Source organism: Rutidosis leptorrhynchoides, chromosome 5 (genome assembly GCF_046630445.1).
Source record: "Rutidosis leptorrhynchoides isolate AG116_Rl617_1_P2 chromosome 5, CSIRO_AGI_Rlap_v1, whole genome shotgun sequence".
Classification (NCBI taxonomy): Eukaryota; Viridiplantae; Streptophyta; class Magnoliopsida; order Asterales; family Asteraceae; genus Rutidosis; species Rutidosis leptorrhynchoides.
In genome coordinates this window covers 114,038,024-114,110,112 of record NC_092337.1, presented here as the reverse complement: position 1 = coordinate 114,110,112, position 72,089 = coordinate 114,038,024, and the positions used below count along the sequence as shown (strand labels likewise).

At 30.2% G+C, this 72,089-nt stretch overlaps 2 protein-coding genes and 1 non-coding gene across 23 annotated transcripts; 2 read left to right on the top strand and 1 right to left on the bottom strand.

The window, feature by feature from the left end:
• The first annotated feature begins 24,936 nt into the window (after positions 1 to 24,936).
• On the top strand, positions 24,937 to 25,008 carry TRNAD-GUC (transfer RNA aspartic acid (anticodon GUC)). The gene has a single exon. It is a non-coding gene; the product is annotated as a tRNA-Asp (tRNA).
• Positions 25,009 to 33,427: 8,419 nt separating this feature from the next.
• Positions 33,428 to 36,012, bottom strand: LOC139848370 (uncharacterized). Of its 5 annotated transcripts, none has more exons than XM_071838101.1 (6): positions 35,492 to 36,012; positions 34,763 to 35,011; positions 34,564 to 34,655; positions 34,355 to 34,424; positions 33,853 to 33,921; positions 33,428 to 33,754 (listed from the first exon to the last, which is right to left on the bottom strand). In XM_071838101.1, the coding sequence occupies exons 1-3, from the start codon at positions 35,666 to 35,668 to the stop codon at positions 34,650 to 34,652; spliced, it is 432 nt and encodes a 143-aa protein (XP_071694202.1). In that variant the 5' UTR covers positions 35,669 to 36,012; the 3' UTR covers positions 33,428 to 33,754; positions 33,853 to 33,921; positions 34,355 to 34,424; positions 34,564 to 34,649. The 5 variants fall into 5 exon arrangements, with proteins under 5 accessions (XP_071694202.1, XP_071694203.1, XP_071694204.1 ...); XM_071838102.1 differs by having other exon boundaries at positions 34,596 to 34,655; XM_071838103.1 differs by having other exon boundaries at positions 34,825 to 35,011.
• Positions 36,013 to 37,062: 1,050 nt separating this feature from the next.
• On the top strand, positions 37,063 to 49,327 carry LOC139846779 (kinesin-like protein KIN-4A). Of its 17 annotated transcripts, XM_071836308.1 has the most exons (23): positions 37,063 to 37,371; positions 38,988 to 39,250; positions 39,350 to 39,474; positions 39,638 to 39,769; positions 40,490 to 40,575; positions 42,366 to 42,410; positions 42,575 to 42,687; positions 43,506 to 43,593; positions 44,185 to 44,317; positions 44,429 to 44,516; positions 44,767 to 44,807; positions 44,909 to 45,014; positions 45,126 to 45,209; positions 45,407 to 45,519; positions 45,608 to 45,706; positions 46,221 to 46,333; positions 46,712 to 46,828; positions 46,906 to 46,985; positions 47,272 to 47,409; positions 47,522 to 47,616; positions 47,849 to 47,948; positions 48,197 to 48,287; positions 48,945 to 49,327. In XM_071836308.1, exons 13-16 carry the CDS (start codon positions 45,140 to 45,142, stop codon positions 46,314 to 46,316), a joined length of 378 nt encoding a protein of 125 aa, XP_071692409.1. In that variant the 5' UTR covers positions 37,063 to 37,371; positions 38,988 to 39,250; positions 39,350 to 39,474; positions 39,638 to 39,769; positions 40,490 to 40,575; positions 42,366 to 42,410; positions 42,575 to 42,687; positions 43,506 to 43,593; positions 44,185 to 44,317; positions 44,429 to 44,516; positions 44,767 to 44,807; positions 44,909 to 45,014; positions 45,126 to 45,139; the 3' UTR covers positions 46,317 to 46,333; positions 46,712 to 46,828; positions 46,906 to 46,985; positions 47,272 to 47,409; positions 47,522 to 47,616; positions 47,849 to 47,948; positions 48,197 to 48,287; positions 48,945 to 49,327. The 17 variants fall into 17 exon arrangements, with proteins under 17 accessions (XP_071692409.1, XP_071692401.1, XP_071692406.1 ...); XM_071836300.1 differs by lacking the exon at positions 47,272 to 47,409; XM_071836305.1 differs by lacking the exon at positions 47,849 to 47,948.
• The last annotated feature ends 22,762 nt before the right edge of the window (positions 49,328 to 72,089 follow it).

Genomic DNA, 72,089 nt, shown 5'->3' with positions numbered 1-72,089 from the left:
TTTGTTGTTGATTACCTCGATCATAGCTTCCATTCCACTTTCTCTTGTTACCTGATACCTTCACATCAGTATTGAATGCTTTCTTATCCAAAATGACCTGATCCATTAGCTCGTTTGCCATGGTTATAGCTTCATGAATTGTCTTAGGTTTCGATGCTGTAACATTTGCCTTGACCTTTTTGGGCAAACCATCTTTGTACATTTCAATCTTCCGTTCTTCGGTTGGAACCAATTCAGGACATAGCAAAACTAATTCCATGAATCGCTGATTGTAGTTGGTGATTTCAGTACCAATAACCTTCAGACTTCGTAACTCATCTTCCAACTTCCTAACCTCGTTCCTTGGACAATATTCATTGATTAACATTGTTTTGAATTCTTCCCACGGAGTATCATAAGCTACATCTCCTCCTACAGCCTTCACATAATTTTTCCACCACGTGAGTGCACTATCTTGTAAAGTGCATGATGCGTATTTGGTCATGTCCTTTTCAACACAACCACTGATTTTGAACACAGTTTCCATCTTTTCTATCCACCGGGTTAAACCGATCGGTCCTTCTGTTCCACTGAATGATGAGGGCTTGCAAGCTTGAAAAGTTTTGTAAGTGCACCCCACACGAGGATTTGGGTTAACTGCAGCACCTCTTGCAGCCTCGACCCATAACATTCTGTCGTTCACTCGCTGATTGATGAGTTCCTGGATTTCTTGTTCCGTCATTCGGTTCAATCGCGCCATATTCTTCTATAAGAATGAAAAGAAAATAATTATTCACATGGAATATTATAGATGTAGTGTATATTTACAGTACATTATAGCTTATTAATAATATGAACCAGGTATTATTATAAAAGCCTTTTCTTCTTATTAGCGTTTTATAATTATATCTAGGGTAGTACCTACCCGTTAATGTCCATACTTAATAGCTTAGTACAGAATCAATTACTACCATCTAAATAATACTTAACCATGGAAAATTATTGCATTTCACACTTCACTATTTTACATATGCTTATCTTATATCGAACATTAAGCAAACCACACTAATAATATTATACAAAACATTATATGATCCCATGGTTTAATACGGCAGCGCATCGTTTGGTCTATTTTCTAGGACGTTTAGGTTCAAGGAATGGCCTAACGCTTATCCTAGCTGTCTGCCTATATTTTGGCTGTGGGGCTGAAGAACTGGATGCCGGGACAGCACGAATAGGAATAGCGGGAATAGGGGTGGTAGTGTCTAGTGGAGTTGGTGCCACATCATCCTTACTAAACTCGGGATTTGAATTTTCTAATTCATTAGCCTTTCGTTTCTTTCCTAGTTCGAACTCGTCTTTTGTAATTTCCTGTATTTCTTCCTCGGGTTCACTTTCCTCCTCGGGTTCACTTTCCTCCTCGGGTTCACTTTCCTCCTCGGGTTCACTTTCCGGGTTCTCTATAGTCGGTTCATCCGGAATTTGTGAGTCTTCCCCAAAGATATTATTTTCGTCATCGGATAGGTTAATGACTGGAACACCGTCTGAAGATTCTGGTTCGGAGTCGCTGAATGTGATGACAAGTTTTGAGCCCGACATCTATCACACAACAACTAACCCATTAGTACTACATAATATTTACATATAAATTTTAACCAACAATGATAAGCAATGGTTTTTAAATCAGACCCCGTCAAAGTCCAGACTTACTAATGTATCCTAACGACTTATCAGTTAGACACACTAATGCAAACCTGGTTCGCTAAGACCACCGCTCTGATACCACATGTCATAACCCGTCCTTAACCATAAGAACGTGTTAGATAACGTATGATTTCATTGCGAGGTATTGACCTCTATATGCGACATTTTTTTTAAAGAAAAACTGCATATATTATACATTACAAACCATGATCCTTATTTTTGATACAAGCTTTGGACAAAATAAAGATGATTATCGTTTAGCGATAATCTTCGACTTACAAACTTTACAAATGATAATAACAACCCGATTTCTAGCATATTTTACAACACAAGTTCTTGGATATGCAGTCTTATTTTTGACACAAATATGCGTACGCAAGATCCTGCTTAGATTCAACATGATGCAGCGGAAACTTCTAATTATCACCTGAGAATAGACATGTTTAAAACGTCAACATAAAGTTGGTGAGATATAGGTTTAATGCCGGCAGCGATATAAATATAGACCACAAGATTTCATATATAAACATTTTAATAAAAATATTCTAAGTGGTTGAGCACTTGGTAACCATACTTAACATTTAATCACGTCGCATATTCCCTTTATTATGAAATCTTACTACACCGTACCAAGTGTAGTCACGAAACGAAGTACTGTGCAACCGTTGAATACTGGTCGTCCAGTCCGGTTGGGGTTGTCAGGCCCGATAGATCTATCTTTAGGATTCGCGTCAATTAGGGTGTATGTTCCCTAATTCTTAGATTACCAGACTTAATAAAAAGGGGCATATTCGATTTCGATAATTCAACCATAGAATGTAGTTTCACGTACTTGTGTCTATTTTGTAAATCATTTATAAAACCTGCATGTATTCTCATCCCAAAAATATTAGATTTTAAAAGTGGGACTATAACTCACTTTCGTCTTGAAGATATATATATATAATTTGACTTGGTCTCCGGTTGATATCACGAACCTATCCATATATAATATATCAATACCTTTTCTTTTTAAACAAACGTCACATATATATACTTGTTATACTTTTAATACTTTGAATAATTCCTTAGTCCGTAGTTAGCAGTTCGTTGTTAGTAATTCAATTTTAATGGTTCATTTTTAGATGTTTAATATACCCGCAATGAAATAAATAAAACCCCCAACGAAATAAATAAAACCCCATCGTATATGTATTGGTCGAGATTAATCTTGACCCATGGTACCGGTGTTGTCAAATGACGTGTTGCGTACATAAAGTACCGGTGTTGTCAAATGACGTGTTGCGTACAATCATGGGATCTTATGATTAATCTTCTCGTGTTGTTTACGGGTGATCCTGAACCATATAAAATTGAATTATAAGTACATATATATAAAATATCATGTTAACTTAAAAAGATGTGATTTATTTAATTTTTTCCCAATTATTTTCGTGGCTAAACTAGTCTTGGATATCCGATTTTGTTTCGGTCATAGTTTCTTCGTTACAACTCCGTTTTCGTTGATTCAACTTGCCATCTCCTTGGATCGAGTCCCTCTTTAAGACTATTAACTGTAAATACCTTAGTTTGTATTCAAAATCACACGGCATAGGTCAAACTTTAGTAAAACTTATGAAGTTAATCATTTTCCATCATGTAAACAACCTCAAATGATTATTTTTCTAAAAATACTTATACTTTGAGTTAAATCATGAAATTTTTATGTGTTATCATATTCATAGTAAAAATCATTTTTCCAGAAAATAAACCTCCAATTCAAAGTTTAAGATGGTTTTTAATTATCCAACCCAAAACAGCCCCCGGTTGCACTCCGACGTCGTAAATTCAGTTTTTAAGGTGTTCTTTGAAAAACCAAGTTATACCTTGTTAAGTTAGCATATAATTAAGATATGTTACAGGTCTTGAAGTATTTTAAAAGTTAAGTTAGAAGGATCTATTTAGTTTGCGAACAAGTTTGAAATCATTCAAACTATGTTCTAGTTTATAAACTCTTATATATATAGCTTTAAATATATGAATTGAAAAAGAGTTGAAGTAGAGTTTTTACCTCAAGTTTAAAATGTAAAGTTGCTGGAAAGAAGTAGTAAAATAAAAGTTGAGAGAGTTCTTGCAAGTGTGTGTGAAAATTGGAAGTAAAATTTGGAAAATGAATGTGTAAAAATGAGTTAGAAATGGTGCTTATTTATAGGCTTGAAAATTTGGTTTTTAGTGAAAATATCTAAGATAAGTTAAAATTTATTATGTCATGAATGACATATTATTCCAATAATTGAAGATTTCTATTGGTATATACCAATAGTAAATACTTCTAGAAGCTGTATATAGTACCCTAGATATACGTATAGGATTATTGAGGAAACGGAACGAGAATTCAAATATAACTATCTTTTGTAAATATACTTATATTGTTTTATGTATAAAAGCCCTTTAAAAATGATTAAATACATTACTTATACGATATATGTATAAACATTATAAATCATCAGTATTTATGTCAAATAACGTTACGTATGGTTATTGTTTTGAAAACTTAAGTTAGTAGTTTCAAAATATACTTATGACTTTTTGTTATTAATACAAAATGAGATATTAAAACATCCTTAGATCATGTTAAATATGTATGTATAATTATCATATATTGTATAGTTCGTGATATCATCGGTCAAACTAGACGGTCAAACGTTGTGTAAAACTCTTTTCAAAAACATAAGTCTCAACAATTTGGATTGCTTATCATGTTGGTAAGGTTTAATTTATGTAAATATTAATCTCATAAGTATAGAACGATCAGAAAAGTGCGGGTCGTTACAGATACTCTGGAAATGAGAGAGAAGATGGTGTTTCGGACAGGTTCGCCGGTAAGTGCTTCAGATTCTTCACCAAGATGGCAATGTGGTGGATGGAAGGGATCGCCTTCTTCTTGTCTCCAATAATTGAGTAGACTACGAACCCATCCCCAATTCATCCAAAATAGATGATGGTTGATTGGTTGATCCATTTCGGTCATACTGCTTTTGGAGCTCGAGTGAGACTCCATATCGGAATTCGAGAGAACTAGTGGCGAGTTCCATTTTGTACGATTGAATAAAGGATTTTTCGATATGAAATAATTTTCGGATATCGGATGATATTCTAATTACATAGAATACCTATACATGGTACAGAAGATCCCGTAGATTACCGAGGGAATTAAGAAAACGTGTCAGATAAAGTCTACAGTAACAGATACGCTAAGATATGGATTTGTCTATATACTAATCATGCAATTAATGCAGTAACATGTTTCTAGACTAAGAATGATAAGCAAGTGATCCCCTAAGAATGATAAGCAGGTAATTTTGACACGAAATGATAAGCAAAACTTTTGACATACAGACACGGTCAAAGTCCAAACCCACTAATGCATCTAAACAACTACCAGTTAGACACACTAATGCAAGACCTGGTTCGCTAAGACCACCGCTCTGATACCAACTGAAATGCCCCGTTCATATACATTATAAACGATTCACAATAGTTGATTACATAGCGAGATATTTGACCTCTAAATGATACATTTCACAAACATTGCATTCGTTTTTAAAAGACAACCTTCATTACATCGAAAGTTAAACAGGCATACATACCATTTCCTAATATATCAATCTATCAATGACTTCTTATCAATCTTGATGAACTTAATGACTTGAATGCAACATCTTTTGAAATATGCCATTAATGACTCCAAGTAATATCTCTAAAATGAGCAATTTGCACAGCGGAAGATTTCTTTCAAACCTGAGAATAAACATGCTTTCAAGTGTCAACCAAAAGGTTGGTGAGTTCATTAGTTTATCATAACAATCATTTCCATTAATTTAATAGACTACAAGATTTTCATTTCATTTTTCATAAACATCATCTCATATCAGGCATTTCGCAAACTGCATAGAGATAAAAATCATTCATATGGTGAACGCTTGATAACTGAACTAACAGGATGCATATAGAATATCCCCATCATTTCGGGACTCTCATCGGACATGATAATCGAAGTACTAAAGCATTCGTAACTCAAATGGACGTGTCAAGGTCCATAGATCTATCTTTAAGATTCGCGTCAATTAGGGACCATTTCCCTAATTCTTAGGCTACCAAGCTAAAAAGGGGCATATTCGATTCGATAATCCAACCATAGAATGTAGTTTCGATTACTTGTGTCTATTTCGTAAAACATTTATAAAAGCAGCGCATGTATTCTCAGTCCCAAAAATATATATTGCAAAAGCATTTAAAAATGGAGCAAATGAAACTTACTATCCAATATTTTGTAGTAAAAATATTCATACGACGAAACTGAACAATGCAGAGTTGGCCTTGGATTCACGAACCTATATCATTCGTATATATATTAAAACATATAATCGTAATTGAACAAATTCATATCATATATCTTTTCATTATATTTTATATATATTTAGTTTGTGTACCTATTTAATTTGATTAGTATTTATATAGTCATATTAATATATGTTTAATTAGTATTATATTAAAACTACCTAATTTATTATATATAAATATTTATATAAAAACTGTTAATATGTTTAATACATACATATATGTAATATTACTTCTAGGTATATTTTTATATACAAGATACTTATTTGGTAAAATAGTATTAATAATATTAATAAAAGTTATATTTGATGGTAATGATAGTATTAAATATAACAATACAGATAATAATAATAATTATAGTAATAATAATGTTACTAGTAGTAAAAATGATATACTAATAATATTATAGTTTTAGTGATAACAAGATGATAATCATATTAATAATATTTATGTTAATAATAATAATAATAATAATAATAATAATAATAATAATAATAATAATAATAATAATAATAATAATAATAATAATAATATTTATAAAGTGATACCGATACTAATATTTATGAAAATAATACTAATAATACTTAATGGTACTACTTAATAATAACTAAAAATGATAATGATAACAGTTATATTATTAATATTAACATAATATCCACAATAACAATATTTAATAATAATAATAATAATAATAATAATAATAATAATAATAATAATAATAATAGTTATAATACTTATAACTATGTTAACAATACTAATTATAATACTTTTAATAATTATATTACTAGTAGTATTAATAATAACTAATAATAACAATAATAATATTAACAACAACAACAATAATAATAATAATAATAATAATAATAATAATAATAATAATAATAATAATAATAATAATAAAAAAAATAATAATAATAATAATAACAATAATAACAATAATGAAAATGATAATAATAATAATAATAATAATAATAATAATAATAATAATAATAATAATAATAATAATAATAATAAATTTGGTATTAAAAACTACCTTAGAAGCCCTTAAAAAAATAGTTGCACCAAGCAAGGATCGAACCCGAGACCACTCGCCCACCCGCAAACACTCATAACCATTCCTCCAAAACTGTTTTCCTGATTTAATTATAACCCAAATTAATTTAACCCGTTTATCTTCATGGTTCATTTTGTTCTTCAATCCAAAAACAAAACGACCCGATTTAAAACATAATCACTGCAACACTTTTTGAATTAGAACATGAAATCGAAAATAATTATAAACCAACAGCTGTCGTAATATATATATATATATATATATATATATATATATATATATATATATATATATATATATATATATATATATATATATATATATATATATATATATATATATATATATATATAATTAAAAAGAAAAAAATAAGAACAGCAAAGTTGCTGTGACCGAAAAAAATAAATAAATAAATAAAGAACAAAATTTGATTTTGGTTTTAGGATCGTTTTTAAACAAAAATTTTAACATGAATTTGATCATAAATCATTCCTAGAAACATTAGAAATTATCAATTGAACTTAAAACATTCAAACGATTTCGAATTTGAAAGTTTACAATTTAGTTGACTTTTGAATTTCAAGTTTGACTCCTCAAATTCGCATTTGATTTTACGAATTGGAGCCTAAAAATTTGAGGAAACATTCATGACATGATTTAAGACACTTCTGCACTTTTAGATTTTTAAAAGGATTCGATTTCGAATTATGAGCAAAAAGGGTTACACTAACAGAGATATAAAAAAAAAATATGCTTAATCGCATATACCATATAGAAGTAGCGGTATTGATTGTGAGGATGGAAAATTTAATGGCCTTAATCAGTAAGAGGATCAGTTATCTACCGCAGGTGTCGACCATAAGTCACAAGCCACATAGAATGCAGGAGAAAATAAATAAATTGATAGTGATATGATATAAATCACGCGTAATTAACTTATTATATGATTAATTTTTTTAATTTTTAAATATATTTATAATAATAATATTAATTAATAATTATATTAATAAAATCTGTCAATATTATAAAATAAAATAATAATAATAATAATAATAATAGGATTAATCATAATAATATCATTTAATAATAAGAATAATGTTAAATAATGAAGTAATAGTTTTAAATAGATTAATAATGTTTAGTAATCATAATAATAATAAAAATTTATAATTTTACCATTAATTATTATAACTATAATAACTATAATATTATTATTGATAATAATAATAATACTAATAATCTTAGTTTCATTCATGAATATAAATAATACTATAACAATTTTTATATATATTATATTTCGTAACTATAGATAATAATATTAATAAAACAAGTATTGATATTAGTATTGAAAGAAATAATAATATTATTATAACAACTATATTTAAATTTCTCAAACATTCAGATTAATAAAACGAGTACTATTATTGTTTATAAAATAATTATATATATATATATATATATATATATATATATATATATATATATATATATATATATATATATATATATATATATATATATATATATATATATATATATATTACTTATATAATATTTAATAATCATATATAATAACTTTTATTAAAAATTTTATTATTTATGCATTTCATATATAATACAATATTTTAATTATACATAAAAATCATATATATTTATATATAACTTCATTTTAAATTACACTTAACTATTTTGTATTTTGTTTTATATAATTAATTCTAATGTTTAACTTATATTTTATTATTTTCCAAACATCATATATTCTTACCCTTATATTTATATACATAGTTATTTACAAATAATTGTTCGTGAATCGTCGGGGATAATCAAAGGTACTTGAATATATGAACATAGTTTCAAAAAATTTTGAGACTCAACATTACAGACTTTGCTTATCGTGTCGGAACATTCAAAGATTAAATTTAAATTTGGTTGGAAATTTCCGGGTCGTCACATCAAATCAACACAACATCGCTTTAAATACTTCAAACAATCCTTAACTAATCAATATCAAAGTTTGTATTGATTTAAAACGAAACACAAAAAAATATATATATAAAAAAAATGCTGCTGTGTTACGATACAAAAGAGAAAAAAAAAATTGATTTTCAAATTGGAGTACGTCATAAAAAAAGGTTATAACACAAATTGTGTTTTAAATTACTCCTAAAAACTTTAGCAATCGTCAATTTAACAGAAAATTCCAAAACAAGTTCGAATTTTACAAAGAACACTTCGTTGACTTTTTGAATTCGAAATTTTGACTCACAAATTTGAAATCGATAGACAGAATTGAAGTTTGAAACTTTACAGGCATATTATATAAATGATTTCTAACAACTCTGCATTGTTACTTTTTGAGAATTGATTTGAATTTGGTATTTGATAAAAAAAAATACAGAGGTGCCGAGCTTTATTTTTTCTTTATATTTTTGGTTTTATTTCGATTACAATTACAGAATGTGACATATATAACGAATGATTTTTGTTTGTAATCAGGATTGAAGTGGACTTGTAACCAATTCCGACCAAAAACAAAATTTTGTAAAGTGTGATTGACAGATTGTACACCTTTTCTAATTTTTTTATAATTATTATTAATAAATAAATAAATATATTAGTAATATTAATAGTAATATTAATACTAATTAATAATTATATTAATAATACTAAGTAATAATAATAGAATGACTAATAATTAATAAATGTATTATTAATAATAACAATTATATTAAAAATAATAATAAATAATAAAGATACTAATAATCCTAAAAATTATAATAATTATATTATTATTGATAATGATAATAATAATAGATTGTATTAATTTCTATTAATAAATACTATAATAATAATGATATTAATAATAATAATCTTGATAAAGATAATAATAATAATACATAATCATTAATAGTAACTAAAATCGTAATCTTACTACTAATTACGATATAAATAATGATAGCAACAATACTAATAATACTAATAATAATAGTAGTTATATAACAGATCAATTGTATCAATTTTTATATTTATATATTATACAAAATAATAATAATGACACTGTTATTAATATTAAATACTTATTCTATAATAGTAGTGAATGTAATAATAATATTAGTTAAGGTAATAAATTAAATGCATTAAATTTCCTATCTATGTATTATCTATAATAGTATAACTAATACTGATATTAATTATTAATATTAATATTAGCATCAATAATAATAATGAAAGTAATAATAATCTTATTATAACAACTATATTTTAACTTGTAATTACTTTTACTATATTAATACTACCATTTTATAATATTTTGAATATTTAATATTTATAAATTATATATATTACAATATATATAATATTACTTATGTATTGAATTCACATATATATATATATATATATATATATATATATATATATATATATATATATTCATTTTAATAGCACTTAATTATTTTGTATCTTATTTTACATATCTAATTCTAATGTTTAAATTATATTTTATAATTTCAATTTATTATATATACTTACATATATATATATATATATATATATATATATATATATATATATATATATATATATATATATATACACACATATACATATTTATTTACAAACAATTGTTCGTGAATCGTCGGGGATAGTCAAAGGGTAATTTAATCCATGTAAACAGTTCAAAAATTTTAAGACTCGATTCAACAGACTTTGCTTATCTTATCGAAATCATATAAAGATTAAGTTTAAATTTGGTCAGAAATTTCCGGGTCGTCACAGTACCTACCCGTTAAAGAAATTTCGTCCCGAAATTTGAGTGAGGTCGTCATGGCTAACAATAAAAATGTTTTCATGACGTATACGAGCTGAAAATTAGAGTTTTATCATCTTCGAGTAATATAGATAAATCAATTTGATCTCGTGAAGAGTACGAGTGAAGTTATCACAAAAAAAAAAATTGAGATAGAGATTTAACTTTTGACGTAGTCATGGTTGATTTCCGAAATTCAAGGGATTTAGAGAAAATCTTCGTAATAAGATTTGGTACTTCGCTAATTAAGGAAATAGGATCTTCTTTGGTTAAATACGATAATTTATTTTGATTGCTCTGTCGGATATTTCCACTATAAATCCACCCCCTTCATTTCCTTTATATTTTGGAGTTCCATACTTTTGTTTTCTCTTCCCGACTTTAAGTCAAGCGAACAATGGTCCAGAATTCGTAGGTATGAAGTTCGAAATGAACATAGCTAACGTTCTAAGAGAGAAATTGTAATAGCACGATCTTGATTGGTTAAATTTCCAGAATTCAAGAGAAAAGATAGAACTATCAAGAAAATGTATTCTTGATATGTTTATAGATTAGATAGAATGTAAGAATCGTGTAACATGGCACATAATGACGTTATGATCTGTGAATCATCACGTTCCATTAGAAACTCAGCATGACTTACTGTAATATAATCACGTTGATCAAGTGTCATTATATTATACTAACTCATGCTTCAGTTCCTAACACTACTTCAAAAACATTCATAATTTAAATTCGAATTTTTCAGAATTTTAGAAACTAAAATAGTTTCCTTTTATGATATATCACAGATAGCGCGGAGAGATAATTAATATCGGACGAGAATATTTATGAAGATATCTTCAGAAATATTGAGGATATTTATAATGAAAGATACGATAATATCTTAGAATTTTAGAATCAAATTGTGATGAAGAAATTCATTCACGATGATTTAGAGCGATTAAGGAGCAAGGTATTCGCTAAAGATTTCATCAGAAACAGAATCATCAGGATTCTTTATGTACAAGTTTATTCCTTGTGATTCGTTCAGAGTCTCCTCTATGGTTTGCTCAATCCGTTTTTCAGTACCAAATTTTCTTTTGAGCTTTTCCAACGTATCTTTCTTTATCATCAAACTTTTGACTGTTAAAGTCATCTACAGTTTTTGCTGTTTCATCAGCATTTTTTCAAAATTTCGAGAACTGATTCGTAAATTGAAGTACTTATTCAGAATTTCAGAATGGAAGATCATAATTCTAGAGATAAATATTATATGTATATATATATAATTGTTGATGTAGAAACGTTGCGAGATTCAAAATACTGATTACTAAATCCTCGTAGTTGGTATGGTAATTCTTGTTATAAGGTGCGGATGAGTATACGGTAGGGTTTTAATGAACAAATATAATGATTCTTCGGAGAAACTTAAGTCAATGAGTAATGAAGTTGCTGGTAAGTTTACTGCTAATGTGGCGAGATATAAAAGGTTTCTCGGTAATGATGACGAAATACAAACTTATATATCAAGGTTATAATAAGGCTAATCCGAATAAAAGTCGAAGTTGATTTGCTGGAGCTGTGACAAAATTGGTTAATTTGGAAAGGGATTGCAAGGCTATTTTCGGTGATAACAACACCAATGGAGCTAGCTCAGATACGTGTTAAACGTTTACTCAGGTTCCGGGTGTTTTCAGGTGCATAACTATATGCATCAATCTTTTCTTCCGTAGATGAGGTGCGGTTGGTTCATCCTTTCGATTGAGGTGTTTTCAAGAATCATGAAAGGTTTGAACGCAGATTGTAATCGTCAAAATACAAATGAGGTTTAAGATGAAATCAAGTGGAAAACTTGAAGAATTGTTTAGTTTCATATGTTATAATCAATATTTTAATTCATTTTAATTGTCCAATGTTGGTAGTCCACAGTTAGCAGTCTACAGTTAGTAATTCAATAATTCATATATAGTTTAATATATAATATTCGAATTAATTAATACGTATCGTAACCTGTTATATACATGTCTCAGACTCGATCACAACTCAAAGTATATATATTATTTAGAATCAACCTCAACCCTGTATAGCTAACTCGAACATTACCGCACATAGAGTGTCTATGGTTATTCCAAATAATATATATAGATGACGTAGATATGATATGTCAAAATATTGTATACCTGTCCCGATTTATTCGACGATATTTAAAGTGCGTAAAATAAATAAAAGAAATTAAATGACAATAAATAAAATTGCGAGAATTAAAATTACGATAAATAAATTGCGATAAATAGAAGGTAATAAGGAATTAACATTTACCTAGGAACAGTTAGCTAGGATTTCTTCAGCGTGGATTCTTAACAAAGTTTCTCATAGTTAATTTGTTTGTTTCTAACAAATTTTATTTTGTCAAATGTTTTCTTCATTATGCCACTTGTTGGATTTTGATAGATCAAAATCCAAATAAGAAATTGAATGAAAATGGTTATTCTGTGGTGAACGAATACGTATATCGGTGGATGTAAGTAAGATAGTAAATGACTGTTGAATCAAATTCGAAGAATGTATAGTGTAACTTATTAATGTGAAATCTAAATATTCCTCGGGTATTACCTACCCGTTAAAATATTTTCACCATTAACAGTTTGTACAAAGAATTTTTAATTACATTCTTTATGAAAACATATATACATATATATTTTCTTCCGATGTAATCATGGATTTAATGAGTCAATATGATATTAACTCATTTGATTTACTGTTAGGTCAAGAATATATAATCTCTAAAACATTAAAGATTACATAATCATTATGTCGAACGAAGATAATCGATGTAGAACATCATGTAGAACGATGATTATGCTCGAGGTATAGATTGTGATGTTGAGGCGTGTGTTGTTGATGGTACGGGTGCTGTTGCTGGTGGTTCTGTTAATGTCGGTGATGCTGCTGAAGCTGGTAAATTTTGCACCATAATCTCCAAAGCCACTACTCGAGTGCAAAGCTCGTTGACTTCTTCGATTACTCCGGGATGATTGTTGGTCGGAACAAGTGGATGAATAGGGTTCAGAATTTTGGATATCATATAATCATTGAGAGATATCCTAGAAATGAGGGTGAATATGGTGTTTCAGATTGGTTCGCCGGTAAGTGCTTCAGGTTCTTCACCAATAGGTGTAATTCGGTTGGTTGAAAGGATCGCCTTCTTCTCGTCTCCATTGATTAAGTCGACTACGAACTCATCAGATGAATTGGGGATGGCTGATTGGTTGATTCATTCTGGTGACACTGCTTTCGGAGTTAGGTGAACATCCAAGTCGGAATAGCTGTCGGGTTCCGAAGAACTTGACTAGTGACGAGTTCCATTTCGTACAATTGATTATAGGATTTTTCGATATGAAATGATTTCCGGCTATCAACTGGTATTCTAATTACATAGAATATCTATATACAGAACAGAAGATTTCGTAGATTACGGAGGAATTTACAGAATATGTCAGGCAAAGTTTACAGTAACAGATACGTTAAGATATGAATTAGTATATACGCTAAGATATGAATTTTGTCTATACACTATTCATGCAATCAATGCAATAATATGTGTCTAGACTAAGAATGATAAGTATATTATTTCCAAAAAAAATTGATAAGCAAAACTTTTGATATGCAGACACGGTCGAAGTTCAGACTCACTAATGCATCTCATCAACTATCAGTTAGACACACTAATGCAAGACCTGGTTTGCTAAGACCACCGCTCTGATACCACATGAAGTGACCCGTCCTAATCCATAAGGACGAATACAATAACATATGATTACATCGCGAGGTATTTGACCTCTATATGATACATTTTACAAACATTGCATTCGTTTTTAAAGACAAACGTTCATTATATCGAAAGTTGACAGACATGCATACCATTTCATAATATCCAACCTATAAATGATCAAATCTGTCATTTACTTAATAATAATCTCTATTGAATTCAACGACTTGAATGCAACGTCTTTTGAAATATGCCATGAATGACTCCAAGTAATATCTTTAAAATGATCTAATGCACAGCGGAAGATTTCTTTCATACTTGAGAATAAACATGCTTTAAAGTGTCAACGAAAAGGTTGGTGAGTTCATTAGTTTATTATAATCAATTATTTCCATAATATTAATTGACCACAAGATTTCATTTCCATTTTTCATAAACATCATGCATGCATATAGCAATCTGCATAAAAATTATTCATATGTTGAACACCTAGTAACCGACATTAACAAAATGCATATAGAATATTCCCAAAACAGAAATCCACCTGTATTAATAACTCGAAGTACTAAAGCATACCATTTTCTAGTATGGGAGGAGTTAGTGCCCGTAGATCTACCTTTAGGATTCGCGTCAATTAGGGTGTCTGTTCCCTAATTCTTAGGCTACCAAGCTAAAAGGGTGATATTCGGTATTCATAATCCAACATAGAATGTAATTTCGAGTACTTGTGTCTATTTTGTAAAACATTTATAAAAGCAGCGCATGTATTCTTTTAATCGAACAAATATATATATATATATATATATATATATATATATATATATATATATATATATATATATATATATATATATATATATATATATATATATATATTATTAGTGATACCATTTTTATATCAATAACTTATATTCCATTATATATTCATTTTATATATTAAAAATATAAATTTAGTTATGTTATATGTAATAAGTATATATATATATATATATATATATATATCATTTGTTTGTTAAAATATTATTTTTAATAATACTGATATAATATTAGTAATGATAACAATATTAATGATAATTCTAATATTAATAATAATGATAATACTAATAATGGTAATAATACATAATACTAATAACTAAAATAATAATTTTACTGTTAGTGATAGTTATGATAAAAAATTTAATAATAGTATAATAATAATGGTACTCATGATAATATTAATAATAATACTTATAATAATGTTTCAAAGTTGTGTTATACGTACATATATAATCCATGATCTTAAATAGATTTCATACTTATTCCTAATATTATTTATTGTCAATACTAATGATGTTATTTCTATTTATATCATACTTATCGTACTCATAATCCTAATATCATCAAAAATCTTTATTATTACACTTACTAACTCTTACATATATTCACTAATTTATAATAATAATAATAATAATAATAATAATAATAATAATAATAATAATAATAACAATATTAATGATAATAATAATAATGGCAATAATGATAATAATAATTAATAATAATTTATTGATATTAATGATAATAATATTTCATTTTTGCATCATCGCTTGATTATAAGTTTAATCATCTTTATAAACATATTTATATTTATAATATATATATATATATATATATATATACACACACACACACATACATACTAGGTTTTTGAGCCCGTACGTTGCACGGGTCTGTAAAAAACCGTGCAGAAAAATGTAATTTACAGTTTATATTGGTATGTAAATAGCTATACTACAAAATAGAAAAAATATAAGAATTATTTAAGAGCCCGTGGTGTTGACAAATTTAAAAAATTCTTTTGAGTTTAAGAGCCCGTGGTGTTAACGCATTTCATATTGGTATGTAAATAGCGATACTTAAAAATTGAAAAAGTATAAGAATTATTTAAGAGCCTGTGGTGTTGAAAAATTCTTAAATATATTCTTTTGAGTTCAAGAGTATGTGGTGTTGACAAATTTTAAAACTGATATTAGTAACTTAACGTCTACACTTTTTCATGAAAAATAAAATATGTTCATAGAAACAAATACGTGTATTTGGAAAAAAAAAAAAAAATAAGTTGTAGTCCTAATCTGTGAATATGAAATTTGTCCCATGAAGTTAATCTTTTTGTATGTATTTGATTTTATTTAAATTAATCAAATAGTTAATGATATGGAATGATAAATAGTAAAAATAGGAAAAGATACTAAAAAACCATGCAAAAATTGTAATTTGCAGTTCATATTGGTATGTAAATAGCGGTACTAAAAAATAGGAAAAGATACGAATTATTTAAGACCCGTGGTGTTGATAAATTTTAAAAATTCTTTTGAGTTTAAGAGTCCGTGGTGTTGACAAATATTTAAAATTTATTTTGAGTTTAAGAGCCCGTGGTGTTGACGAATTTTAAAAGTTCTTTTGAGTTTAAGAGTCTGTGGTGTTGACAAATTTTAAAAGTGGTATTGAGTGGTGTTAGTAACTTAGCGGATGCAATTTTTTTTATTTCTATCCATTAATATCTTTGTAATAATTTATATATAAATATAAATTATATACTACGAATTACGTAGTATTATTTATTAAATTTAATATTCTAATAATTAAAACATATCATAAAATAGGTATATCATAAAATATTGATAAGAGGATGTTTGAAATAAATATAGTTAAATTAAATATAATGCTTAGTTCTTTGAATTGAACCGTTAATGTTTAGTTCTTGATTTGAACTGTTAATGTTTACACGTCCAACTCAAATATACGGAGTAATAATTTACTGACGTACAAAGTATCATGTTGTAGAATTGAATTATATAAATATTACGACAAGTTATATATTATGTAAATAAATAATTTGTTAATAATAAATTATAGAATCCTTTCCTTATATCATATGATAGATACAATATACATATAAACATCCATAAATAACTTTTAACCACAATCAACAAAAACTTTTTGGTTTATATATATATATATATATATATATATATATATATATATATATATATATATATATATATATATATATATATATATATATATATATAATCATAACTTTAACTAATAATTATCTTCACTTATTCATTACCATAATAATAATCATAAATACAATAATGATAATAATAATAATAATAATAATAATAATAATAATAATAATAATAATAATAATAATAATAATAATAATAATAATAATAATAACAATAAGTTGATAACTGAACTACCTTTAAAGGCTCAAAAAAAATACTAAACTGCCTAAGCCGAGACTCGAACCCACGACCTCTCGAATACCCGCAAACACACCAAACCATCCAGCCAATTCAACTTTTCTGTGATTTTACCCAAGGAAATAAATATAATCCCATTTATTATTCTGTTTCTTTTCTTCTTCTTCTTCCTTATAAATTTAATCGGCCATTAACACTCAAATCAACACAACATCGCTTTAAATACTTCAAACAATCCTTAACTAATCAATATCAAAGTTTGTATTGATTTAAAATGAAACACAAAAATATATATATATATATATATATATATATATATATATATATATATATATATATATATATATATATATATAAAATGCTGCTGTGTTACGATACAAAAGAGAAAAAAAATTTGATTTTCAAATTGGAGTACGTCATAGAAAAAGGTTATAACACAAATTGTGTTTCAAATTACTCCTAAAAACTTTAGCAATCGTCAATTTAACAGAAAATTCCAAAACAAGTTCGAATTTTACAAAGAACACTTCGTTGACTTTTTGAATTCGAAACTTTGTGTCACAAATTTAGAATCGATAGACAGAATTGAAGTTTGAAACTTTACAAGTAGATTATATAAACGATTTCTAACAACTCTGCATTGTTACTTTTTGAGAATTGATTTGAATTTGGTATTTGATAAAAAAAAATACAGAGGTACCGAGCTTTATTTTTTCTTTATAATTTGGTTTACTTTCGATTACAATTGCAGAATGTGACATATATAACGAATGATTTTTGTTTGTAATCAAGATTGAAGTGGACTTGTAACCAATTCCAACCAAAAACAAAATTTTGTAAAGTGTGATTGACAGATCGTACACCTTTTCTAAATTTTTTATAATTATTATTAATAAATAAATAAATATATTAGTAATATTAATACTAATTAATAATCATATTAATAATACTAAGTAATAATAATAGAATGACTAATCATTAATAAATGTATTATTAATAATAACAATTATATTAATAATAATAATAAATAATAAAGATACTAATAATCCTAAAAATTATAATAATTATATTATTATTGATAATGATAATAATAATTGATTGTATTAATTTCTATTAATAAATACTATAATAATAATGATATTCATAATAATAATCTTGATAAAGATAATAATAATAATAATAATAATAATACATAATCATTAATAGTAACTAAAATCGTAATCTTACTACTAATTACGATATAAATAATGATAGCAACAATACTAATAATACTAATAATAATAGTAGTTATATAACAGATCAATTGTATCAATTTTCATATTTATATATTATACAAAATAATAATAATGACACTGTTATTAATATTAAATACTTATTCTATAATAGTAGTGAATGTAATGATAATATTAGTAAAGGTAATAATTAAATGCATTAAATTTCCTATCTATATATTATCTATAATAGTATAACTAATACTGATATTAATTATTAATATTAATATTATCATCAATAATAATAATGAAAGTAATAATAATCTTATTATAACAACTATATTTTAACTTGTAATTACTTTTACTATATTAATATTACCATTTTATAATATTTTGAATATTTAATATTTATAAATTATATATATTACAATATATATAATATTACTTATGTATTGAATTCACACACACACAGACACACACACATACACAAACATATATATATATATATATATATATATATATATATATATATATATATATATATATATATATATATATATATATATATATATATATATATTCATTTTAATAGCACTTAATTATTTTGTATCTTATTTTACATATCTAATTCTAATGTTTAAATTATATTTTATAATTTCAATTTATTATATATACTTACATTTATATATATATATATATATATATATATATATATATATATATATATATATATATATATATATATATATATATATATATACAAACAATTTTTTATGAATCGTCGGGGATAGTCAAAGGGTAATTGAATCCATGTAAACAGTTCAAAAATTTTAAGACTCGATTCAACAGACTTTGCTTATCTTGTCGAAATCATATAAAGATTAAGTTTAAATTTGGTCGGAAATTTCCTGGTCGTCACAATTACACTATAATTACTCACTAAACTCTACTTACTAATCATATAATGGATAATTCACAAGCATCCGCTTCCGATTCCGCTTCTGTTGCAACATCTTCACAACGTGATACCAACAACGATGTTCGTATGATCAAAAATACGAGTAGAAAAGGTGACGTTTGGTCTAATTTCAGCTTGTGCGTGATGAACGATAATCAAGAAAGAGCTCGTTGTAAGAGATGTTTTAAGTTCCTAGGTGTTTCAGGTAACTCTACGTTAAGAAAACATCTTGAAAAAAAGTTGTAAAGGAGCCGTTCAAGAAGACCCGACACAACCTACACTTGGTCGGGATGGTTCGATTTTTTTCTACGATCAAGAAGCTCTTCGTGAAGATTTGGCACGGTTTGTCATTCAACAAGTGCTTCCTTTCAACCACTTCGATAATCCAAAGCTTACGGAGCTAATTCGGAACCGACTACAACCGCGATATAATAATGTAAGTCGTACTACTCTAAGACGTGACGCTTTTAAATTATGGAAAAAAGCTAAAAATGATATAATTGAAGGTTTTCGAACATATAAACATAAAGTTTCTATAACTTGTGATGATTGGACCGCACCACACGGAAAGGCAAATTCTTATTTAGCCGTTACCGCTCATTGGTTTCATCCCGATTCGTGGCTATTAATGAAACGGACTATCGCTTTTAAATTATTTGCTTATCCGCATAATGGTAATAATTTAAGAAAAATTATACAAGACACTTTGATTGAATATAATTTAATCGATAAAGTTTTTACTATTTCGCTAGATAATGCTTCTAATAATACTAGCGCCATGGATATGTTAAAAATACGAATGCAACCGATTTTAAATGGTGCGTTTTTACATACACGTTGTGTTGCTCATATTATAAACTTGGCCGTTCAAGATTGTTTAACTTATTGTAGTGCGTTAAAATATAAATTTAGAAATTTATTAGTAACGATATATCGTACGAGCAACGAACGACATAAAAACTATAAAAGTTTCGCTACCTTGTAATGGCACTTGGTTAGGTCTTTATTTTGATAATAATACTAGGTGAAATTCTACTTGTCTTATGTTTGAAAATATACTACGACAAAAAGAAACTTTAATCGGTTTTAATAATAGACTAATTAGAAAGGGATATTCCGAACCGATTGATAACGACGAATGGGATGACTTGGAAACATTAACAAATTTTTTACAAGTTTTTAAAGAGGCAACGACAAAAGTTTCGGGTGTTTATTACCCAACTAGCTCACTAGTTTTATAACAACTTTATATAATGACGGAAAAAATTAACGAATTTGTGAACTCAAATATCGTATTTTTAGACAATACCGTTTTTCACATAAGAAAAAAACTAAAAAAATATTTTGGAACAATACCTAAAGTTTTTTTATTTGCGGCCGCACTTGACCCGAAAATCAATTTTAATGGAGTGGAACTTTTGATGACAACAATATACCATAATTTGGATTGTATTCAAGGTCCCGAAGACGCCGAACCCAACTATATAAGCAACCAAATATACAAATTTAATAACACCTTTGAGCAATTATTTTCAATTTATGTAACAACTTATGGTCAACAAGCAAACCCAATTGTTGACCAATTTGAGAGCGGATCATCTTCTCGAAGTGCCCGAGACCTTAATATTAGTCTTTTTAACCAATTACGTGAAGACGCTTCGAAACGTGCCCGAACATTGGCACCCACAAGCGAGTTGGGAGATTACAAGATTGGAAACTTTGCACTAAACATGAATCCCGATCAATTTCACAACTTTGATGTTTTGGCTTGCTGAAAAACAAAAGAAGACACCTATCCAATAATATCCGCTATGGTTCGTGACTTATTAGCCGTTAAAGCTTCAACCGTAGCTTCCGAATCGGCTTTTTCTCTTAGCGGTCGAATTATTTCGGAAAGAAGGTCAAGACTTACCCCCCCCCCCCCAAGCCGTGGAAGTATGCGTATGTTTGAAGGATTATTTGGACGGGGTAGATAGGATACAAGATCAAACGTCATTAGAATGTCCGTTAGATAATGACGTTGAAGATTTTATAGAGATGGAAGAAATGGAAGCGGGATTATCACCTTCATCAACCGAAGGAAATACCGAGACCGAAGTGGAGGAAGGTGAATATGATCCCATTAACATGGACGAATATATTGCAAATTACCAACGAACATTTGCGGTTGATGACCCCGAATTTGAAGCAAGTAAACAATATTACGAACGACGAAGGCAAGACGAGTAATGTATAATGGGTGATGGCAATGCCGAAGCTCGATATACTTTGCTCGCAATACATTATCGGGTGATGGTCATGCCGAAGCTTGAATAATGTATTAACTTTTGTATACTTATAGTTGTAACTTGTATCGTTCAAATAAATGTATTGTTATTGTTATTTATATTATTTATAGTGGTTAATCATTTAAATAAAAATGTTGTTATTTATATTATTTATAGTGTTAAGCGTTATAAATTATAATTATATTATTTAATATTTATAGTTGTTTAAGCGTTATACCTTTTGTTTATATTGATTATATTATTGTTGTTCAAAAGTTATAAAAATCGAACCGGTAAAAATATAACCGGTAAAAATCAAAATCTGACAAAGATCTTAGCCCGGAAAAAAATCCGGTCGAGATCCGAAAACAATCCGATTCCGAAAAAAATCATAAAAAATCGACCCCGAGAACCGAATCCGGAACCAGATATGGAAAAATCCGGATTTTTTTGTCCGATTTTTTTAAATCCGGATCCCGTTTTTGTGCATCTATAGCCATGACGAAGGTTTATTCATTTTTGATCCAATGGGCATTTCAAGATAGATGGATGGTAGAGATCCCGCTGCACATCCTAATCGTTTGGCAAGTTCTTCCACATCCACTTTATTTACCCTGGTGCCAAAAAGATTACTTTTTTGAAATTTACTTTTCGTCCCGATAACTCTTCGAAGAGCATTTTAACAACTTCGCAATATTAGAAGCATTTTTGTTATATTTTTCATTTAGGGTGCATTTGATACAGTTTTACCTTGGTTAAATAGACATAAACTCCTTCTTTGATATGTAATAAATAAACATAGAAAAACCTAGAAGCATAATTAATAAAAGTCACAAAATATTTCTTGTCCTTCAAAGTAGGATTTGCATGTAAATCACATAAATCACTATGAATGTAGTTGTATGTCAACGGGGTCCCGTGACACCACTAATTACAGAATTTTTTTTGCAAACGATTATTAAAATTTTGCAGGACACCACTAAATATAATTTTAGGACATCATATAACAAGTTCATAATTTTATAATATGAGCTACTAAAAATATTTAAAACTAGCTCACTTATGATTTTTATAGTACGAGACACTAATAAATACTCCATCGTTACCTAATTTATTGTTGAGTACTTTTTGTTTCAAATTAATTGTTCATTTCCTTAAATAGATAAGAATAAGATCGTAAAGTTCTTTTATACCCCTTACTTTATCGTCTAATATATAAGTATAATAACAATATAACAATAACAATAATAATATTGCATGTATTATTATTTATTTCAATTAACTTAATTACTTTAAAAAATTTTAGTAACTAAAAATAATACACACTCCATCCCATCACAATGCCTACATAACTATTTTAAAATGTTTCATATCAAGTGTTCACTTTTTATAATAACCAATCTGAAGAGATTATTCTGAAGATAAAAGATTTATGTTTGGAGAAGAAATGAAGTTAGTGAAACTTTCTAAAAATGTGTGCAAAAAATAAGTGGATATCTATTATGACACGTAAGTAATATTATTTTAATTCAGAACATTAAATAGAAGCTCAAACATGACACTCAATCACACCTTCACTATTTTTACTTCAAAGTTCCAAATAAACTTTGAACATAACTTGGGATTGGCGCGTTACCACACCTACTCTTATAGATTTAATTTACAAGATGAGTTATAAATTGAAATTTTGGATCTCAAGTGATTCAAGTCTCGAATTTCGCAAGCAGATGAAAGTTAATAATCTCTTGCATTTTTTAATTAGTCGTGAAATGAAAATATTGATAAGGTTGCTTTGCGCCCCTAACGACGTGCAACAGGCTAGCGTTTCATGCATTTACGAAGTGTTCAGTATTCTTTCAGTGACCTCTTTGTTAGGGAATAATATACTTATAAATTATATAGTGACACCCTGCGAATGTCAAGAAAATATTCCTTTCGATTCGTTAACTCTTATGTTATGAGCTACGTGTTAAATTTAGAACACGTATACTTAATGGTATTACAAAACATATCATGATTATATAGCTTAGTTTCATTTTACTAAAAATATATATGTTGAGTTTTTCGTATTATTCCAGATTATTATATAAAATATACGTTTTTTTTTTAGGTAAAGAAAATATACGTTTTTAGGAATATGATATTGACAAAACTCTTTTAAAGAGTCTAGTAAAGAACACTGTATAGTTAAGCTTTGAGTGTACATAAATACCTTTATATTAAAGAACGTGATTGTGGAGTTGAAGCAGCGAATGGTGCTGGACGAACATTATTTTCTATGTATTGCGAATGATATGTATATAAAGAATTTTACGTGTCATGATCTCACGATATGATATAATTTCTATATATAAGCGACTGTTAGTAAAATTTTAGCGCGTAGTACTTTGCAACCAATTTTTTATTTTTTTATTTTTTTGACCTGGGTATCCAAACGGTCAACTTGACTAATATTTTTTTTTTTGAAAGGCGGTCAACTTGACTAATATGTATTTGGATTCCAATTAATATGTACTTTGCAACCAATGATATATGTATTTGGATTCCAATTAATATGTTAGATGTAAATAAATAGACATAGGGTCGTTGTAGTATAGTGGTAAGTATTCCCGCCTGTCACGCGGGTGACCCGGGTTCGATCCCCGGCAACGGCGTTTTTATTATTTGTTGCTATAACAATTCAACTATTGAATAAGTATTGGGCTTGCTAATAATTCATTAATTCAGCTATTGATTCAATATTGGGCTTTGGTAGCCTGACGACACAATACAGTCTACTTTTTATATTTGGACTTGCCCAGTTACTATCAAGACTCATATTACCCAAATTTTAGAATGTATCATGAATTACACAAATGAAAAAATTACGCCGATGGTCCATGTGTTCAAATTTGATACTTATATATTTAATAAAATTATTGGTGCAAAAAAAGTTGCTTAAATATTATTGTGTAAAGAATCAAAATAAACAACTTTTTTTTTTTTTTGAAAGGCAAGTAAAATTTTAATATAAATAAAAGAAATACACGAATTACACTAGCAAGTCGCTAGAAAAGACACAAACCGCACACACGCACACGAGACCACAAACAAACTCACGAATAAAACTCACAAAACAACAAAGCTCGGAACATTAAAGGGACATTAGCACGAAGACACTAAAAAACACCCGACGACAAGTAAAGGAGACTATGAATCTGAATCCGATGATGCGCAGGAGGAACAACATGAGCAACAACCAACTTCATCAGCGTCCTCATCCGAATCTTTCATCACGTTCTCGATAAAATATCTTTCATGCCAACGAAAATTTTCCCGACGTCGTCTACGTTTCATATTTCTCCTTCCCCAAACGTGTTTAATGAAATGACTTTTAATCAATGGATGAATTTTTCTCTCCTTAACACGAAAACGAGCAACCGTGGTCACGTCGTTGGGTGAAGTGTTACGCGTGCAATTTTTAAAATTAGAATTCTCTTGTGACAAAATATCATCAACATTGAAAGGTCCACTGGAAGGTCCACTGCATGCAAAATTTTCAAACACAACATTATCTTTTGGCAAGAAATCTTCTACGTTGGGACCCGATTCATGCGCATGGGGAACAAAAGCATTAGACCCTTTGGATTCCTCAACATACACATCATTTTTTAAACTATCACATGCATTACACTTTTCTTTTTCAATATCACCTACAACCACCACTGAAATCACACCCTCTTTAATGTCACACGAAGACCAACAAGGATTAATATCATGAGACTTTTGAATTTCTGAAAATTCTTCACCGGTGACTGGTTCCATAGTCGGGAAAAGATCCGACGAATCACGATTTTGAGCACAAACCCGACATCCGATTTTTTCATGAGATGTGGACACATTAATACTACCTCCGGTAATCGGAGTAGTTCCATTATTACTACCTTCGGACACGTTACAGAAAGAACCACCAGGAGGCCTGATCTCACCTTCTTCCATTTCGTCGCAACTCTCTGCAGTTTGTTCATCCACTGGAGTTTCGTTGTTTTCCTCAACAATGGGTCGATTAAACTCGTCCTTGTATACTGAATCCGATTTCTCACTTGTTGATTTCTTTCCTTCACCCGAAAGATCGTTATTACCCACGGATTTATCAATGGTCGGTTCCGATTGGAAGCCTCCATCATCGATGTCGACTTTAAGCTTGTTTATTTCAACCAGAGTCCAAGATAGCCGGTCATTGTTGAAGCTAAAAACAAGGTTATGATTGCTTATCGAATCAGGAAGGTCGAAAACAATCCATTTACCTCCGATTTTTATCTCAATGTGATTAGGGTTAGTAATCTGCGATACTTTGGGGGAATGGTTAGAACCTGCAAGTGATTCTGCAAAGCTCTTCCCATCCCATCTTGATGTTTTCGAAGATCTCAGATTCCAGGGGGCCGGAGGGAAGTCTTCGAAGCCGTCGATATTCAATTTGGGATCTTGAATTTTACTCGATGAATGCTTAACAACATTCCTCTCCAAAGCTTTATAAGCACGAATCCATCTACCATCGACTTGTATGGTGTTTAACACTCTTGCAAAATAATCGATATCCAAAATGTCTTCAAAACGAACATACCCGAATCGTTGGCCACTCGACAATCTCTTACGTGCAAAGTACACATCTTTAAGTGTCCCGTATTTCTCGAAGATTCTCCGACAATCATCACGAGACCATGTCTCCGGAAAATTGAAGATTAAGAACGAAGTAACACGAATATCACTCGACTTTGAGAACAAAAAGCCGTTTGGCTTCGACATGGAGATTACATCATCCGCCAAAAAATAGGGCGGAGGAGATGGAGAAAAGGATGGCCGGAATGGATGGTGGATAAAACGTCTGTATGTTACAGTGTAATGAGTGGTTTAAGTGTAGCAAAATAAACAACTTACCATGTAAAATTGTAACAAGCTTTTTGATTATTTCAATTGATTGATTATCTATCTATTACATAATATAAATCGTGAACATAAATCCTATGTGGCATTTTGATTATTTCAATTGATTGATTATCTATCTATCTATTACATATTATAAATCGTGAACATAAATCCTATATGGCACTCCTTAATTACTCCTTAATCTAAAATGCTAAGGTGTAATATCCTTGATTAATTACAATTAACACTAATTAATCCTCCGTCCACAACCTTTTCTCTCCTTCCCGGTCATCTTCTTCACCAAACTTTTTTCCGATCTGGTGATGGTTTCTCAGATCTAGAGGTACTGTTTTTTCAGTTTACACTACATTAAATCCATATTGTTTGAGTTAGTCGGTTTCACAAAAAGAGAAAGCTTGTTTAATCACCCACTTATCTATTACGGAATATTGTATTAGAATAGATGATGGATTTGATTCTGGTATTTTGAGTTCTAAACAACTTTCACATTCTGACTGCCGTTTCCATCCTTTCCGGCCAGTCTCCTGGCTGACGATGGTATGACCCATATGTCGAAGCCCAATGGCTTATCGTCTTCTTCGTCGTGTGACTCTCGAGTTACTTCGTTTTTGATTTTTAATTTCCCGGACTCTTGGACTCGTGTTGATTGTCGGAGAGTCTACGAGAATTATGGTGTTCTTACAAATGTTTATTTCGCTCGGAAGAGATTGTCGAGTGGTCAGCGATTTGGTTATGTTCGTTTTGAAGGTGTTACCGAGATCGATTCTTTTACCAAGGTCTTGAATTCCATCCAAATTAATGGTCGATGGATTCGTGCCTATAAGGCTTTGGAAAAGAAAAATGAAGGTGTTGAAGGTTCTCATTACAGTTGTCGTGAAAAGAAAAGGGATGACCTTCCCTCCTGCAGAAATCAAGAGCCCTTCCCGAACATTAATGGACTAGAAGACTTTCCTCCGGCTCCTTGGAACCGAGCCATCCCATCTGCAAATCTCGATCCCAAGACGTTGCATTTTCCTGCTAATAGTCGAATAGAAATTAAGATTGGAGACAAAATTTTCGAGTTTAACCTACCTGAGTCGGTGAGAAATCACAACCTTGTTTTTAGCTTCAACAAAGATCGTGTTTCATGGACGTTGATTGATGTTAATGATTCTCCGGTAATGGCTGATTGTGGAGATGCCTCGATGAAACCCCACGACATCTCCAGCGTGGGGGATTTGAAACCGTCGAGTAAAGGGAAAAAGGATGTCTTTCAATCAATGTCGGATAAAAACTCTAATGTGACGAATAAAACGATGACGGGTGTGGGTACAACTTTTGAAACCAGCGATGTAGTGTCTGAACAAGATGAAGATGGTGTTGGGTCAGTAGAGGAGGTAGCTGACCTTGAAGATGGGGAATTCATTCCTTCTCCGTCCGATGGGTTTTCGGCCTCTGTCTCCTCACCGGATCTGGTGCCCGACGTTTCTCCGGTGGTTAATGATGTGCGGTTTTCGAGGATAGAGAAAGAGGAAGATGTTGAGTCTTCCAACATTGGTGCAGGTTTCAAGGGCAGGCGTGAGTTTGAATGTACCGAGGAATCTGTTTCAGCTGCCCCAATGGAAGTTCAAAATCACATTGGCATTGGGCCTGATCAAAGTCTTAATGGGCCAGCTCCGATTAATAAGGCTACGGTGGGATGTGCTAATTCAAACGGGTTGGACCCTCCTCAAGATGTGTTTGATAATGTTTCGGGTGACCCTAGGTTAAATGTGAGATTTTGTGTCGACTCAAATGACGTTATCGCGCGTCAATCGTCTACTGTTGTAGCTCATTTTCGGGGTAAGAGAAAAAATGTCCATCCCCTGATTAAAGGTCATTTCTTTAAACATGTGTGGGGAAGGAGTAATATGAAGCGTAGTAAACGTTGGGAAAATTTTCGATGGCAGGATCGATTTTTCATAGATAATGTGATGAAAAATTCGATAGAGGACGAGGATGGAGATGATTGCTGCTCATGCTGTTCTTCCTGTGCGTCCTCGGAGTCGAATTCTTAGATGATCGTCCTGTCGTGTTGTGCGTCATTTTTGTCCTCGAGATGTGTGTTTTTTATTTTTTCGAGTCCTTAATTGTGTGGGTTTTTTAGTTGGGTGTAGTCGTTGGATGTAGTCTCGTGATTTTTGTTTCTAGCTCCTGGCTAGTTTCATCTCGTGTATTTTTCATATTTAATAATATTATCTTGCCTTTTAAAAAAAAAATTTAACACTAATTAATCAAACGAAAATACGTGGACTACATATTATAAATCGTGAACATAAATCCTATGTGGTACTCCTTAATCACTCTTTAATCTAAAATGCTGAGGTGTAATATCCTTGATTGATTACAATTAACACTAATTAATCAAACCAAAATACGTGGACATGCTAAAGGGAAATTCACGCAGAACAATTTTCGACGTCTTTCAACCCTAATTCATCTGCTACAATACTCAATTACATTCTCTCTATCCAATTTCTAAAGCCTAAACCAAGCCCAACTACAGATGTTTAAATCATCGGCGTTACATCCATCGTCTATATCGGATAATGATGTAGATAACATAATTCTTTTGATTTTTGCAGATCAACTGTTACATATTATAAGTCGTGAACATAAATCCTATGTGGCACTCCTTAATTACTCCTTAATCTAAAATGCTGAGGTGTAATATCCTTGATTAATTACAATTAACACTAATTAATCAAAGTAAAATACATGGACTACATATTATAAATCGTGAACATAAATCTTATGTGGCACTCCTTAATCTAAAATGCTGAGGTGTAATATCCTTGATTAATTACAATTAACACTAATTAATCAAACCAAAATACGTGGACATGCTAAAGGGAAATTCACGCAGAACAATTTTCGACGTCTTTCAACCCTAATTCATCTGCTACAATACTCAATTACATTCTCACTATCCAATTTCTAAAGCCTAAACCAAGCTCAACTACGGATGTTTAAATCATCGGCGTTACATCCATCATCTATATCGGATGATGATGTAGATAACCTAATTCTTTTGATTTTTGCAGATCAAATGAAGATAACCTAATTCTTTGATTTCTGCAGCTTTAAGCATCAATTGTAGATAACCTAATACTTTTGATTTCTACGTTATAGATTAACCCTGTTTTCATCATATCTACAAATGGAGATACCCTAATTCTTTTGATTTTTGCAGGTTAATTCTTTTGATTTTTGCATGTTTAAACATCGAAGATTCCTAAACGTCGATCATGGAAAGTGATTTACTGAACTATTAGTAATTTTGAATATTATTTCATTCGAGTATTATTTTTAAAGTGCGTATTATGATTAGAAATTCGTTCTTGGATAATCTACAACTATTCATTTGAATTATGTTGCGTTTCTTTGTTCAAAGATTTACGTTCATTTGTAATTATATTGCATTTGTAACATGTTAGTCATATAGAGATAAATGTCCAAAAGTGTAAATATACATATTCGTATTTGAGGGTACACCGGACTTAGCCATGTCTGATTTGGAGAGGATTTAATAAATGTGATCGAACCCGACCGATTTTCCTTTATTTGTTGCTTATAATAATGACACACAAAAATCCTCCATTGTATATGAGTTATTCGGTTCCAATTGGTTGGTATAGAAATACATGAATTTATTCAACAGTATGTATCAATGTTGACTGAACTTAACAACAGTTTAATTTCACGAATAATATTGATATTGATTGATGACTTTATGATTGCAGATCTTGCCACTACTTACTAGGAGGATCCAGCTAGACCTCTTTGGTGGTTTCCTACTGATGCAGGTGCGTTAATAATTCTTCAAGGTTACATCTTGTAATTAGTATTGCTTTGAGGGATGAAAGCAAGCTAACAAGCAAGATCATGAAACACCTTTTAAATTGTGTACTTTGATCAAATGATTATTTTGCGTAGCATACAATAGTAATTGCTTACAATTGAGACATATAAAGAGAAGTGATTCAAGTTAGTAGATGTAGCAATTTTGACACATTTTCTCATGAGTGTGTGTTTCGGATTACGCATTATTTCTACGATATCATTCCGGTAAAGCCACAAAAATTAGGTTATGTATGGAATATAAAAATTTTATGTACTTACATTATGCATTAATGTTATACTGAATTTATGGTTTTTGTTTTTTTTTTTTAATTTGGATGTAGATGTAGGTGTGTATGAAGATGTTTTGTCTATGGGTTTGATTTATCAGGTTGTGTCTAATGTAGCTGGTTCTAATATGTCAGTTGAGTGGAGTGACGAATCTACTCTTCATGGTTAGTGCATTTGTTACTGTCTGTTTTCTTTCTTTTCTGATTGTTTTACTTTTTTGTTATTTAGCTGTAATTTGAATTTAGTTTATGTTTGAATTCCTGTATTTACTTATGTTAGTGTTTTGTTGATTTGGTAGACTTATGGAGGTGAATTGATAATAAAATTACAGCCAAAAGGAAGAAAAGGGTTGGTTTCAACTATTTGAATAGTTGACCCATATGATCAAAAAGTGTCAAAATGGGTAACGGTGAATGTGGAGACGCCCCATATGTCGAGTTAAGCGAGTTTAGAAGTTTTTGTCCCTTGAGAATGATTTTGGGTATAATGGTCGTAGTGGGAAATTATGACACATATAGGTCATAAGGATATATTTTGACCAGTATGTGGAAATTTTGAGAAACGGAAGTTGTCAACACGTTCAAAATATCATTTTTGGGTTGTGAAATTAATTTGGTTAGCCTAGGTCTGTTGGATTGATATTTGGGTCATTAACAGAAGATTCTTAAGGTTTTAGTAAAAGTATCAATAATGACTCTCAAGCCTATATTGCGGGTTCGTAAGTTGAAATTGGTACTGTTTTGGTAATAACAAATAAGTGGGTTATAAAGTAGACCCGAAATGCTTCAAGATTATATATAATATGTTTGGGTTTGTCAAATTTAAACGGGTTTTAGATTGGTTTCAAAACGTGACTGATCTGTTGAACGTGCTGTACATGGCTGCACGTAATAGCTGCTGTCAAACTTTTTAGATTTTTCGTAAACCCATAACTTTCAAACCGTAATTCTGCTTTTGACAAATAAATTGTCTACTGAAAGGTGAGAAATTCCACTTGCTAACGGGGATAAATCTTTTCATATGACAGCTATCTCAAGATGGGCTCCCTACAGGGATTAACCTTGCATATCGAGGAGTTGCAGTCAATACGACTAATTGCCCATTTTGTCACTTAGAACATGAAACTACTAATCACTTTTCAAAAATGTTATTAGGCACTTTTCAATTTTTTTTCAGTATGTTATCCAACTCTTGGTTATGCGTTTAGTTTAAAAAAGCGTACTTAACGAATTCACCCACAAAAGTACCTGTGCCAATGAATATATGATATGGTTAATTGCTATATCATTTTAAGATTCTCGATCTTTTGCGAAAGAGTCCCCGTGCAACGCACAGGCTCTTAAATCTAGTTATTAACATAAAACATGTCTTATTTAACCACACATGCGTGCTTGAGTGACCACCGAGTTTCACAATAAAGCACACCATCCAGGTCAATTTCTGGATATGCCAAATTTTTCAAAAAATGGAGTATGACTAGAGGTTGCGCATAATGCGACCCGGTACCAGGTCTCGCGCTCGAGGGCTTGATTACCTAAGGTTTTACCTTCTATGAAGGAGACAATGTGCTCGTTCATATGAATGTTTCCTCGCTTACTAAAAAAAAAAAAAAGTCTTATTTCTCAATGATTGTCCATAAGACTATCAATAATTCTCCATAAGACTATCAATAATTCGTATTGTTTATATATACATGCAATATTTTTTTGGTAATCTTCTAGAACAGATGACCTAGCAATATGGGAGAAGTCCATCAACCAAAAAGTTACGTGTTCAAGCTTCATGAGAGATATGGATATATACGTGCGATGTACATATAGTATGCGCAGTAAACAATGACGGAGTCAACAGGGGGCTTGTGCAGTTGTGTGTATCCAACCTCCCTCAAGTAGCCCATACACTGTATTCAGTCCACAGTCCATGATTCAAATGGGTGTTAATGTTGGGCCTATCTATATATAAAGTGTTAAATATATACATTTATAGGCAATAGTCCATCATTTGTAATACTAGTGTGTAATGCCCGTGCTTTGCACGTCATTGAATGTTCATTCTCGGTACATGGTTAGCTGATATTCTATGATGTAAACAATAATAAAATCTAAGAGTGCAAAGCTATGCAAATGTAGGTAAATTTTTTTTATATAGAAACAATAGGAGTAAACAATTATGGATAGAGCCATATGATCCATGAAAAACAGTAAAACAGAGGTGTCTTGTTGCCAAAAGAAAAAGGTGATATTTTTTTTTGGGTGAAAGTGAGACTTGTGGAAGTGCTGCTTCTGTGCAATTGATGTGAGATGGAGGCTTCGCTGCCCAAAATCACTGCAAAAAAAGTAGTTGTTAGTCAGGTGCAATAAAGTGTAAAAAATCTGCCGAGTCAAGATTCCTAGTTTCGCCATATAAAAATTCTGCTGAGTCACCTATTGAGAATGAGACAACCGGTAATCCGTTCTTCAATCTCATTGAGTCATTTCACTCTCATCTTTATCCTGAAGCAAAAATCCATACATCACACTCATCAGATTTTATTATTTTAGTGCCCTTCAGGCAAAAATCTATCAATAGTCACCGTTTAAAAAAGTGCAACATTTGTTTGCAAAAGATGTGATCGTCAAGTGATGAAGTGGAAACAAATTCCATTTAAGGGTACTTTAAAAGTGAGTTTTTATGAATGTTGATGTGATGCAGATAAAAGACAGTACCAAAACACATTTCAAAAGATGGTGTTTGGATTAAAATTTACTGGTTCAAGTTAAAGTAAACAGATCACAAATATTTGCACGTGTTTAAAAATCTCATATTACTCAAATTAAAAGAAAAAGGTGAAATTTTTTTTTGGGTTAAAGTGATACTTGTGGCACAGTGTATGTAGGATGTTGGATACAATGACAGTAAACGTGGGCAAAATTTTGCATAAAATACCTGATATAATAATGGGATGCAAATGGTACTGAAACGAATGTACGGTGATCAGGTGCTCCGTATCATTCACCTGTTGGGTTTCAAAGGATAAGAAAATGTATTGAGATTTAGATTTAAATGCACAAATTAATTGATAAATAATCGTTATATTGAAGTGAGTTACTAACGAAACTAATTCAAGGATCATATAAACAGTATGTGAAACTTACATGGGTAAGAGAAATTAAAATAAGTCGTTTACTTGTTTGTTACAGGGTCGGTTTTGTTGCTGCGCTACATTGGCTAAATTAGCCAATCACATCTGCAGTGTATTCAACAGGTATATTATACCATTTGTGAAATATATAATGGTAACAAATAAGGTAAAAATTTATATAGGACGTTATTAACTAAAATGCCACCCGTGACCTTGAGATCTTCATATTCAATGCAGCTGTACGGATGATGGATGAAACCAACATTGTCATTACCTGCCTGTCTTCGCAAATAGGTGGAACCTTGCAATTCAATCATCAGTGGGTTGGCCTTCAAGATACGGTACTCCTCTTTGTTTTGTATAACTTGGAAGTTTCCAATCAAATAAACACATCCTTCTATTAGCCTTGGGATGAAACAATGAGCAATGTTATTCTTAGCAGTGCATTGGAAAACATTCATCTGCGGAAAATGGTCGAAAGCAGGTGATGATCAATCTATATATATGCAAATACACCATTCTGATCAACAATTAAAATACAAAATCAAAATTTTGATCAAGACCCGATATACTACTTCAAATTACAAACCACCCCACCTTGAGATTTTGTGAAAACATGAAACAAAAAAGCAACTAATTTCACCTGATGAATAATTTGAGAACAAATCATATGGAGAGAAATTTATATGATAATTTAAAGGGTGGTTTTGAAGGATTATATATGAAGATTATTGATTAATGAGATGGGGAAATATACGATTTACATAATATATAATTATGGTTTACACATCACTTTATTTATGTATTTGTGTACAGTAAAAAAATTCTATAAAATAAAAGAGCCTCAAGGGAAAAAAGAACGACATATAAACATGTATTTCATCATTTCTGCATCAATTCTTAAAATGTTTTAAAAAAATTAATAAGTACCAATTTTATACCTTCTTATCTGAAACAATGAAGTCAGTACTCAGGTATTTTCCATAAGCAGTATATGTGTCCCAACATCGACAAACCATTATCGTGACTTCAGCATCCTTCCCTTCCTCGAGTTCATCAAGATCCATATGCGCCCTTTGTTCAACCAGTGTTGGTGGGGTTTCAATCGATTGAGCCATTTCAATTTATAGCAACGATTTTGAATTCCAATTTGAAGGAAGGAAGTGTTTGTGTGATTCATGTTTAGTGGGGATGAAGCAATTTATAGGAAGGAAGGAAGGTGAATAACGTATGGAGGGATATGAAAGAGATGGGAGTTACAGGATCTAAAGGGTTGCTATTAATAAAATGGGTGTTGGTTGTTTGTAACTTATGGCTGCTATACATATGTCGGCGATGGTTTTCCAGTGGGAAGGCAACGATCCGACAACGATCGATATCGATTGAATTTAGGTTGTTGGGGCCATATGGCGGTGGGCTGGACTGGTTTGCGGTACTAATTTTTGGGAGTGTAATGGAGAAGATGGAGGGATGGGTTAAAAGATAAAGCACAAAAAGTCAATAATTTAAATTAAATGTATTTATATTTTATATTAAATAAATAATAAGGGTAAATCACAAACACTGAATTACCGTAGGAAGGGACATTTATTGTATTTTACCATGAAAATAAATGATACGAATAAATCACACTTAATGACCTAGGACTCAATTACTATAGATATATAGATACTGAGTATGAATGACAATGAATCAGATTATATCATATTCACATTCATACTTATTAATCAAAGTCTCACCCGTATCCATATTCATTTAATTGTAGTTCATTTATCCATATCCATATCCATATCTAATAGATTATTCGTGTGAATGGATATCCATTGAATAATTCATCGTTAACTTTTTTTCAACTTAATACTATTAAAAGTCATAGCTTGTTATAAATTTATATAATTACGTAAAAATAAGTCGTAATATATATAACATACATGCTATGAATCACCTAACTGACTAGTTACTAATAACTTGTGTTATATATAAACTAATATACGATTTGATGACAACATAAACACCATATATATATTAGAATGTGATCATCTTCCGAGGTACATTGATTGAAAAATTAATTAAATATACAAAAAATATCCCGCCATTAATATATAAAATATAATAAATTTAACTGCAATAAAAAGATGAAATAAATATGTATATTATTAATGAAATAGTATATATAATTGAGAGTAGTTTTAATGATATATTTCTATTTATATTATATTTATAAAAATATGTTTATATATTTAATCATTTAAAATGAAGTCAGGTTCATCAATAGATTACAAATTTCATAATGTATCATGAATTAGTCAAATCTATCTATCTATCTATCTATTCTATTTCTATCTATCTATCTATTCTATCTATTACATAATATAAATCTTGAAGGAATCTCACGTGTCATTCCTTAATCTCACCTTAATCATATGTGCTGACGTGTTAATCCCTAACATAATCCTAGTTAACACTAATTAACAGATTACATAATCCTGGCACATTCGCTCCAGAAATCCCAATAGCTTAATCTGCCCAGAAATCCAATTCCTCTATTCTCCTACGGCGGATCTATGACCCATCGCCTACAAACCCTAAACCTTAAATGATTCCACCAAAAAACACTCCTACATATCGTTTACAAACCCAATACATCAATTGATTCCACCGGAAAACACACTGATTTATGATTCGGAATGAAGATCATGCGACTGATAAACCAAAAAAACGCTCGCAATAACAACCTTTCATCATATATCTTCGATCAGAACAGTCTATCAAATGATTCCTAGCAGTCAATTATGAATTTTTAATTTAGACTACTAATTGGGTACGTTCTTAAATCAATTGGTTTTGAAATTTGATTTGGACTACCAATTGCGTTTTCATAATAATATCAATATTAGCGATTATGTAAATCAGGTACAAACCCTACTACTTCAAGCGTTTGATTTATTGGTTTAGTTAATAATGATGCTTCACATAAGTATTGTAATTCATTATCGTCTTAAATAAGTAAATACGCAACATGTTTAGTTAGTTACGTATATTAGTTATTGGTTTGATAATATTTTGATATGTATTTAGTTATTTTATTGGATCGGAGGGGTATTAGTTATTGGTTTGAGTTGGATGGTGATATTAGTAGTAATATTAGGGTTTATGACACTAACGATGATGATTGGAGGATTAATGATGAACATGATCTGGAAAATGAGAGTGGAATTGGTGGTTGTGAAAGTGGTTCAGTTAGGGTTACAGATGATGATGATGGTACAATGAAAAGCTATCATTATCCAGTAATACATGATGCTGAAAACTGCTCTTACTATATTAGAACTGGGATGTGTAAGTTTGGATTACATTGCAAGTTTAAAAGTAATAATAGTACTATTTGGTGTATATTTGTATGTTTATATATTTAACGCATTCCTTTATATGTTCGTTTGACTTATTGTTGTGTAGTTCTACTTTAATTTGTAGCTATATAATTGTGAATATAAACCTTGATCTTTAGTAGGATATGGCACTTATTAGCAAAATAGAGTTGCAAATTTAGGTGTTATGTTTTACTGATAATTCGACCTGGAGAAGGAGTAGAAAGTTCATGATTGGTGCGCAGATTGCGAATACTACTTCAAATCGTGATAGAATTAGAGAAGCAAAAGGTCAGGCTTTTGTTGTGAAAGATCAGCTTGGAGAGTGTACATCTCCATTCTTATATGTAATGTCACTTTAAGAGCGGATCGAAAGTGGTTTGGGGTTAAAATGGGTCAAAAGCAGTTTCGGGTTAAAATGGGTCAAAATTAGTTCAGGTTGAAACGGGTTAAAAGTGCTTTGGGGTTAAAATGGGTTAAAAGTAGTTTCGAAAAGATGTTTAACAAGAACGAATCGGCGACAATAAATCGATGGATTTTGACTTCGAAAAGTTAAGATTTATCAGGTAATACTGAAAATTTTGTGTAATCCGTTTTAATTTTAATCTGCTTGATCCACTCTTGATTTAATCCACTTCAAATCAACGTTTGTATTTGTGTGTTTTTTTTTAATTAGATTCAATTTAGATTTTTAATTTGTTAAATTGTGATGATTTGACAATATAGGCGAATTTTATGTGTATACAGATCATTTTTATCAATGATTTGTTGGTCAACTATGTGATCTTTTGGGTTGGTTTTGTTATTATTTTTTCTTCGAGATTCGTTATCAATTCAGAATTAGTAGAATGTAATGGTTATGTATGAATCTATGTGTTTTTGATTGCTTTGTTCTGTCAATTACGGTTTGCTGTCATTTGGTTATTATAACATATGAAGCAATCTGATGGTTAGCATATTTGGTGTATGTGGTGACCTCAACAAGGTGGAAGCAACCTGATAGTTAATACCCACTCTATTTGCACTCACCTTCTTTTTCTATTTGCTTAACTCTGTATTCCTCTGGCAGAAATAATAGAAGATGCAGGCCATACAATAAGGTTGGCCATGTTATGTATTTGGCTTGGCACACATCTTACATTCAATAAAGGTTCAAACTTTTATAATTGACGCCATAAGTTCCAGAGATTACTTAGGACGACTTGCAGTCTTTTAATTACTGACGGAGAAACAAATATACGAAAGCAAATAGAAGGGATTTTACCTTCTGATTCCATAACCAAAACCAGTTGAATGTGCCGAAAAGAAGGTTATGTACAGACTTAAAATAAGGTTATGCACAAGGCATGCATTCCGAATTCAGTTCATGTGCTATTTTTAATACTCTTCTGTTACTCGCTTATATTGTTTTATGTTTTTTGATATATGCAGGTGGTGTTATGTTCTTATTGAACCCATTAGTTTGCTACAGTTCACTACCCCATCATGCGAGAAGCAGTAAGAAGAGGGTGAAACACCCAAAATATGACCAAATGTGATGCTTATTTTGGTAGCGGGTCAGAACTGACCCATTTTATTTGGTAGCATGTCATTTTTTTAAACTTTATGCTATTTTAGACATGATAAATCATGTTAGAGATCATCATCTTATATTGTTGGGTCTAATTTTAATTTTCATGTCTTAGTTTGCAGTTTTATTTTTTATTTTATTTTTTGCAGAATGCAAGCTCAACCTTTCAGCAACAACTATGTAAGTTCATCTTTTATGTACATGTTTTGTATTGTTATATGATGATAGGTCCAGGTCGCTTGGGTTGATAAGCTATGTATCTAAGCGCTTTCACTCTGAAGGTATATTGTAATAATTATATTAGCCTATCACTATTGTTTTGCTTCACGTATACAAATTTGTTATGATTGTATTTAAAATGGTATGTCAGTAGTCATTTTGAGATTGTTAAATATAATAGAGTGTAGAAATGTGGAACTGATCATTTTGGTAACAAAATAGCAGGCTGTTGAAAATTATATAGTTTTAAGTGTTTTTATAGTTCATTTGGAGCCCCGACCACTTGGGCCATACGGTCCTACTACTTTATATGTATGTGTGCCTTCTTAGCAATAACAATTAGATAACCAATATAATTGACGCTCTAAGTCGTTTTACTATGGATGTACGTGTTACTGTCTGGATTCGCTAGAAGAACTTTTTTGGCTCTGTTAAGGTTTGTAGCTTTTAAAATACTGTAAAAATATTTTATGAGTTGTGTTAAAACATTTCTAAAACTATTTTCCGCACCATGCTCTTAAAGCTTACTCATTTGAATAGATTGATTGTATAACCCTAATTAAGTCATTAACCCTTATCTATGTAAATGAGATGGAATTACCACCTTTATGTTGTACAATATAAGTACTATTATGTATCTTACATCAGTCCACTTTGTGCTCAAAAAGGCAGTATACTAAAGATCATAATGTCAGGTCATATATTAGTTTTCATAATTTTGTTGGACCTTGCTTGTGTGCTAAGGCAATAACATGTATTAGTTATATATATGTTTTCTAAAGATTTGTTGAAGATCTGATAGTTGTTGAAACAAAGTCTAAGAGCTCAGATACAAGAAGCCGTTCAAAAGTGCAAGTCGTGTAAAAATGTAAGTTAACTTTCTGTCACTTTGTTATACATTGATGTATCAACAACTGATATATAAGCACAATTATTCCAGCATTCACCAGCACATGGTGAATTATAAGGTTAAAAGTGTTTTAGTCGTCTATATGCACCCATGACCCATTTGGGCCATATGGTGTCATATTGGGTATCTGCTGTTTTCTACACGTTCATTATGTCATGTCAAATGTATTGTCAAGTTTTGATGTTTTAAAAATGAGTTTTGAATGTATTTTGGTTAAATGAGTCATTTTGACTCATTCATATTCATATGTAATTGTATATAATTTGACCCACTTGGTAACTTCAGGGATTTGAAAATACCAACACGCTTTAAATATGCTTTTGAAGCTGTGGAATCATTTTGAGTCACTTAGGTACATTGGATAATGATTTGGGTCATCTACCAATTTTGGTGTCATGTTGAAAAAAAGTGTCAAAATGACTCTCCGGCCTACTTTGCGGGCCCGTAAATTTCATACATCCATAACTTTTTAACCGCAACTCTGTTTTTGACAAATAAGTTTCAACAAAAACGTGAAAGAGTATACTTTCCAGCGGTCATAACCTTGGAGATTATTTTAAATGTACTTAAAGTGGGATCGAAGCTGATAATAAATGACGCGTAAAAAAATTGGTCAAAAATATGGGCGTTACTCTGTACATATTAACTGACCTTCCTTTGCATAATGTTTTACAATTATACAAGTTGTTCTATATATGAGCATTTAGTATCTCTATCTCTATCTCTATCTCTATCTCTATCTCTATCTCTATCTCTATCTCTATCTCTATATATATTAAAGTAAACACACAATTGAGTGACAAATCCTCTTAAAAATAAATTATAGCCATCCAATCTTTTAACCACCCTTAATCTCATCCATCCATCACCACTAATCTAAGAATTCACGTGATATGTATGGATTGAGCAGACAAATTCTCCTTAATACCCCTAAATAGCTAATGTAACACGGGAGTAATTAGAGAATTTAGGGTTCAACCCAACACTTTATTCCACGCTCCATTCTTCTTCCATTCATAAGAAATTCGATCGGATATCCAATTCCAATTCCAATTTCAAATCATCCGATATCCACGAACTATGCAGATATAATGAAATTACTTTGTTATTGTTTAATCAGATCAATACTCAATCGATCGAGTGATCGTACGTTCAGCTACAAGTCCATCTGTTATCTCTTCTAATTCTCATACATGTTTATGTAATCAGCATAAAAGGCTAATTAGGATAATATTGTTCGTCTGTCTTGAAATTAATCACATTGATACGATTATGTCTGATGATTGTCCAGGTTATATTAACATTTTCAACTGTAGCGACGTTTAAGACTAAACCTCAAAAAAAAGCAAGTAACAAATTTGCAGTATGTATTTAGTAATGGATATTGAAATGTTGCTCGATCTTTGTTAACCTACATGTTAATAAATTTTAAATTCTGCTTTTAGATTTGTGTCTGTGTTTCAATCAACAAATTTTTTATATATTTGTCCATTGTATTAGTCACTGAATTTTGATTAGCATCTTATTAGTCACTGAATTTTGATATATTTGTCCATCGTATTAGACACTGAATTTTGATTAGCATCTATTTCTTCTTGCACTTTTTGAGTAACCCTGTTCAATCTGATATTTTGATTGAATAAGACCAAAAGGCTGAATTTTTAACTTATTTACAGAAATATACGTTTTCTGGATTTTTGATGAATGTGAATATGTTAAGTAATCATTTTGTTTCTTATGTTATTTAGATATTCAAGCATTTAGCCACTTTGGAAGTGGAAGATAACAAAGAGGTGAAAATGGGTTATTCTATTACACTTGTCAGTAAAATTCAATATCATTTTATTTAATTATCTTTATCATCTCGAGTCTTTTTGAGAAAAATGTTGTTATTTTTACTTGCGTTTTGAATACTTTTTTGCATGAATGATTGTTATATAAGATTGTATTTTTGCAGAACTTCAGTTTCAACCCGTATTTTGAAGACTCAAAACTGACCAAAAAGTTTACATTTATTCACGAGGGATCCGTAAAAGTTATATCTACACCCATCAAGTGAAAAGAGGGCAAGTAAGATCTCATAACTATTATTGTATAATTGTTTAGTAGTGGTGGCAACATTGACCCATTTGTTTTGCTTATATATTGGACTATTCATTAATTTGGTCTACATTCTGGCTCTAATGGGTTAAACACGTAACTGAAATTAGCTAAAAATTGAACTGGTCAAAGGTATCTCAATGTATATATTTATAATGCATACAACGTCCTAAATCATACCAAAGAAAGACCATACTATGATGAAACTATTCAAACTTTAAAATTTAAATATTAGGGTCAACTCGACCTGGCCAAGGTTGCAAAAAATGGTTGAGGGTCAATTAAACTTGAATTGTAATGGAAAAGATGGCTTGTGGACCTAAGATATTTTGATGAAATTCTGAGTAGACGAGTTGGAGTTGGTCAAAAATTGTGTAATTACCACTGTTTTCATTCCCAATAGTAAAAATATGTTAATTGTGATATGTGTCTATGTGGGTTATATTTCCAGTTTTGACTCGAGTACTGCATAGGCATAACAAACCATGGATGTAATTGTTGATCTTTATAGCATTAACTATTATGTGTCTACACATGGAAAGGGCATATGCTAATTATTTGTCAATTATATTTATCTTCAAAACGTACAAAATTAATGACAAAAGCAATTACTTGAGTTTACTCAATCAATCACAGTTGATGATAAAATCTATTTTTATGTGTTTCTTCAATCAGATTGTCTATTTATCATAATTAGGTTAATATAAAATTGTGTATTAATCGGAAACGATGAGAATTTGAGATTAAACGATGCCTGAATTGACACATGATTGTTAAATTAATGGCAGCGATACAACGACATCATATGGATCAGTTTCGTCGCCTGCGTTTTGGTCTCAACATGGCGATGATATCAGCTATAATCAGCTTCAGGAGGTATTTGAAATTTTTAGATTCATTTTAGTTGTTCTAATTGTTTATTTGGCATTTTATGTGTTAATATATTTTGGTTGTGTATAGATCTTAATGATGTAATGAATGTAAGGATTATTTTGATCACTTCTTTATACAGTAGTTGTGTATGTCTGATTAAATATGTGTGTGTGTGTGTGTTATTATGTTTGTTCATGTATTGGTTCAAATCAATGCTGATTGTTGCTGAAAGCAGCTTTAGCTTAATAGTAGCTCATTATTAAGACCAAGAGTGGTTAAGTTGAACACAATAGCGCTAAATGGTTTTATTCATATATATATATGTGTTTGTGTATATATATATATATATATATAGTGGTACGATCAAGAGGGAAGTATAATAATATATAGTGGTTTGAACTGGTTGATGACCTTCTTTATTGACTGGTTTATGAATGATGTTGCTATAATAGCTCAAAGGAGGCATATATGATATATGTTTCAAATTGTTTTGTTTATATTTTCGATTTATATCAAATGTAGAATTGCTGGTGGTCATATGTCTTTTGCCATTTACGGAGTATCTACCTTAAGGTGTTTGCATTTGTTTGACAGGTTAGCTTTGATCAAATAAATGGGAGATGAACGAATTTGTGATTAGTTCGTTATGTTTTGTTTAAGATGAATCTGAAGTAACTCTACAAGTTTTTTTCGAATTCATCACATTTGATTTTTTATTGCTAAATAGGTATTGAATTGTTATTATTTTTGTAATTATTATTTGGTTTTGCATATCACGTGATTGCTTAAATATTTGATGTCGGAATATTATGTAATGTGGTTGTGTTTGATCATGCAGGTAATTTTAATTAGGGTAATCTCTACACTGGATCAATTGCCATTTATTTTCATGTTTGGCAGCCCACCTAAAAAGCATTCATGACAAGGTACTCTTTTTAGAGTCTATCAGGCCACCTACAATCACCCTGGGACCCTGAACAAATCGATTTCATTATGGCCATATAAATGAAATTTAGTATAAAATCTAAGAACTTGGAATCGGGTGAATTTGAGGGGAAAATATCTCAGGGCTACCCTTAGTTCAATTCACGTTTTAGTGTAATCTAGGAAATTGATGTTTACTTTGTGACTTTGTCATAATTCATAACTTCTCGAAATCTATATCAATGCAAGCAGAACTTTGTGCTCGTGGTGGAGGTTCTTCTATAGAACTACAGGTATAATGTCGTAAGAACACTTAATTTTTCATAGTTGTATCATGTGGGAAAAATTTATTTTTTAATTTCTACAAAAATCATTGTGTGATAAACTTATTCAGGTTCTATAGGGAATGAATTTCTTGGCTTGAAGCTACTAATCAAGATCTATGTATGGAACTTCATGAATACCGAAGCAGAGGTGTAGCCATCGATCAATCTGAAAAGGTTTTTAAAATATTCAATCTTTAATAACTTCTGACACCCTTCATAATACATCATCAATTTTGCTGCAATAAATTTTATCTTATTTGAGCGGGTGTTAATATTTCCATGTAGGTAATTCGATTTGCATGAAAAACGAAGGGCTCAAATGTGGTTTGAAGAGTGTTGATTCTTCTGATTATCAGATGAGTGAAAGTGGTATTTATGACTACATCTTTATCAATATTTTTCATTTAGCATGGAAAATGGTCATTTCGGAGGGGTTATGTGACGGGACATAGTGGGTTCGGGTAAAAAAATGTGCCTGTTTAATGATTTGGTAGGTTAGGTTTACACGAAACAATATTGTCAAAAATTTGTTTATATAAATAACTAAATTTATAATATGATTATAGGTGATTCAGGGGTGATAGAGGAAGAAGCAGCTAAAGAATGGGAGCATACTCTTCTACAAGACTCTATGGATAAGGAGTTGCATGAATTAAATAAACGTTTAGAACAGAAAGAGGTGTGATATTATATTTCTTATGTGCATCTATGTATATGTATAGCTATAAATCATAGAATAACTATTTGTATGTACTTATTTTCTGTAGTCGGAAATGAGACTTTTTGAAGGATTCGATACCATGACTCTTAAGCAACATTTTGGAAAGAAGATTATGAAACTTGAGGACGAGAAGCGAGTAGTGCAAGTTGACATATATACCCAATCAAACTACAATTTACAACTTGAACCAGTTTTTTATTATTATTATTATTATTATTATTATTATTATTATTATTATTATTATTATTATTATTATTATTATTATTATTATTATTATTATTATTATTATTATTATTATTATTATTATTATTATTATTATTATTATTATTATTATTATTATTATTATTATTATTATTATTATTATTATTATTATTATTATTATTATTATTATTATTATTATTATTATTATTATTATTATTATTATTATTATTATTATTATTATTATTATTATTATTATTATTATTATTATTATTATTATTATTATTATTATTATTATTATTATTATTATTATTATTATTATTATTATTATTATTATTATTATTATTATTATTATTATTATTATTATTATTATTATTATTATTATTATTATTATTATTATTATTATTATTATTATTATTATTATTAATTTATTTATTTATTTATTTATTATTCTAGTACAGATAGAAAGGGATAGATTGCTAACTGAAGTTGAAAGCCTTTCTGCTTCTTCAGATCTCAAACACAAAAAGTCCGAGACGTGCACTCACATAAATTGAAGTCTCTTGAATCGCAGGTTAATAGTCAAATATATGTGCCATGGAATTTCTGCCCGTCTATTTTTTAATCGGTCAATTTGGGTCTGTTTCATCTTTAACTGGCTACATAAAAAATGTTAGCTTTACAGGAAACAAATCAATTGAGTAGAAAATCAGTTAATATCCTAAATAATCAAATTTCAAATATATAAATGTTTTTGTCCATTCAGCCTGTTTTACCACCTCTAAAGGAAGTTCACACTTTGACACACATGATATATATAAAATTTTCAATATTTTTGATTTGGGTTCATCCCAACCCGCACCCATTACCAAACCCACCTTTTTACTACCTATAATTAATTTTAAGAACCCCGCTACAAATTTTAAGTGTTTTGAAATTCTTCACGTTTCAGATTCAGGAGCTTAAGAAGAAACAAGAGAGTCAAGTTCAGCTTCTGAGGCAAAAACAGAATAGTGATGAAGCGGTAAAAAGATTACAAGATGAGATACAATTTATTAAGGCACAAAAGGTGGGGATAAATATAAATTGACTGATAATTCATGTTTTCTTATATCAAATTATGTACTAACATAAATATGATTTTAGGTTCAACTACAGAAAAAGATAAAACAAGAGGCGGAACAATCCGCCAGTGGAAAGCATCTCGCAAGAAAGAACTTCTGCAGGTAATTATATTTGTATCTATAGTTTAACTTAGAGGAGGCAAAATGAGCAGTCAAGTAACGGGTCATTTTTATTTTTTGCGAACGGAGGAGTGTTTATTTTTCTAGGTTGACTTGAAATGATTTCTGTTCAAAAAGAAGGACTTATGTAAAATTACCATCTTTAATACGAGCAAAAAACTGTTATTTGATGTTCGATTATAAGTTCGTAATTAGAAGTGATATTTTGATATAATTGATGATATGTAGTGGTAAAAATTATAGAGTTCTTATGACATTCTTTTGTCAGGTGCAAATATATTTTTAAAATGTGGTTGCAGTTGCACCCGTTCTGAAAACAAAGGTTGACTTTATAAGTTAAATTACTCTCAATGATTAGTCAAAATAAAAGTCACATTTAAGAGATATGTATTCAACACTTTTGCAGGTACCATCATTATTATAAGTCAATTCCTTTATATATATTGTTTGCAAATATCTATAATACAGTAATATGTGTGAAATTTGCTCGAAACATGTTTTCCTTTTCATTCTTGCAGGTTGGTCAGAAAGTCGGGAGCAAACTAAGGGACAAGCTAATGTTGTAGGTGGCGAGATGGGTGGGTCAAAGGGACAAACTAAGGGTTCAAAGCAGGTTCTTTTTTTTTTCTTTTTTTTTTCACTTTAAATAAGGAGCCAAAAACCCCTTTGGACGTTGCATGTTTTAAGTTTTATACATGAGGGAAAAATGGGTGGGTCATTGATGTCAAAATTACCTTTCTAACTTCAAGTTTGTGTTAATTTAATCTAATCACTATCACTTATGTTCTATTTATCGTTTCGAAGGTTATGTTCTTTTTTGCTCTTTTAATGTATACCATTGTTAGGAGTGGAGAAAAGACCACAAAACTTTATATTTATCGTTTCGAAGAATGAGTTTGTATTCTCAACAAGGACAGTCAATCTTCGTGTGTTGTTCTCTTTGAAGTTAGTAGTTACCGATTTTCCCTTTACGTTATCCAAAAGTTATATATTCAAATATCAAGTTTTGTTAACTTTTATGCTATAATTGTAACAGTATGTCGATTGAAATCTGGATTTAATAAACACCACAACTTCATAATATCTTATTCTAATGACATATCATGATAGTAAGATTTGACACAGGTTTAGTTTCATGTCCTTGATGTTATTCTTGATGAAAAATATTATTATACTTGAATTGTGGTTTGCAGAAGCTATACACCAGAAGTTTATCTTTAAATGGAAAGTTATGGCCTATCTGGATGCGTGGAGCTCTTTGTAGAAGCATTGAAGGACAATGAGGTACATACTTTCGACACTTTAAGCACCAATTGCATACTCACGTCTAAATTTAACTATAAAATGTGAACTTTTTGCGCCCCCTGTGGGTTACTTTGAATTATTATTTATGGACACAATCTTATAAAGATCTATTCGCATATTTGTATTCTGATTGTTTGTTTTTGCCATTCAAATATAATACTACAAGTGGGTTTCTACTTAGAGTAGCAGAGAAAGATGATGCAAAAGAAGTTAAGGAAGCCATATAGTAGTGCAGTTAAATGACGTATAATTAACGTTTCAGAGAGATAAACGCCTTTAAATGTCAACACGAGTAGGTTCCATTGGGTTGGATCATGGGTCAAATATGAATGGTGTCAAAATGGGTCTTTTAGTTCATGCAAAACATCTCACATTAGGCTACACGCATATACTGTTTTTTAGATTGATAACGCATGTCCACGTATATAAATAGGCTTGACATGTTTCCTTTATCATTTAAACATATTACAAAAGTTTTTATGTGTAATCCTGCGAAGTCGCGGGTTATCAACTAACGTCGTCTTTAATTCATCTATCTATATGCTATATTATTTCCCTTTCAGTTTTACTTGATACATGTGTCTGGTACAATTCGATTCGTCTTGAAATTATGCTTGACAAACCGATGGTTTTCAGTCATGCAGGGCACAGTAAATGGTTTCAAAAGAAAAATGATTGCATAAGAAAAATGGGGAAGGATGACATGATAACTCAAAAGTTTGTTCCTCTGTATTCTTTCTCCAACTGCCTCATTCTTTTTTAGTCTTGGTCACCTTCTTTAGATATTTGTTAATAGACAGTGGTTCATCATCATCATCATCTCTCAATTCTTTGATGAACGCTACATTTGAGTTCTAATATGCCCTAACAGTATACTTCTCCCCGACAATCAACGGTTAGAAATTTCGACAAATAATTTGTTACGGTTATGATTCGGGTTATAATTGATGACTTAAATTTACCACTACTTTTTGTGGATTGCGAGGTAGTTACAATCCCTTTATTGATATCATTTATGTATAATGTATGTAAATTTTTTAATTGAGTATCCTCTTATTGAAGTATTGAGATTATAACGGAATAGATATACTTTTAGGTAATTTTAAAAACCTTTTTAATTAAATCTTTATTATTATTATTGTATTGAATGGATTGGATGGATGTGTTGAGGCTATGATTTTTTCCTTTTACTTGATATTGAATGCATTGTTAATCTTTAACGATATGTTGATTTGGATAAGATCATATTTTATAAACCTAGGTTATTTGTATTGTAGGATATATAGTAGTGAATGTCATTTGATCAGCTACGGTCTATGTATACATAATTCTCTTAAGAAGCATAAGGATTGAAAAGGAATGAGTGCTTTGGACTTCTGAGGTTAAAGTTAAACAAGAGTCGCTTATCAAATGAAAAGTTCAACTTCACTAATTAGTGTTTGGAGTTTGCAAGCTTCAAGTTTTAGTTGTTCTTAGTTTCATTTCAAGAGTTTACGTTTATTGTTCCTTGATTCTTATCAAGGGATGCATGGTGACACCCCAAACTACGAGTTGGTTAACAAGTCAAAGTCTTAAACGGGAAAAACCACACAAGTCAAGTAGCATTTTGTTGTTCTGTAAAGAGTAAGAGTAAGACTGGAGTTTTTAATCACTCGCATCCAAATGGTCTTTAAGTCGCGCTCAAGATGCTGCAGTCAACTAACACATTTCTATCAAATTCAAAGGGTAGAAGAAGATGTGGCAAGCTTATGGGATGACTAAATCCTATATGCTCATAATGTGAATTCTTATGTAATGGGTAAAGTTGTTATTAATTTTTTTTCTTTTTAATTTTTTTTAAAAAAGGAATTGGTAATGGGCCAGAATTAATGGGTCAGTGTAATGAGTAAAATTGTTATAAAGTTTTTTTAAAGGCATTGGTAATGGGTCAGAATAAACGGGTCAGTGTAATGGGTAAAGTTGTTATAAAGTTTTTTTTTGTTTTTTTAAAAGGCATTGGTAATGGGTCAGTGTGTTATAAAGTTAAATTTTTTTTAAAGGCATTAATAATGGGTCAGAATTAATGGGTCAGTGTAATGGGTAAAGTTGTCAACAAACTTGCAATTCATTAAAGACATGGTACTTGAACAAATAAAAAACATAATCATTACTCCCTAAATTGAGTATTGTTATTGAATTTTATGTTGGATATCTCCCTGCCATTACTCATTGTTTCTAACGCCACATGCCCAGGATATAGGAGCATCGTTAGTGCAAGTATTATAGACAATTTAATAAAAAAAAAACTATGTTAAAAGCAATCACTGATATGAATCACTTATATGTATTGTTCATATCTCATATACACATTTTAATATTTATATTTATCAACCAACAATGTAGGCGTTGGATGTTCTACTGATCCTGTATTTATTGCATCGCCATCCGGTGTTTCATGTGTTCAAGTGTTAAATTTGGACAAGTCCAAATGTAAATGCTGAAATGCTCTACTATTCAACATATAATGATTCTGACAAGTCAACACAGATTAATCCCTCAAAAAATCTGGCGAATTCGCGGGTCTTCAACGAACATGTCAAAGGAAATTATCACTACTGAAACAATACTCATGCTACAATACTCAATAAACGTGGTCTGATTATGCAACCACACATTATCACTACTAACACACAATACTCATGCTACAATACTCAATAAACGTGGTCTGATTGTGCAACCACACATTATAAATGTTTAAGTATTTTATATTATGTTCAACTTTTAAAGTTTTTTATAGACATATATGGTTGGTTTTTAAATTTCAAGTACATACATTGGATACATAACAACTAACATAACTACTTACATTAAATACAATAATCATAAACATTATTTCTTTACAAATACTCACATAGCTCCGCGAATTCGCGGGTCCTCCACTAGTTTGAATAATAATTTGCATTAAAATGTTAACAATTTCAGGGTCATGAGAACGGTTTTACAGCTCCAAATAAGCAAAGGCAGAAGATTGCCCATTTATTGCCATCATAATACACTTTGGAAAGATAAACTACTTAGGTATGCTCACCATTTCAAACTAATTCATATATTTAGTGCATTTTTATAGAGTTACCTTTGTTGTAACCTATAATGTCTCAATACACGATGCCTCATGTTACTACTGAAAGGACCCGTTCATATACATTATAAACGATTCACAATAGTTGATTACATCGCGAGATATTTGACCTCTATATGATACATTTTACAAACATTGCATTCGTTTTTAAAAGACAAACTTTCTTTACATCGAAAATTGACAGGCATGCATACCATTTCATAATATCCACTATCCAACGAAAAATTGACTTAATAATAACCTTTGATGAACTCAATGACTCAAATGCAACGTTCTTCGAAATATGCCATGAATGACTTCAAGTAATCTCCTTAAAATGAACAAAGGCACAGCGGAAGATTTCTTTCATACATGAGAATAAACATGCTTTAAAGTGTCAACCAAAAGGTTGGAGAGTTCATTAGTTTATCATAATCATTCATTTCTATCATTTTAATAGACCACAAGAATTTCATTTCCATTTCTCATAAATATACGTCCCATGCATAGAGACAAAAATCATTCATATGGATTGAACACCTGGTAACCGACATTAACATGATGCATATAAGAGTATCCCCATTATTCTGGGACATCCATCGGACATGATATAAAAACCCGAAGTACTAAAGCATCCGCTACAATGGATGAGGTTTGTTAGGCCCAATAGATCTATCTTTAGGATTCGCGTCAATTAGTAGATCGGTTTACTAATTCGTAGGCTACCAAGCAAAAAGGGGCATATTCGGCTTCGATCATTCAACCATAGAATGTAGTTTCAATTACTTGTGTCTATTTCTTCAAACATTTATAAAAGCGCACGTATTCTCAGTCCCAAAAATATATATTGCAAAAGTATTTAAAAAGAGAGTAATGAAACTCACAATACTGTATTTTGTAGTAAAAATACATATGACGACATTGAACAATGCAAGGTTGGCCTCGGATTCACGAACCTATATTAATATATATATTTATATGTTGGTCAATATTTGTCTAACAATTTAGGTTATGTCATAGTATATCACAATCCTAATGCTCGAGACTAATATGCAAAAGTCAATAAAAGTCAATTTGACTCAAAATGATTTCTAAAATTTATACATGATTATTATATAGTTTAAATATAGTCATTTTATATTTTTAAATATTTTTAACAGATTTTATTAGAGTAAATAATATAATTCATTTATTAATAATTAAAATTTTATATTAAAATTTATATAATAAAAATATACTTTTATATATCTTAAGTAATAAATTTTATAAAGTTTATTTATTATCTTAAAAATAACATGATAAGTTTTTATTAATGTAATTATATTACACGTAGTAAAATATCTTTGTATCGTATATTTATTTGATAAAATAATATCGATAATAACAATAGTACGTAAAAAATTGTATTATTTGGTAATAATAATTATTATTATTCTACTAATAATAATAACAATATTTATATTTACTAAAAATGATATTATGATAAAATGATAATTCTTATTAATAATAATAATGAAATTTTATATTAACAATGATATTCCTATTAAAAATAATAATTTTTGTAAAAATGATAGTTTTAATATTAATAACACTTTTGATAATAATAATGATAAAAATTATGAAAACGATATTTTTATCTAAATCAATACCTTTCAATATTTTAATTTCATCATGATACTTATACTAATTATTTCCTAATCAATTTGTTAATAGCTTTGAATCATCTTTTATATCGCGTTCATATTAATGATAATAATAGTAATCATAATAATTAGGTGTTACTAGTATTAGTTTTAATTATAACAATACTAATGCTAATATATATTAGGATAAAATTAATGATAATACTAATTATAACTTTAACGATAATAACGATAGTAATATTAATAAAAATAACAATTTTTAATGATAATACCTTTTATCGATATTGATAATAATAATAATAATAATAATAATAATAATAATAATAATAATAATAATAATAATAATAATAATAATAATTAGATAAAAACTATAACGACGATAATAACGACTATAATAATAATCATTTTTAATAATAATACAAAAATTCAATTGACTATAACTTCTAATCCGTTCATTGAAACCATTCGATATCTAAATGAAAAGTTCTTAATTTTTCGCTAGCTTTCCAACGACATGCATATCTTATACCATATCTCAACCGCATATGTAACTAATTCAGGATTCAACATATCCTATCTAACGACAATATCAAAAATACAAGCATGCATAATCCTATATACTCGAGCACTAGTCAGGGATACACTATTAATATATAAAAGTTAAGTTATTAGTACACACATATCAATATTGAGATTCAATATTGCAGGAAAGGTACGTAGACGCAACGGAAATGGTAAACACTAGATTGACCTCACGAGCATACCCATGAACCATACCCATCACCTCCATAGCTATAACCCATAATTTTCTTAGCTCTATCCTATTCGCAACACTCGTCTTGAACTAACCCGCTCATGACCTCGTCGTAATATTTTATGTTCATAACTAATAATGATAATACTAATACTCTTAATAATATGATTAATAATAATAATATCAATCTTAATAATAATAATAATAATAATAATAATAATAATAATAATAATAATAATAATAATAATAATAATAATAATAATAAATATATAATAAATATAAATGTATATGTGTATTTGAGAGAGAGATCGAAAGATAGATAAATGAAATGAACCAGACGTCGAGCTTTATAGCATGTTTCCTGACTTTACACGCCATGCGATTGCATGAGGTTTCTACCTTGATTTCATGCGATTGCATGACAAAAATGCCCAGCTCATATGCACTCAAAACATGCTACCGACACTTGTTTTAATATATATTAATTATAAATAATTATTTAATCTATATAAATAATTATATATTATATTATATTTACGTGCATGGTAAAAATGTAATTTTAGTTCCAATGGTTCGTACGTTGTCACTCGACTTATGTCTCGGTTTCGGTTTCTCGAACGCATTTTCGTACGCTTAGAAAACTAGCCTTTTACGTTACGCGACGTGTACCTTTATTAATAATTTGACTTACTCATCAATAAATTACCTTATAATAATTGTAACTTATAAAATTGAGCGTTGTGGTTATTTGCTTCTAAAAATCAGTGGTTCATTGTTTGTCAAAATATATTTGTTTAAATCATGACGTTTTATGACTAAATTATATATATTTATATTTTTATTTCGAAATATAAATTTGAACTATTTACTTAATGTAGTTTTTCAAAACTAATGTCATTCAAAATTTATATATGTAGAAATCGTTTAAATATTAAGAATTACTATTTCGTAACTTTTGTATTTAAAGTTTAAAATTGATATAGTTTATTTATATACAAACGTTCATAAAATATTTTAATAATCAAATTATTTTATATTCAAAAATCATTTTATTACAAAGGTTATAATAGTAGAAGTTGTTATGTCATAAGACGTTTTTAATAATAAAAGTCTATTATATCGAAAAGACGTTTTCGTTTAAAAAAGTAATATCATATATGAATCATATCAGGTTTCAAGGTTTTAAATTTCCATTTTAATCATGACTCGTAGGATTAAGTCTAAGGGAAAATCAAACGTATGAAATCACCTTAATGTAAAACGTCGATCTACTTAACTTGTCAATATCTATTTCCTAATTTACCTATATTCCCTAATTTTACTTTCGCAATACATAATATGAAGGTTAATTAATTTATCTTATCAAAAGTCACGAGGTAATTATTGTAAGGCATGTATTGGAATTTAACAGGAATTTCTACCAATCTGACTAGCTTTCACTACTTGACAATTTGTCCTTACTCGAAGATCACTTTACCATTTATTTCGAATATCGTTAAAAAGGAAAGGTTTTCTAAATCAAAGTGGACCTCTTAACAGAGACTCGTAATCATGATTCAATGTATCTGATAACTCAATCATTTGATATCATCTTCTAATTCCATCGATAATTATTTGAATATATTTTGAAACAAATATGTTCATGTAAAGTATTATACGTTTAATACTTTGTTAACATTCTCAAGCCATATAATAAACTTCATAACTTATTCTCATACTAACCAAACGTTTAATGTTTCATTAATATTTCTTAATTTAATAATCACACATATGTATATATTCATACATATCTATTTACACATAATTGTTCGTGAATCGTCGAGAGCAGTCGTAGGGTAATTGGTCATATGAACATAATTTAAAGTTTTTGAGATTTCAACATTACAGACTTTGCTTATCGTGTCGGAATGATATAAAGATAAAGTTTAAATTTGGTCGGAAATTTCCGAGTCGTCACAGTACCTACCCGTTAAAGAAATTTCGTCCCCGAAATTTGATAGAGGTCGTCATGGCTAACAATGAGAATGTTATTATGATGATTATAGAGTTTTATCATGTTTCAGAAGTATGGATAAAATAATTTGATTACTCGAAGCGTATGAGTGAAGTTATCGTAAATGAATGAAATAAGATAATAGTGATTCATCATATCTTTTGACGTTATCACGATTGATCTCCGAATTTAAAGAAAATCTTTGTAATCTATATTGGATTTGATTCTTCGGCGATTAAGGAAATTATGATCCTCTTCGTATTAATGCGATAATCTATCTTGATTTCTCTGTCGGATATTTCACTATAAATCCACCTCCTTCATTTTCTTACAACTCACACCTTTTATTCTTTCTCCCTCAACTCATATTTTTAAAGTATTCGTCAATATGCTCCATCCAGTGCTAATTCTCGATATACTCCTGACTTTCATATCTGCTGTTCTTCTTTTTCATCTACCGCCAGAAGAATCTATTTACTTCTACTATACTCTTGGTTTTATAGTGTTTTTAGTTCTTCCGTGTCTTTATATTGCTATATGCATCGATATATACGGTTTGTAACTTCTGGTTTGTTGTTGAGTTTTGTATCTTCCCTTATATTTCGATGTCCCTGCTTCTGTCTTCTATAATCATTGTCATCCTCAGTTAATGCTCTCTTTTATTTGCTGCGATTTATACCCCAATTTCGATTTCGGAGTTTTGTCCTTTCATTTCTTCTTCTTGCGATTAAGCACCGCTTGTAATGGTCCAGAATTTGCAGATATGAATTTCAGAATGAACATTGTTAATGTTCTAAGAAGGAAGTTGTAATGGCACGATCTTGACTTGTCAAATTACTAGAATACCTCGGAAAAGGCCGGATCATCAAGAAATATTTTCTTGATATTTTAGAGGTTAAAGAGAATACAAGAATCGTGTAACATAGCACATGATGACGTTATGATCTGTGAATCATCACGTTCCATTTAGAAACTCAGCATGAATTACTGTAATATAATCACGTTGATCAAGTGTCATTATATTATACTAACTCATGCTTAAGCTCCCAACACTACTTTAAAAATATTCCTATTTTAAACTCGAATGTTTCAGAATTTAGAAAATAAAATAGTTTCTTTTATGATGTAATACAGATAGCGCAAAAAGGTAAATGATTTCAGATAAGAATAATTATGGAATTATCTTCAGAAATATGGAAGATATTTATAATGAAAGATATGATGACATCTTAGAATTTCTAATATTAGAGAGTGATGAAGAATATTGTCCGTAATGATTTAGAGTAAGGAGTAAGGTATTCGTTAATGACTTTAGCAGATACTGAATCATTTAGATTCTTTTAAGGCAGGTTTAGTCTTTGTGATTTGTCCACAGCCTCCTTCATACTTTGCTTAATCCGTTTTCAAGTTCCAAACTTTCTCTTTTTCTGAGCTTTGCCAGCACCCTATTCTTTATCATCAAACTTTTTACTGTTAATGTCATTTATAGTTTTTGCTACTTCATCAGCATTTCGAGAACTATTCCGCAGTTCGGGGTGTTTTTCAGAAACTTCACATTCGAAGTATGGAGTTTTAGGAGATAGACGTTATATGTATATATATATATATATATATATATATATATATATATATATATATATATATATATATATATATATATATAACTGTTGAAGTAGAAACACTGCGAGATTTCAAAATACTGACTGCTGATTCTTGGTAACTGATATGGCAATTCTTGTTACAAGATGCGGATGAGTATATGATAGGGTTTTAATGAATAAATATAATGACTTTTCGGAGAGGCTAAAGTTAAAAGGTAATGAAATTGCTGGTACATCTGTTGATAATGTGGTGGAATATAAAAGGCTCTCCGGTAATAACAGGGTAATCGTATATGTCAGGGTTATAATAAGACTACTCCGGATGAAAATCGAAGTCGATGTACTGAAGCTGTGACAAAACTGACTAATTTTGAAAAAGAATCGCAAAGTTATTTTTGCTAATAAATGCCAAAGGGTCTGACACTGATATGTGTTAAACTATGATTTTGATTTCGAGGGTTTTTCAGGTACACGACTGTGGGTAATATGTGGTTGAATCATCATTTCGATTGTTCATTATTTGAAGTGTCTTCAGGAGTTTCGAAGGGTTTGATCACAGATCGTAATCGTCAATACATATATGTTGTTCTAGAATTTTAAATGATACGAATATTTTTCTGGATTCTATGTATAGAAATGATGTCCTAGCACAGTTTTGAAATCAAAGTATAGCTTTGAAAACTGTAGGAATCTAAGAGTAATGATTTCGGTTATATCTCAAATTGAATTCTGAGATTTCAAAATCAGAATATGTAATTGGATTTGAATGAGTATGATTGTTTTGATTTCTATAAAAGAATGTATTTTGTTGTGAAAATAGTGAGTATAGTCGATGATTGGTGTATCAGATTCGAAGAATGTAATATATTAATTGTGAATTTATATATCTCTTGGGTATTACCTACCCATTAAAATTTTTTTTCACAATTAATATTTTGTACAAAAGAATTTTTATTACCGTCTTTATGAAAATATATATGTGTATATTTTCTTCAGATATAACATAGATTTAATGAGTTAATATTAAATTAAACTCATTTGATTTTCAGCTAGAACTAGAAATGAATAATCTCCAAAACTTTAGAGATCTCGTAATCTTCGTGGATTATCACTTCAACGTAAATTAATACTTCATTATTCATTTTTATTGATATTTACTCAATGAATGATGTTGGTGTTCGTGGGATTCTTGTGAACTTAACAAGATACGAATGATGTTCTTTGAAAAGTTTCGAGTACATCGATGATAAAAGTGTAAAATCAAACATATATTTGAATAATACACTTGGTTTATTATGAGTTGGAATTTATTGAATTGAGACAGAGATTATAATTAACGATGGTTAAGTTGCGAACGAAGGTCGTACATCATTGCATATTTATAATATGAATTAACCGAGTAGTTAAGATTCACACATAATAGCTTAGTACGGAAAGATTTGTTTTGATCTCAAAATTTATATACATAAAATATACATATAATTTCTTCAGAGGGAATGAGTTAATACTTCATAACTCGTTGATACAATATACACGTTATTGATTTGTAATGATGTCCACAGTGATTATTGAACTGACGGAGTTTGTGATGTTATAGGTGCTGCTGATTCTGATGATGCTGACGGCACTGACTGTGCTGGTGATGCTAACAGTACTGTTGATGCTGTTGGTAAAACAAATCTAACTTGTAAATCACACACCATTCTTGTCAGGGTTTCTACTCTTCCTATCATTTTGGTTCACTCAACTGATTTATGATTAGGGCTAGAATAGGTAATCTCTAAGACTTTAGAGACTACATAATCGTCGCAAAGTGTTTCTCCAATGAAGTTATGAATCAATACTTCATCGTTTGTTGTTGTTGGTATTCCTTGGTATCTACAGAGCGTATGACATTGGTGCTCGTGGGACAGATTGTGAAGTTGAGGTTTACGACGCGGTTGTGGTTGGGGTGGCAATGGTACTGTTGGCGTTGATGATGGTGGTACTGGTTATGCTGTTGGTGCTGCTGCTGGTGTTTGTAACCTTTGCACCATATTCTCCAAAGCCGCTACCCGAGCGCAAAGCTCGTTGACTTCTTCTATTACACCGGGGTGATTGTCGGTTCGGACGAGTGGATAAATAAAATCTAGAATTTGATGTAGTATATAATCGTGATGAGATACTCTGGAAATGAGAGAGAAAATGGGGTTTCGGACAGGTTCGCCGGTAAGTGCTTCAGGTTCTTCGCCAAGGGGGCAATGTGGTGGATGGAAAGGATCGCCTTCTTCTTGTCTCCAATGATTAAGGAGGCTATGAACCCATCCCCAATTTATCCAGAATAGATGATGGCTGATTAGTTGATACATTCCGCTCACACTACTTTCGGAGCTTGAGTGGGATTCCATTTCGGAATCCGAGTGACTTGAACTAATGACGAATTCCATTTTGTACGATTGAATAAAGGATTTTTCGATATGAAATGATTTTCCGGCTATCGGATGGTATTCTAATTACATAGAATATATATATATATATATATATATATATATATATATATATATATATATATATATATATATATATATATATATAGAGCAAAAGATTTCATAGATTACGGAGGAATTTACGGAATATGTCAGGCAAAGTTTACAGTAATGGATACGCTAAGATATGAATTAGCAAATACGCTAAGATATGAATTTTGTCTATACACTATTCATGCAATTAATGCAGTAAGACGTGTCTAGACTAAGAATGATAAGCAGGTAATTTCATAAGGATGATAAGTAGGTAATTTTCGACACAAAATGATAAGCAAAACATTTGACATGCAGACATGGTCGAAGTCCAGACTCACTAATGCATCCTAACGACTTATCAGTTAGACACACTAATGCAGACCTGGTTCGCTAAGACCACCGCTCTGATACCAACTGAAAGGACCCGTTCATATACATTATAAACGATTCACAATAGTTGATTACATCGCAAGGTATTTGACCTCTATATGATACATTTTACAAACATTGCATTCGTTTTTAAAAGTCAAACTTTCTTTACATCAAAAATTGACAGGCATGCATACCATTTCGTAATATCCACTATCCAACGATAAATTGACTTAATAATAATCTTTGATGAACTCAATGACTCGAATGCAACGTTCTTCGAAATATGCTATGAATGACTTCATGTAATATCCTTAAAATGAACAAATGCGCAGCGGAAGATTTCTTTCATACCTGAGAATAAACATGCTTTAAAGTGTCAACCAAAAGGTTGGTGAGTTCATTAGTTTATCATAATCATTCATTTCCATCATTTTAATAGACCACAAGAATTTCATTTCCATTTCTCATAAATATACGTCCCATGCATAGAGACAAAAATCATTCATATGGATTGAACACCTGCTAACCGACATTAAAATGATGCATATAAGAATATCCCCATCATTCCGGGACATCCATCGGACATGATATAAAAACTCGAAGTACTAAAGCATCCGCTACAATGGATGGGGTTTGTTAGGCCCAATAGATCTATCTTTAGGATTCGCGTCAATTAGTAGATCGGTTTACTAATTCTTAGGCTACCAAGCAAAAAGGGGCATATTCGGCTTCGATCATTCAACCATAGAATGTAGTTTCAATTACTTGTTTCTATTTCGTCAAACATTTATAAAAGCGCATGTATTCTCAGTCCCAAAAATATATATATTGCAAAAACATTTAAAAAGGGAGTAATGAAACTCACAATACTGTATTTTGTAGTAAAAATACATATGACGTCATTGAACAATGCAAGGTTGGCCTCGGATTCACGAACCTATATTAATTATATATATTTATATGTTGGTCAATATTTGTCTAACAATTTAGGTTATGTCATAGTATATCACAATCCTAATGCTCGAGACTAATATGCAAAAGTCAACAAAAGTCAATTTGACTCAAAATGATTTCCAAAATTTATACATGATTATTATATAGTTTAAATATAGTCATTTTATAATTTTAAATATTTTTAACAGATTTTATTAGAATAAATAATATAATTCATTTATTAATAAATAAAATTTTATATTAAAATTTATATAATAAAAATATACTTTTATATATCTTATGTAATAAATTTTATAAAGTTTATTTAATATCTTAAAAATAACATGATAAGTTTTTATTAATGTAATTATATTACACGTCGTAAAATATCTTTGTATCGTATATTTATTTGATAAAATAATATCGATAATAACAATAGTAAGTATAAAAATTGTATTATTTTGTAATAATAATTATTATTATTCTACTAATAATAATAACAATATTTATATTTACTAAAAATGATATTATGATAAAATGATAATTCTTATTAATAATAATAATGAAATTTTATATTAACAATGATATTCCTATTAAAAATAATAATTTTTGTAAAAATGATAGTTTTAATATTAATAACACTTTTGATGATAATAATAATGATAAAATTATGAAAACGATATTTTTATCTAAATCAATACCTTTCAATATTTTAATTTCATCATGATACTTATACTCATTATTTCCTAATCAATTTGTTAATAGCTTTTAATCGTCTTTTATATCGCGTTCATATTAATGATAATAATAGTAATCATAATAATTAGGTGTTACTAGTATTAGTTTTAATTATATTAATACTAATGATAATAAATATTATGATAATATTAATGATAATACTAATTATAAATTTAACGATAATAACGATAGTAATAATAATAAAAATAACAATTTTTAATGATAATACCTTTTATTGATAATGATAATAATAATAATAATAACAATAATAATAATAATAATAATAATAATAATAATAATAATAATAATAATAATAATAATAAAAAAAAACTATAACGACAATAATAACGACGATAATAATAATCATTTTTAATAATAATATAAAAATTCAATTGACTATAACTTCTAATCCGTTCATCGAAACCATTCGATATCTAAATGAAAAGTTCTTAATTTTTCGCTAGCTTTCCAACGACATGCATATCTTATACCCTATCTCAACCGCATATGTAACTAATTCAGGATTCAACATATCCTATCTAACGACAATATCAAAAATACAAGCATGCATAATCCTATATACTCGAGCACTAGTCAGGGATACACTATTAATATATAAAAGTTAAGTTATGAGTACTCACGTATCAATATTGAGATTCAATATTGCAGGAAAGGTACGTAGACGCAACGGAAATGGTAAACACTAGATTGACCTCACGAGCATACCCATGAAACATACCCATCACCTCCATAGCTATAACCCATAATTTTCTTAGCTCTATCCTATTCGCAACACTCGTCTTGAACTAACCCGCTCATGACCTCGTCGTAATATTTTATGTACATAACTAATAATAATAATACTAATACTCTTAATAATATGATTAATAATAATAATATCAATCTTAATAATAATAATAATAATAATAATAATAATAATAATAATAATAATAATAATAATAATAATAATTATATAATAAATATAAATGTATATGTGTATTTGAGAGAGAGATCGAAAGATAGATAAATGAAATGAATCAGACATCGAGCTTTATAGCATGTTTCCTGACTTTACACCCCATGCGATTGCATGGGATTTCTACCTTGATTTCATGCGATTGCATGACAAAAATGCCCAGCTCATATGCACTCAAAACATGCTACCGACACTTGTTTTAATATATATTAATTATAAATAATTATTTAATCTATATAATTAATTATATATTATATTATATTTATGTGCATGGTAAAAATGTAATTTTAGTTCCAATGTTTCGTACGTTGTCACTCGACTTATGTCTCGATTTCGATTTCTCGAACGCATTTTCGTACGCTTAGAAAACTAGCCTTTTACGTTACGCGACGTGTACCCTTATTAATAATTTGACTTACTCATCAATAAATTACCTTATAATAATTATAACTTATAAAATTGAGCGTTGTGGTTATTTGCTTCTATAAATTAGTGGTTCGTTGTTTGTCAAAATATATTAGTTTAAATCAGGACGTTTTATGACTAAATTATATACATTTATATTTTCATTTTGAAATATAAATTTGAACTATTTACTTAATGTAGTTTTTCAAAACTAATGTCATTCAAAACTTATATATTTAGAAATCGTTTAAATATTAAGAATTACTATTTCGTAACTTTTGTATTTAAAGTTTAAAATTGATGTAGTTTATTTATATACAAACGTTCATAAAATATTTTAATAATCAAATTATTTTATATTCAAAAATCATTTTATTACAAAGGTTATAATAGTAGAAGTTGTTATGTCATAAGACGTTTTTAATAATAAAAGTCTATTATATCGAAAAGACGTTTTCGTTTAAGAAAGTAATATTATATATGAATCATATCAGGTTTCAAGGTTTTAAATTTCAATTTTAATCATGACTCGTAGGATTAAGTCTAAGGGAAAATCAAACGTATGAAATCATCTTAATGTAAAACGTCGATCTACTTAACTTGTCAATATCTATTTCCTAATTTACCTATATTCCCTAATTTTACTTTCGCAATACATAATATGAAGGTTAATTAATTTATCTTATCAAAAGTCACGAGGTAATTATTGTAAGGCATGTATTGGAATTTAACAGGAATTTCTACCAATCTGACTAGCTCTCGCTACTTGACAATTTGTCCTTACTCGAAGATCACTTTACCATTTATTCCGAATATCGTTAAAAAGGAAAGGTTTTCTAAATCAAAGTGGACCTCTTAACAGAGACTCGTAATCATGATTCAATGTATCTGATAACTCAATCATTTGATATCATCTTCTAATTCCATCGATAATTATTTGAATATATTTTGAAACAAATACGTTCATGTATAGTATTATACGTTTAATACTTTGTTAACATTCTCAAGCCATATAATAGACTTCGTAACTTATTCTCATACTAACCAAACGTTTAATGTTTCATTAATATTTCTTAATTTAATAATCACACATATGTATATATTCATACATATCTATTTACACATAACTGTTCATGAATCATCGAGAGCAGTCGTAGGGTAATTGGTCATATGAACATAATTTAAAGTTTTTGAGATTTCAACATTACAGACTTTGCTTATCGTGTCGGAATGATATAAAGATAAAGTTTAAATTTGGTCGGAAATTCCTGGTCGTCACAACTACTGACCGGAGTACTACAAAAGATTTACATTAGTACAAGTAAACCCGACATCATTGACAGTAAATCAAGGTATCAACTACACCTCACGTACTTGGTTTTAAGCTCAGTAGTAAACTAAATTCATCATTAAACACTTAGAAGGTTTAGAATAGCCATGTTATATTAGTCGTGTGATATTATTGTATAATTGTCGTGATTTCTCATTAAACATTCAACCCATTATATAGGGATCAATACACCAAATCCTTTTACAATTATACTAGGTATCGATTCCATAATTATACAATAATATCAGACGACTAATATAACACAGCTATTAGATGCTTTCAACATGGTACGATTAAGTTTTTAACGGAACAAGTGCTAAGCATATTCATAATAATTGTAAAGTTACACTAATCATTGCTTCAAAATACAGATTGGTAGCCTCTTTTTCTCCATCTCAATGACATGTAGTTGTTTTATTTAAAATCTATTCATTTTTTAGGTATCAGAACAAGTATGAAAAACTTGGTGACAATGTATAACAACATTAATTGTTGCATTGCAATTGTATTCATTGATAGCGTTTACGATACTTGTATTTCATGTTTGTTTCTTGTAAAAAATTGATGTTTGGGAAATCTGGACCTTGCATCACAAAGGTGATATGTATATCCAGTTTAATACAGCTTATATAATATTTGTAGGCTTATAAATATTTAGGTACAAATTAGAGCTAGTCAACATGGGCGGGGCATGCAGTTTATGTAACAGTCAAAAAGGATAAATTATTAATATGGGTTGAAAACGTAAAGTTGGACCCGTTGTAATGACCTGGCAGAGTGTTTGTTGTATTGAAAGTATATTCATTTATAGCGTTTGCGATAATATAATAAATTTGGTTTCAATAAAGATACTATCAATAATGAAAAGTTTCGCCATTTGTAAGTGTATCATACAAGGAATCGGTACCAATAATAACGTTTTATATTATTATTTTACAGATCCGCCGTACAACGCATGGGTTCTTAAATCTAGAAATCATGCATTTACAATTTATCGTTTACTTAACAAGAAATCATGTTTACTGCAATTCGTAACTTTATGTTGTATAATCAATCTATGTATGAACTATAATTTATCAAAGTTTTACTAATGTGTGTTGTCTACAAAAACATATTCTACTAATTCAACCACAATAATACTTTTTACACTTTTCCTATAATATCGTTATTTCATATATAAGTTTAAAAATCATTAATATTTGCTAATGAGTCCCCGTGCAACGCACGGGCTCATAAATCTAGTTTGTTAGTATATTTCGTAAAATGATTGGTGCAAAAAAAAAGTTGCTTAAATATTATTGTATAAAGAACCAAAATAAACTACAACTTACAATGTAAAATTGTAACAAGCCTTTTGATTATTTCAATTGATGGTTTAGTGTACTCTTATATTAATTGTGATGAGTGTTTACTGTTCACAGTGGTAAATCTGTCATTACACAATTTTATTTTTAATATTTTTATAAACCAAAAAGCATTTATAAAATATGTCTTATTTCTCAATCATTGTTAATAAGATCAGTGGCGGAACTAGAATTTTTTTCACCGGGGGCAAAAAAAAATTTAAAATCGTACCAATTTTTTAAGCAAAATATGAAGGTTTTGGGGGCAAAAATTGAGGTTTTTAGGCAAATTATGGAGGTTCTTGGGCAAAATTTGAAGATTTTTTGCCAAAATTTGAAGGTTTTGGGGGATTAAAAAACCACCGGGGCAAAGTCGAAAACCCAAAAGTTTTACACAGAAAATTGCAAATCCACTCGAGGCGGGTGCCCCAAATAGTTTCGCCCCTGCATAAGATTACCAATAATTCGTATTATTTATATATACATGGGAAAATTGATTGAAAATGCATCGAACTTTCACGATATTCCTATTGTATATTATTCAATTTTTAGATTTTCTATTGTATGCATTTAACTTTCTAAGAGTTCTATTGTATGTATTTAACATGTTATAACATGTAAAATTTCATTCACTTCAATTTTTTTTCTAGACAAAAGTACATTATTGATCCCCTCATGTTGGTTATATTTGCATTATCTATTTTCTCTTGACAAAATTACATCATTGTTCCCCTATGATATACAGTATCTTTTTTCTTTCATCTTCATCTTCCCAACATTGCAAACCTAAATTTTATGTTTTTTGAAATCATCAAAAGAACCTAACTAAATGATTCAGATACAATCGATTCAAGGCAACCTCACATGTTCTTCTAACTTTCAATTTTAACTTGGAATTTGGCAGTTTGATCAATCAGAAAATTGTAGTCCTTATATAATTAATAAACTAGTTAATGATAAAAGTTTAAATAATTAATAATACAGTTAATAACTAGATAGAAGTTGGTTAAAAAGCTAAGATTCCATCAAATATATCAAATATGAATTGTATAAGCTGCAACAGTATCAAATTAAAGCTACGTATGAGCTTAAGATGAAGAAATTAAGATATAAAACAGATAACAATTATTTATAAAACAATAAAGTTCACCACAAAATTGAATAATTCAACAATATCAAACACTAGATCCTGAAATTATTCCAAACATCAGATACGTAGTACAAAAGATATATGATGCAAGATCAGAGATCTATACCTTTATGAGGTTTTGTTTCAGCATACATGCCGAGATAACAGTCACGTGACTCCGTTCATATGAAACCGCCATCACCTCCGCTCATGCTTTCGCATATTAAACCCTTGTCTAATAACTCGGTGACCTATTTTTGTAATTCTTCAAACTCCTTGGGGTTCATACGATAGGTGGGTTTATTCGGTATTGTGGCTCCTGGCAAAAAATCAATACAATGTTGAATATCCCGCATTAGAGGTAGCCCTGGGGGTATTTCCTCGGGTATGACATCGGCAAACTCGTGCAACAATGGTTGAACTTGTACCGGTACAGTGGCAGCGGCTTCGTTAACTTCTTCCACAACTAATGCAAAAATGAGTGAACTGTTGCGAGCATGTGCTTCAAATTCAGATCTCCTGAGAAATAGTGCATTATCTTCTTCTTGAGTTAGACGAGCATCCATAGGGGTTAAAATAATACTCACACCAACTTTATTGAAACTGTACATATTTTTAAAACCATCATGAATTGTTTTTCTGTCAAATTGCCACGGTCTACCCAACAATATGTGGCACGCGTCCATCGGTATCACCTCACACCATACCTCATCATTGTATTTTTTGCCAATCGAAAAAGCAACCAAACAACGCTGATTAACCTTAATAGTACTCCCTTTTTTAGCCAAGTGAGCTGATATGGCTCGGGGTGATTTTATGTTTTCAAGCCCAATTTTTCGACCATAACCGAAGACACGACATTCTCACAACTACCTCCGTCTATTATCATGGTACACACCTTCCCTTTCGCGGTACATTTGGTATGGAATATGTTATTACAAAGCCACAAAGTGTCATTATTCGAGTTACTCACAGTACTGTTGAGTGCTCGGCGAATGACCAACGATTCTCCCCGATCTGCATATACGATTTCGCCTTTAGTAGCTGGTGTTTCATCAACTTCACCTTCGGTATCGTATATAGGATCATCATCATGGTCATTAACGAACGTAACCGTTCGAGGATTTGGGCAGTCACGGGCATAATGACCCTGGCCTTGACAGCGAAAACAACGTGGAACTCGTCCAGTATTCCACGGCGTAGTACTACTTGAACCTGGTTCAGTTTTACTTTGGTTCGTAGTCATAGTAGGTGGTTTAGGTGTGGGTTTAAAACGAGCAGAACTCACCTTCCCTTTGTTCCTGGCTTGTTGTTTTTCCACCTTCAGCGCGAGCTGGCAAACATCCCCATATGTCCAATACGGTTGCAAGCTAACAACATCCGAAATTTCTGGTTTAAGAATGCCCAAAAATCTAGCAATTGTTTGTTCTTCTTTTTCTTGAACATCACAGCGCATTCGCAAACGATCAAATTCTTGTATCAATTTCTCTACGCTTAACGTACCTTGGTGAAGATTGTGATAGTCGAAGAATGCTTCCTGCTTGTGGTTTTCAGTAAGAAATTTTCCTTTCAACAACTTTTTCATTTTATCCCAAGTTTCGATCTTAGACTTCCGAGTCGACGCCCTACTCTTCTTAACATGCTCCCACCATAAAGACGCATGTTTACGCAACTTGATGGCTACTAATTTGACTTTAAGGTGTTCCGGAATATCCTTAATATTGAAAACACGCTCGACCGTACTCAACCAATCGAGAAAGTCATCGGGATGCATCATCCCTGTGAACTCTGGAATCTCTACCTTCATCCCAAGATTCCTTAGTGGGTCATCAGCATGATCTCGACGAGGAACCCTCACGCCATGAGCAAAAGGGTTCATATGCTCCCATTGATCATATGTTTTATCCGAATCATCTTCCTCATACTCATGGTTACGGGTAAGCTCTAATTCTGCGATCCTTTTATTGAGGTGATCGATCTCCGCATCTCGTGGATCTATTTCGTTGCCTCGGTCAGCGTTTCTACGATTGTCACCTCGGGTGAACGGTCAACGATGATAACATTCGACCATTACCTGATGCTTCTGATACCAAATAATGACGGATCGACTTGGCCAAACAACAAAGTAATCGAACACAATAATGAACTTTGAGCCAAAAGCATTCAAGGCTTACCGTGACTTTTATTTCTAATGATAAATCAAAAATAACTCAGCTTGAAAACCAACAACTCATGTTACATATAATCCCATCTGTGAAGTGTGGCAGAGCTAAAACAAACTAAACTAAAAGATAACATCAAATAAAAGATAACTGGAAATCAAATAACAAATAAAAGATAGAATGTTGGTTGAGCCAGAAGCAGTCCTCCAACATATACGACTTGTCACCTGCAGCCCCTTAAGTTATCCCGGCATCATCCTCCCCCTTTCGAAAAGACTCGACCTCGATTCTTCATCAGCATCGTCGTCTCCCTTATATGGTGATATATCGGCCACATTAAACATAGCAGAAACGTTGTAGTGACCCGGTAAATCAATCTTGTTAGCATTATCATTGATGCGCTTCAGAACCCGAAATGGACCATCTGCTCGAGGTTTAAGTTTCCCATAACGACCTGCTAAAAAACACTCCTTGCGTAGATAAACCCAAACCAAATCTCATTCCTTGTAAATGATGTGTTTCCTATGTTGATTAGCCCGATCATGATAAGCTGAATTTTGTTGAACAATACGATCATGGACTTGATGATGCATAGAATGAATCTGATCAGCGTGCTCCTGCCCCTCGACTGTAGGTGTCACCGATAAAGGTTGAGTCAATAAGTCGAGAGGAGTGATGGGGTTTCGACCATAGACTATTTCAAAAGGCGTCTTTCCAGTTGTACGATTAATAGAACGATTGAAAGCAAACTCAGCTTGAGCTAAAGAAAGATCCCACTGTTTTGGACGGTCACCCACGAGACTACGCAAGAGATTACCCAAACTGCGATTAACAACCTCTGTTTGTCCATCCGTTTGTGGATGATGCGAGCTACTAAAATTCAACTTGGACCCCAACCGTATCCACAATGTGCGCCAAAAAATGACTAATAAACTTGACGTACCAATTAAAGGTGATGGTCTTGGGAATCCCATGTAATCGGACAATGTCTGTAAAGTACAACTTCGTGACCTGAGTTGCATCAAATGTCTTGGTGCACGGCACAAAGTGTGCCATTTTGGAAAACCGGTCAACTACTACCATTACCGAGTCCTTGTTGCATTGTGTGCGAGGTAAACCCAAAACGAAGTCAAGGCTAATATCTTCCCATGGATAGTGTGGTACTTGTAGTGACCCGAACTTTTCCATGTTTATATATATTAATTGAGATTGATATTTACATGATTAAATGTTTCCAACATGTTAAGCAATCAAACTTGTTAAGACTTGATTAATTGAAATATGTTTCATATAGACATTTGACCACCCAAGTTGACCGGTGATTCACGAATGTTAAAACTTGTAAAAACTATATGACATATATATGGATATATATATAGTTAACATGATATTATGATAAGTAAACATATCATTAAGTATATTAACAATGAACTACATATGTAAAAACAAGACTACTAACTTAATGATTTTTAAACGAGACATATATGTAACGATTATCGTTGTAAAGACATTTAATGTATATATATCATATTAAGAGATATTCATACATGATAATATCATGATAATATAATAATTTAAAATCTCATTTGATATTATAAACATTGGGTTAACAACATTTAACAAGATCGTTAACCTAAAGGTTTCAAAACAACACTTACATGTAACGACTAACGATGACTTAACGACTCAGTTAAAATGTATATACATGTAGTGTTTTAATATGTATTTATACACTTTTGAAAGACTTCAATACACTTATCAAAATACTTCTACTTAACAAAAATGCTTACAATTACATCCTCGTTCAGTTTCATCAACAATTCTACTCGTATGCACCCGTATTCGTACTCGTACAATACACAGCTTTTAGACGTATGTACTATTAGTAAATACACTCCAATTATCAGCTCTTAGCAGCTCATGTGAGTCACCTAACACATGTGGGAACCATCATTTGGCAACTAGCATGAAATATCTCATAAAATTACAAAAATATGAGTAATCATTCATGACTTATTTACATGAAAACAAAATTACATATCCTTTATATCTAATCCATACACCAACGACCAAAAACACCTACAAATACTTTCATTATTCAATTTTCTTCATCTAATTGATCTCTCTCAAGTTCTATCTTCAAGTTCTATGTGTTCTTCATAAATTCCAAAAGTTCTAGTTTCATAAAATCAAGAATACTTCCAAGATTGCTAGTTTACTTCCAAGTTTTCTAAATCCATTCCAAGTAATCATCCAAGATCAAGAAACCTTTGTTACTTATAGTAGGTTATCTTTATAATACAAGGTAATAATCATATTCAAACTTTAATTCAATTTCTATAACTATAACAATCTTATTTCGAGTGGAAATCTTACTTGAAATTGTTTTCGTGTCATGATTCTGCTTCAAGAACTTCGAGCCATCCAAGGATCCGTTGAAGCTAGATCCATTTTTCTCTTTTATAGTAGGTTTATCCAAGGAACTTAAGGTAGTAATGATGTTCATAACATCATTCGATTTATACATATATTCGAAGGTTTAAACTTGTAATCACTAGAACATAGTTTAATTAATTCTAAACTTGTTCGCAAACAAAAGTTAATCCTTCTAACTTGACTTTTAAAATCAACTAAACACATTTTATATATCTATATGATATACTAACTTAATGATTTAAAACCTGAAAACTAAAAACACCGTAAAACCGGATTTACGCCGTCGTAGTAACACCGCGGGCTATTTTGGGTTAGTTAATTAAAAACTATGATAAACTTTGATTTAAAAGTTGTTATTCTGGGAAAAT

What these genes read in the sequence shown, in the direction of transcription:
- LOC139848370 (XM_071838101.1), bottom strand. Translation starts at nt 35,668, where the DNA reads ATGGCTCAATCGATTGAAACCCCACCAACACTGGTTGAACAAAGGGCG. An exon ending in TCATTGTTTCAGATAAGAAG is followed by an intron (nt 35,012 to 35,491) that starts GTATAAAATTGG and finishes CATTTTCCGCAG; the next exon opens with ATGAATGTTTTCCAATGCAC.
- LOC139846779 (XM_071836300.1), top strand. Translation starts at nt 45,140, where the DNA reads ATGAAAAACGAAGGGCTCAAATGTGGTTTGAAGAGTGTTGATTCTTCT. An exon ending in TTATCAGATGAGTGAAAGTG is followed by an intron (nt 45,210 to 45,406) that starts GTATTTATGACT and finishes ATATGATTATAG; the next exon opens with GTGATTCAGGGGTGATAGAG. An exon ending in AACGTTTAGAACAGAAAGAG is followed by an intron (nt 45,520 to 45,607) that starts GTGTGATATTAT and finishes TATTTTCTGTAG; the next exon opens with TCGGAAATGAGACTTTTTGA.